The sequence below is a fragment of the Eptesicus fuscus genome, chromosome 10, assembly GCF_027574615.1.
Source record: "Eptesicus fuscus isolate TK198812 chromosome 10, DD_ASM_mEF_20220401, whole genome shotgun sequence".
Lineage (NCBI taxonomy): Eukaryota > Metazoa > Chordata > Mammalia > Chiroptera > Vespertilionidae > Eptesicus > Eptesicus fuscus.
This window is the reverse complement of record NC_072482.1, coordinates 13,835,513-13,903,072: the sequence shown is the minus strand read 5'-3', so window position 1 is coordinate 13,903,072 and position 67,560 is coordinate 13,835,513. Positions and strand designations below refer to the sequence as shown.

The 67,560-nt window shown below is 56.4% G+C and overlaps 3 protein-coding genes across 11 annotated transcripts in view; 1 reads left to right on the top strand and 2 right to left on the bottom strand.

The window, feature by feature from the left end:
- Positions 1-18,478, bottom strand: part of CAPN11 (calpain 11) — a 20,142-nt gene extending 1,664 nt beyond the window's left edge. The window contains exons 1-17 of one of the 2 annotated variants that reach the window (XM_054722104.1): positions 18,415-18,478; positions 10,531-10,784; positions 10,113-10,182; positions 8,022-8,140; positions 7,056-7,189; positions 6,693-6,861; positions 4,639-4,722; positions 4,459-4,544; positions 4,160-4,234; positions 3,869-4,029; positions 3,525-3,694; positions 2,044-2,055; positions 1,532-1,743; positions 955-994; positions 556-624; positions 416-473; positions 231-295 (exon numbers count right to left, since the gene is read on the bottom strand). In XM_054722104.1, coding sequence (XP_054578079.1) covers positions 231-295; positions 416-473; positions 556-624; positions 955-994; positions 1,532-1,743; positions 2,044-2,055; positions 3,525-3,694; positions 3,869-4,029; positions 4,160-4,234; positions 4,459-4,544; positions 4,639-4,722; positions 6,693-6,861; positions 7,056-7,189; positions 8,022-8,140; positions 10,113-10,182; positions 10,531-10,784; positions 18,415-18,430 — 1,794 coding nt within the window. In that variant the 5' untranslated portion in view covers positions 18,431-18,478. The remainder of the gene's footprint in view (positions 1-230; positions 296-415; positions 474-555; positions 625-954; positions 995-1,531; positions 1,744-2,043; positions 2,056-3,524; positions 3,695-3,868; positions 4,030-4,159; positions 4,235-4,458; positions 4,545-4,638; positions 4,723-6,692; positions 6,862-7,055; positions 7,190-8,021; positions 8,141-10,112; positions 10,183-10,530; positions 10,785-18,414) is intronic. The other variant, XM_054722105.1, reaches the window with a different exon arrangement.
- A 3,607-nt stretch (positions 18,479-22,085) lies between these two features.
- TMEM63B (transmembrane protein 63B) lies at positions 22,086-45,032 on the bottom strand. Its single transcript, XM_008153237.3, has 24 exons — positions 44,902-45,032; positions 39,071-39,253; positions 38,715-38,794; positions 38,460-38,498; positions 37,469-37,559; positions 36,034-36,071; positions 34,996-35,138; positions 34,851-34,902; positions 34,296-34,404; positions 33,631-33,701; positions 30,372-30,452; positions 29,717-29,840; positions 28,966-29,099; positions 28,687-28,824; positions 28,398-28,551; positions 27,380-27,486; positions 27,056-27,142; positions 26,804-26,869; positions 25,455-25,617; positions 24,813-24,918; positions 23,689-23,856; positions 23,374-23,489; positions 23,124-23,204; positions 22,086-22,879 (listed from the first exon to the last, which is right to left on the bottom strand). Exons 2-24 carry the CDS (start codon positions 39,227-39,229, stop codon positions 22,688-22,690), a joined length of 2,499 nt encoding a protein of 832 aa, XP_008151459.1. The 5' UTR covers positions 39,230-39,253; positions 44,902-45,032; the 3' UTR covers positions 22,086-22,687.
- Positions 45,033-45,127: 95 nt separating this feature from the next.
- Positions 45,128-57,685, top strand: MRPL14 (mitochondrial ribosomal protein L14). 8 transcript variants are annotated; one of them, XM_008153239.3, is made up of 3 exons: positions 45,128-45,233; positions 55,012-55,103; positions 57,183-57,685. In XM_008153239.3, exons 2-3 carry the CDS (start codon positions 55,033-55,035, stop codon positions 57,547-57,549), a joined length of 438 nt encoding a protein of 145 aa, XP_008151461.1. In that variant the 5' UTR covers positions 45,128-45,233; positions 55,012-55,032; the 3' UTR covers positions 57,550-57,685. The 8 variants fall into 8 exon arrangements, with proteins under 8 accessions (XP_008151461.1, XP_054578471.1, XP_054578470.1 ...); XM_054722496.1 differs by lacking the exon at positions 45,128-45,233 and adding an exon at positions 45,308-45,327; XM_054722495.1 differs by lacking the exon at positions 45,128-45,233 and adding an exon at positions 46,374-46,395.
- The last annotated feature ends 9,875 nt before the right edge of the window (positions 57,686-67,560 follow it).

Here is a 67,560-nt window from a genome sequence, read left to right as displayed (position 1 = left end):
GGGCCAGGGAAGCAGAGGGACTCAGGGAGGTAGGGGAGGCATAAGATCAGGGGAGTCCTGATGGTAAGAGCCAGAAGAGCTGGCGTCATTTGCTACCCCAGAGCCTATGCCCCATGATAGGGAGGGCATGGCTGGCCTGAGAGGCAGCCACATGGGGACCAGGCTGAGGGGTGGGGGGGGACAGGGGCAGGAGAGCACTGGACAGGAGCGCCCACTGGGCAGGAAGATACGTCCATGATGTTGATCATGCAGCGGCACACGTCCACGCCGAAGCCCTTGCTCTTGAAGTTGCTGACTGTGGGGGGGGGGGGCAGGAGGGGAAGGCGTGAGTGGGGGGCGTGGGGGCGCAGACAGGGGTCCAGGTGGGGCCGTGCTGTAGGGGAGTGGCCGGGAGTGGTGGGGCTGGGAGACTCACGTTTGGAGATCACCTTGTTGAGCAGCCTTTGGAGCTCGTACGTGCCTATCTCCTTGTCCTAGGAACGGGGACTGTCAACTCTGTGCAGCCGGCAGCCCAGCCGCCGCCACTGAGCCCCCAGCCCCAGCCCCAGCCCTCACCTCTCCTCCTGCCACTATATCAAACAGACGCTTGAAGTCCGGGTCTATGTCACTCTCAGAGATGACCTCCTGCAGGAAAAGAATGGGAAAGGAACCCAGTCCAGAAAATTCCTTCACACCCGCCAGAGGCTTCCTCCGACCCCTAACCCCAGAGCGCCCCCTCACCTCTTTTTTTAAAATATATTTTTATTGATTTCAGAGAAGAAGGAAAAGGGGGAGAGAGATAGAAACATTAATGATAAGAGAGAATCATTGATGGGCTGCCTCCTGAATGCCCCCTACTGGGGGGTCGAGCCTGCAAGCTGGGCATGTGCCCTGACCAGGAATTGAACCGTGACTTTCCTGGTTCATAGGTCAATGCTCAACCACTGAGCCACGCTGGCCGCCCACCCCCCTCACCTCTTGGAGTATCTCGGCACAGTTGGCTTCATCCATTTCCCTGGGCAAGAGTGAAGGAAGCTGGGGTTACCAGGGGTCAGGGAGACAGGGACTTCAGTGGGGGTGGGTGGTGGGAGGGGAGTCAGCTCATACATCTGAAGCAATATGGAATGGGCTCACGGCAGCTGGGTTCTAGTTCTGCTTCTGCCACTAACTGGGACTTCCCTGCCTGTGCCTCAGTCTCCCTGACTGTAAAACAGGGACAGGGTTGGGGGGACCAGATGACTGCTCCCTGAGCTTGATATCTTATAGCTTTTTTTTTTTTTTTTTTTGGTTAATCTTAAGGATATTTTTTTCATTGATCTTCAGAGAGAGTGAAAGGGAGGGAGGGAAGGGGGGCAGAGAAAGACATCAATGTGAGAGAGACACATCAACTGATTGCTCCCCCCGCGCTCGAGCCCTGATGGGGGCCAGGGATCGAACCCGCAACCCTTCGGTTCATGAGCCAACGCCCTAACCGTTGAGCAGCACCAGCCAGGGCAGCTATCTTACAGCTCCTGAGCAGGTGGCCTTGGAGCAGCAAGGTGGGGCCCCTCACCAGGACTCGCTGTGCTTCTCTGTGAAGACCCGAAGCAGGAAGTCGGCGTCCTTGTGCTGCTCAAAGGTGGAGGGGATGATGATGTATTCCCCTGGGGGCAGCTGGAGATGGCTGCTCACCTCCCGTGCGTTGGTGAAGATCTCTGAAAAGCCATGGTCCGGATACTTCAGGAAGAACTCCTTCTTCAAGTGAATATCCTGGGTGTCCTGCAACTACATGTGCCCTGGAGGTGGGTACAGGGCTGGCCTGGGGGTGGGGGTGCGGGGAGAGAGGGGCCTCCAAGGAGAAGCCTGGCTGGGCAGGGTTTCAGGGAGACATCCCCGCCAACTGACCGGTTCTGGACACCACCCACCTGGTAGTGACCCTGGTGTGACCGCTTTTCCCCCTGACTTCCACCCAGGGCCTGAGGGGGCTGGAATCCTAACCCAGTGGCCCCCAGAGCCCTTTGCCAAATTCCACCCTTGGCCCATCCACACGCATCCTGGCCAGCATCAAGCCCACGTCTTCTGTACCTCCGTTGGGACCTGGGAAGGGAAGAGAGAGGAGGGTCAGGTCCCCAGGATGGTGAAGGGCTCCAGCCTGTGGAAGCCATGTGAGAGGTGTGCATAGTGTGCATTGTGTGTGTGTGTTGTGTGTGTGTGTGTGTGTGTGTGTGTACACATGTGCGCGCCCATGTGTGTTCGCAGGGTGTGTTAAGGGCACCGGGGACTGGTGATGGGGTGAGACATGGGCTCTGTTAAAAGTCCTAGCGTTGCCCTACCCGGTTTGGCTCAGTGGATAGAGCATTGGCCTGCGGACTGAAGGGTCCCAGGTTCGATTCCGGTCAAGGGCACATGCCCAGGTTGTGGGCTCCATCCCCGGTGGGGTCGTGCAGGAGGCAGCCAAATCAACGACTCTCTCTCATCGTTGATGTTTCTATCTCTCTCTCCCTCTTCCTTCCTCTCTGAAATCAATAAAAATATATTATAAAAAAATAAAATAAAAGCCCTAGCGTTTATAATCACTCAGCTTCGGCCAGCAGAGTACTGGTACCGCTGACACAGTTTTGCCAGGGGGAGAGTTTTACCACTGCAGGTCAAGGACAGGAAACAGCCCCCAACAGGTGAGGTAGCTTGCCCAGTGCACACTGCTCAGACCTGAAAGAGCTGGGCTGAAAGTCGAGAGCATTTTCTTCACCAGGAGCAGCTCCCGCTGTCCTCAGCAGGCCGGCGAGGGCTGTGACACTGAGCGTGGCACACCGATACGTTTGTGAAAAGGTGAGGTAAACCAAGAGAAGCAGGCTGCTCTCCAGCAGGGACGGCCAGACCTTTACTGTGCTGAGGGCGCTGGAGACTGGCGCTGGGCGAAGCATAGCCTTTCCCGGAAGGAATGCCTCTAACCTTGGACATGCCTTGACTCAGGTGTGTCTGTTCACCTGATAGACTCAGCCTAGCGGACGGACGGCCTGGCTTGTGTCCCGTTTTCCTCGCGGTTGAACCACTGGAGGCTGGGCTGGGGCCTGGCACACTCGGTGAATATGTGAGTGAACAAATGGCCATTTCTAGGATCTTGCAAAGCGTGGTTTGGGAGACACTTGTCAGGGATTTCTCTTGATCGCTGGAGTCAGTGCTCCTGCTGGGGCGTCTGGGGGAGGCTTGCGGGGGGGCTTGTGCCGAAGTCTCTGGGAACCAGGACACAGGTTCTGCTGCTGCTGCGTGGAGGTGTGAGCGGGGGCAAGTGCCCTCACCTCTCCCGCCCTCAGTTTCCTTCCTCCTCATAAAAGGCGCCACTATTCATAAGGCCTTGGGAAGGATGCCTGCCTGGTACAAGGGAAGTGCTACCTTAGTGTTTTAGATAAAATAATTTGTCAAAAGGAAACAGCTGGCCCTGCCTCCAAAGCACAATGCACCAACTCCAGACAGAGCCAGGGCCGCGGAGCCTGTGGGGGAGGGGCCGCTCCCGGGTGAGGCCCGGGGAGGGAACAGAGTGGCTGGGGGGCCCGCTGGGGGCCCACCTTGTAGAGGACGAAGCCAATGGTGAGCAGCGGGGCCCCCTGGGGCCGCGCCTGCCGCCAGTTCTTCTGCATCAGGGCTATGAGGCAGGTGCAGATGACTTCATCCTCCTCTAGGTCATCGTCCTCCTCGGGGAGAGAGATCCTGAACTGGGGGTTGGTCCAGAACGTGTCTGTGGAGGAAGCAGGTCAGGGTGGCTCTGCCCTTCCCAGGGTGCCCTGGCTTCCCAGCCACACACACGCCTGCCTCCTCAACAGACCTGGCGGGCCCCTGACCCCGGTGACCCCGGGCCCCAGGCAGGGCTGTGTGGTGAGTCGGCGGCCCCTCCCGGGCCCCCGGCACCCACCGAGGTGGTTCCTGCAGCCCCCCGCCGTGCTGCCCCGCCGCCAGCTGCCCTCGTAGAAGGTGGTGTGCCAGCAGCTCTTGTAGTCGCCCAGGAGCGCGTCGGGCATCAGGCTGCAGATCTCCAGGGAAGTGAAGTTCTTCATGAAGTCTTGGTAGGACATCCTGTGGTGGAGGGGTGGACGCCAGAGCCCATCATCGGCGCACCCACACCCCTGGGGCCCCCCTTTCCCAGGACCCCCACATCCACACCCAGTGGGAGGGGGGGAGAGGAAGCCCATCAGGCCGCACTGACCAGAACTCCCCGTCCTCCATCCTGTGCAGCAGCTGCTTCTGAATGTTTGGGGACACCTCTTCCCACTCCTTGGCACTGGAGCAGAGACAGGCGGTGAGGGGCGCAGGAGGCACCCCCTTTTCTCCCGGACATGCCCTCACCCCTGACTGCCTGCCTACTGGGGGTCCTGAGTTATCTGGAGAATCTAGAGGGGAGGGGTGCGCCTGGGTGCGCCCATGGGCCCCTCTGTGGCGTGGCCTTGCTCGTGGGCCTGCTGTGTGCTCTGCCCCTTCCCGAGGGCGCTGGTCACGGGCACTTACTGGTCACTCCAGGCTCCATTCCACTCCATCCGGCCCCAGGGATTCCGGACCCGAATGAGGGTTTCCATTTTGCCTTGGTAGGAGATCTGGGTGGGGCGTGGGTCCAGGTCAGGGGCCTGGGGGCGGGAGGACGTTGCTTCTTCCCGTGCCCCTCAGGTAGCGCGCCGTGGTCAGACTCACATCGCGGAGGCCGGTCACCGAGTAGGCGTGTCCTCTCACCAGCATCCTCTGGGTCACGGATTCCAGCTCGCTCTCGCTGGTGATCTGCAGAGCAGAGAGGACGGAGAGGGATTCAGGATCTGGGCAGAGGGATTGGGGGGCTGAAGACAGGGGTCCTTTCTTTAAGATTATACTTTTGCATTTTCAAGGAACTGAAGGTTCGCATGCAGCTGTAAGACACAGCACAGAGAGACCTCACGCGCCCGCAGCCAGTTTCCCCTGCTTGTGACCTCTCACTAAGCTGTTGCTCAATATCAAAACCAGGATGTTGGTGTGGATGCAATTGGTCACTTCTATACAGATTCCCTCGCTTTTACTAGTACTCAATGGTTGAGTACTAGTAAAATGGTTCTAAATGGTTGTATCACATGTGTAGTTTCGTGTATCTACCACCAGTCGTGATAGATTTCCGTCCCTCAAACACCTCTCTTTCCTCTATGACCTCTTCTTGCTACTCTCCTCCCTAACCTCTGACAACCTCCAATATCTTCTCCATTTTTCATTTGTCATTTCAAGACTGTCATATAAATAGAATCACACAGCATGGAACCTTTTGGGATTGTTTTTTTTAAATATATTTTTATTGGCTTTAGAGAGGAAGGGAGAGGGAGAGCGAGAGAGAAACATCAATGATGAGAAAGAATCATCGATTAGCCTGACCGATGTAGGTCAGTGGTTGAATGTCGACCTATGAATCAGGAGGTCACGGTTCGATTCCTGGTCAGGGCACATGCCCCGGTTGCAGGCTCAATCCCCAGTGTGGGGCGTGCAGGAGTCAGCCAATCAATGATTCTCTCTCATCATTGATGTTTCTCTCTCGTTCTCCCTCTCCCTTCCTCTCTGAAATCAATAAAAGAATATTTTAAAAAAAAATAGAATCATTGATCAGCATCCTCCTGCACGCCCCACACTGGGGATCGAGCCTGCAGCCCCGGCATGTGTCCTGACCAGGAATCAAACCCTGACCTCCTGGTTCATAGATTGGTGCTTAACCATTGAGCCATGCCAGCCAGGCAGATTTGTTTTTTTGTTTAGCATAACTCCTTTGAGATTTGCCTAAGTTGTTGCACATGCCAATAGTTCATTTATTTTATTTTATTTTTTTATCACTCTATGTTGTTTTTATTTTTTTTTAATTTCTTTATTGATTAAGGTGTCACATATTTGTCCTCATCCCCCCATTCCCATCCCACACCCCTCCCCACGGATGCCCCAAATAGTTCATTTTTTAAAATCCTCACCTGAGGATATCTTTGTTTGTTTGTTTTGTTTTAGAGGGAGAAGAAGGGAGAGAAACATCAATGTGAGAGGAACACTGATAGGTTGCCTCTCCCATGCACCCAGACCAGGGATTGAACCTGAAACCTAGGTATGTGTCCTGACCGGGAATCGAACTCACAACCTCTTGGTGCATGGGACTATGCGCCAACCAACTGAGCCACCTGGCCCGGGCTAGTTCATTCTTTCCTTTACTGCCGAGCAGTGCTCCGTGGTATGTGCACCACTGTTTAACTATTCACCCTTCGGAGGACATCCAGGTTGTTTCCAGTGTCTGGCTATTAGGAATAAAGTTTCTATACACATTTGTGTTCAGGCTTTTGTGTGAACATGTCTTTATTTCTCTGGGGTAAATGCACAAGAATGCAATTGCCGAGTCATACGGTAGCACTCCAGGTTCATTTGTTTAGCGGAGCAAGTATTTGTTGAGTAGCTATTGCATACCAAGTGCCATCCTAAGGCCCAGGATCAGGCAATGAATGAGACCAAGAAGTCAATGCCTTCATGGAATGTGAAAACTGCCTGCAGAAGATAGGCTGTGAGTAAATATACAGAGAAGAATTGCATATTGTGATTTCAAAGCAGAGAGCAAATGGGGGTCGGAGCAGCTACGTTAGATTGGGAGGCAGGGAAGGCTAACCAGCGGAAGGGGTGTGTGAGCTGAAACGTGCTTGAGAAGGAGCTGGCTATGCAGGTGTCTGGGGAAAGGTCGTGAGGCAGGACCAGGCATGACTTACGTCGATGGAGCAACCCATGAGAGAAGATCGGTCTACGGCCTTCCTAAGCATTCTCAGCAGGTTCTTCGGGGGCCTCTGCAGTTGGAAGCTCTGGGTCACGCCCCCTGTGAAGTCCTCAAAGCCCTCCACCGTGTTACCCCCCGACAGCGCTTCATAGGACCCGCTCAGCCTGTGGGCACGGAGAGGGCACCGTGGGCTCTGGGAGAGAGAGGCGAGCTTGGACACCAGAGGGTAAGGGGAGGGAAGGGAAGGACGCCCTGCCCCCCCCCCCCCCCGCCTTTCCCCTCGATTCCAGCTGCCCCATCGCTGCCAAGGGCTGGGCAGGTTTGGAGCAAGCCCAGTTCCTTGGCTCAGGGCACTCACTTGGCATACGCCTTCTCCAGGAGGGCACTCCAGAACTCAGTGCGCTCGCCTGAGTGCACAAACAACAGCTTGCCATTCTTGGTGGGTAGCCGGTCATCCACCACCACGTTTACCCACTGCCCAAACTGCCAAATCTGTGGGCAGCAAGGGGGGCCTCAGTGGGCCCTGAGGCACCTGGCTTCTGTCTGCCACCCCCTTCCACTAAGCGCACGCACACACACACACACACACTCTCTCTCTCTCTCTCTCTCTCTCTCTCTCTCTCTCTCTCTTGCATGGGAACTCTGTTACACCAGCGCCTCCTGGTGGCCAGATCCAGTGACATGCCAGTGTCAAAGATCTGACTCCCCCAGAATGGCTGGATGGAGACTGAAGGTCGATGAAAAGCCTGAATTTCACCACCAGCCTCATCGCCAGGTCCTGCCATGGCCTCCAGGGGTACCCAGCCCATCTTTTGACCTTGGGCGGACTTTAGGATTTCTGAGGTCTTAACTCTTAAAAATTCTTGTGATTCTCAGATACATTTTTATGACATGGTGAATTTATCCACATGTTGCTAAATTTGAAGAGCAATTGTGATGAGACTCCCAATATCATACATACCAGGTACACACATATATGTATATGTATGTGTGTGTGGGGAGAGAGAGAGAGAGAGAGAGAGAGAGAGAGCGAGAGAGAGAGAGAGGTGAGAAACGTCAACAGGCTGTCTTCTGCACATGCCCGGAACTGGGGTCAGGGTTCGAACCCGAAACCTAGCATATGCCCTGACTGGGATCAAACTCTTGACCTTTCGGTGAATGGAACAATGCTCCACACTGGCCAAGGCATAAATGTCATTTTTCAAAAAGAGAAGAAAAAAGGTGAACTTCAAAGCACCTAGTCATTCTTTCTCTCCCTCCCTCCCCACTTCCCCTCCACATACACACCCCACAAAGCCGCTCTGCCTTTCCCATCGCCCTTCACCTGAAAATGGAAGATGCCAGCATAGTTTTTCTTGAAGCTCTGCCCCTTGGGCACCACGCGGTACAGCAGTTTGGGGCACGTGGTAAGGGAGCCGATGGCAGCCAGCAGCCAGCAGTCCCCTGGAAAGACAGGCCGGCGCTCCCCCTGAGCGCTCCCATTGTGTGTGGGTCCAAGTCCGAGCCACCGAGGAGCAGGAGCTGGCTCTGTGGCCCCTCCCCAGCCGGCCCTCCCACTAAGGAAGCTAAGGCGGGCAGGGGGGGCGGGGGGGGGGGGGGCAGGGCTGGAGGGACAGCCTCTGTGGGTGGGTGCGGGTGCAGTAAGCGTCTCCACCTTTTCTTTTAGGTGGGGGATTTACAAATTAGAGTCACGTGCTTCTGTTTTGGGATTTGGGGAGGAGGCCTTTTTGGCCTTAGTGTAGGCCTCCCTCTGGGACCTGCCTCCTCTGGGAGAGAGCCAGTCATCTCCCAGGGCCCCCACCTCTACCCCATGGTACACTGGTGCAGCCAAGACGGCTCTGCCTGGAGTCACCCGCATAGTCTTGGAGACCCAAGGGGCTCAGCCTGTACCCCAGGTCTCTGGGGCTAGGAGTTGGGCGGTATGCCCGGGCTGAGGGTATCCATTGCCATCTGTCTCCTGGGATCTCAGACCCCCCGGGCTGGGGCTGGGGGGCAGGTGGTGCCCCGTGGTGAGTACCCTGGGCCAGCTGGAGGCTGAGGGCCCTGGGACGGCGGCGTCTGGGATGACCCATGGCCTCCAGGCCGCGGAGGTGCCCGGGAGGGAGGCAGAGCGTGGGGAGGGAGGTTAAGGACACATCCATCCTCCATCCCCTAAAGGGCGCCCGGGGAGAAGCCAGTGATCTTCTCCAATAGCCGCGGCTGCTCCAGCCCACGGGCCTGGGGTCTCCTTGGCCTGTGCCCTGCCCACACCCTGCTCTTCCCACAGCCACAGATGGGAGGGAATTCAGCCCCGGAGGAGCCCGCCTGGCCTTCTCCCTGAAGACGCAAGGAGGGGTTTGGAGGAAACCGTGGAATGGGACCAGGTTAGGGAGGAAAACCTCTCTCGGGGCTGTCCACGGGAGCCTGTGGGAGAGGGGCTGAGGGGCCCACGCTTCTTTACCTGATAGGCCAGACCGGGAAGTTCTGACACCTGCAGTGGCTCCAAGATATGCCACGTTCTGACTCTCCTCCCCCCAGGGGGTGGGGCGTCCTCCCCCTCCCCTGCAGTGTGGGCGGGACTTGGTGTGTGTGTGTGTGTGTGTGTGTGTGTGTGTGTGTGTGTGTGTGTTTTCTCCTGTGAATAGGTGGTAAGAAATCATAACTTCCTCCTCGTTCTCTCTCGGATCACTCACTCCGGGGAAGCTGGCTACCATCCTGGAAGCGATCCGCCAGCCCTGTCCAACCTTCAGACGACCGCACCCCTGACTGGCGGGCTGACTGCAGCAGCCTCCCGAGGACCCCCCCCCCCGCCCCCCCCCCCCCCCCCGCTGCCAGCCCCACCCAGCTGTGCTGCTCCCGAGCTCCTGCCTCACAGAAACTGTCAGGTGACAGCACGTGTGTGGGCGCTGTAAGTCACTGAGCCGTGGGTGATTTATTGTGTCGCGGCCAACAGACAATATACCACCACCCCAGCCTACTCCCAGGCCCAGGGGGCAGCGGGGAGGGTGGGATCCAGGTGAGGGGGGAGCAGGAAGACCACCTGGCACTCTCACTACCATCTCCTCAGAAGGGGGGTGACAGGGAAACAGAAGGTGTTGTCTGAATCTAAGGGCTCCCCGTTCCCCAGCCTCAAAAGACACTTTGGGGCCCAGCCAGCATGGCTCAGTGGTTGAGCGTTGACCTATGAACCAGGAGGTCCTGGTTCGATTCCCAGTCAGGGCACATGCCTGGTTGCGGGCTTGATACCCAGTAGGGGGAGTGCAGGAGGCAGCCGATCAATGATTCTCATCATTGATGTTTCTCCCTCTCTCTTCCTCTCTGAAATCAATTTAAAAATATATATATATATATGACACTTTGGCACCCCCTACCTCCACGCTCCTCCCTAATTCATCCCCGCCTCCAGGGAAGACCAGCCTTCCTGCTCCCCACTCACCGAGCACCCCCTGGCAGATGTCCGTGGGGCTGACCCCGCTCAGGATGAAGTGAGGATTGCTTGTAATTTCCTGCAGTGGAGGAATAAAGGTGTCAGGGAGCCCAGGACACCCCCCTCCAGCCTCCCTCCCGACCCTCCTGGGGAGGGGCCCCCACCTCCGAGGTCTAGGGGAAAACGTGGGTGGGGGCAGGTGAGGGTACAGGACCCGCTTGGCACGTTGTAGGGTGCGATAGTGAAGGCTGGCGAGGACTTTCCCGGGGGTCGCTGTGAGGTTTTGCTTAAGCCCCGATGGGGGTGGAGCCTCGTGCCAGGGCCGGCAGAGGGCTGAGGGGGACTGGAGAGGATCAGAGTGACAGGGCATCACTCCGCCCCGCCCCGCCCCGCCCCCGGAGCCCAGGCCTCCCCTCCCGGTGCCCACACTGGGCCGCCGCCAGCAGATGTTCTGCACGTTTTTGGAGTTGGGGCCCAGGTCCTTGAAGCCCAGAGAAGTGGGTTCGGCCGGAAATACGGGGTCCTCGAACAGCTCCCCCTTCCTCAGACAGAACTCTCGCAGGTCCTCAAAGCTCTGGTTTCTGTAGTCGTGGGCGTTGTGGTGTTGGCCCATGCCTTTGGCCTTGAGTCTGTTGTGGCTGATGCGAGCCGCCATCCCCTTATCGACGAACACCGAATACACTTCATCATAAAAAGACAAGTAACCCCATCAAAAACACGGACAGAGGATCTCGATAGATATTCTTCGGAAGAAGATACGTAAATGACCAATAATCACATGAAGAAACGCTCCACATCTTTAGTCACCAGACAAATGCAAATCCGTGATATGCCACCTCACACCCACGAGGATGGCTGTGAACAGTGACAATGACAAGTGTTGGCCAGGAGGTGGAGACACTGGAGCCCTCGTTCACTGCTGGTGGGAATGCAAATGGCTGCTGCCACTTCGGAAAACAGTCTGGAGGCGCCCCAGGCAGTCAAACATGGAAGCACCACGGGACCCAGCAATTTCACCCCTAGGTTCATACATGCCCACGAGAAAGAAGAACATGTGACCACTCAAAACCCTGTACACAAACGTTCCTGGCAGCAATATTTACAACAGCCGAAAAGTAGAGAAAGAAACCCAGATGCCCATCAGCGGATGTATGGAATATACCTACAATGGAGCATTTTTACCATTTACTTTTCAACAGAAATAAATGAAGTACTGACACGTGCTACGACATGGATGAACCTTGGAACCGTGATGCTAAGGGAAGAAAGCATTCACAAAGATCGTGTATTGTATGATTCCAACAATGCGGAGTGCCCCGAGTAGGCCAAACGATACAGAAAGTAGGTGAGGGGTTGCTGAGGACTTCGGAGGATGGAGGGGTTGGGGGTTGATGGCTAAAGGGTATGGGGCTTCTCCAGGACCAGTGGTCGGCAAACGCATTAGTCAACAGAGCCAAATATCAACAGTACAACGATTGAAATTTCTTTTGAGAGCCGAAAACCGACTTCTGCGCATGGGCCACGAAGTTTCAATCGCACTGTCCGTGCGCGCCCGCACGTGGTATTTTGTGGAAGAGCCACACTCAAGGGGCCAAAGAGCCGCATGTGGCTCTCGAGCCGCAGTTTGCTGACCACTGTTCTGGGGGGGGGGGGATAATGAAAATGTTCTAAAATTGATTGTGGTGATGGCGGTACAAAAATGTACGAAAAGCCATTACATCAGTGAGCTGTATGGCATGTGAATCATATTTCAATAAAGCTGTTGAAAACTTGCTCCCCAGCCCTGGCCGGTGTGGCTCAGTGGATAGAGCGTCGGCCTTCGGACTGAAGGGTCCCAGGTTCGATTCCAGTCAAGGGCATGAACCTCGGTTGCCGGCACATCCCCAGTAGGGAGTGTGCAGGAGGCAGCTGAATCAATGTTTCTCTCTCATCGATGTTTCTAACTCTCTATCCCTCTCCCTTTCTCTCTGTAAAAAATCAATAAAGTATATTTAAAAGAAAAGCTGTTGCAAACATGACCCCCAGTCCTGGCCGGTGTGGCTCAGTTGGTTGGGCATCGTCCCAGGCACTGAAAGCACATGCCCAGGTTGGGGGCTCGATCCCCAGTCGGAGGCGTGCAGGAGGCAGCCAATGGATGTTTCCCTCTCAGACAAGGATGTCTCCCTCTCCCTCTCCCTTCCTCTCTAAAACAATCAGTAAAAATGTTTTTTAGAGATGACCCCCAGACCTTGCAGCAGACTCTGCCTCTGGAGGAGCGTGGAGATAATGGAGTGCAGAGGGCAGGAGGGCAGAGGGAGGGGCTGCTCACAGGGAGGGGAGTCCAGTCGGGGGCTGTGGTGGCGGAGTCTCTGACGGGAAAGGTCAGGCTGGCTGACAGCTCCCAAGGCAGCCACGCGGCTGGGGGCCCGGGACCCCCTGCCCGCACGGCCTCCCGCAGAGGGACCACAAGCTGCTTGTGTCCCTTCCCGAGGACGGCCTCCCACCTACCATACAGGGGACTGACTCCCGCCGTCACCAGCAGTGGGCCCAGGACAAGAACCTGAGGGAGGAGGGAGAGGAGGAGCGACCACATTGCTGAGATCACTCTGAGTCTCCAGTCCCACCCGTCTGGCCCCGGGGTGGTCCTTCCTCTGGAATGAGGAGGAGCTTAGGGGGAGGGGAGGAAGGACGAGGTCTAAACGAAACAGAGCCCAGCTGGGGCCAGCGTCTGAGAGAAATCTGAATGAGGAAAGGAGGGGGGACAGCGACAGAGAGGGCTGTCCAGAGGGGAGCCTGAGCCCACAGAGGGCTGTGTCTCAGAGGCCAGAGCAGGGGTCTCCCCTATTCTTCCTCCCTCGAGCTGACCCACAAGAAGAGCTGGAACAGCAGAGCTAAGGGTCCTGAGCACCTGTTCTGGGCCGAGCACACGGGCCCTGAGGTAGGACATGCAGACCCCCACTCCCCAGAAGAGGAGGCAGGAGCCCAGAGGTCAGGGAGCTTGCCCAAGGTCACAGAAGGAAGGTTGGGCCTGGGACTGAGTCTGAGCTCAACCCTCTCCCCACCCCCCGGAATAGGCTCTGACCTTTGCCCTTACACCGCCTCCTGGTGTCCTTAGCGGGGAGGCCTGTCAGCCAGAGCCATCTTCCTCAGCTCAGGGGCTCGCGGGCCATTTGTGGCTGAACTGACCTGATGCCCCTTCCTCTTCCCACCCAGCATCCCATTCTCCCATCCCCATTCCACGTCAGCATCTCCTTGGGACTGCCCTAGGTCCAGTAATGACCCCTGTCGTCTCCTCTTGTTGGCCTGACAAACCCAGATCAGGCTGCCTCTGTCCCGCCCAGCACCTTCTGGCACGGGCTGCCTTCGCCCAGCTGCGTTGGACGTTCCCAGCTCTGTGCCTCTCTCTGCCTGGAATCCTTCCTGATCCTACGCACAGCCCTGTCCCCTGGGAAAAGTCCTTCAAGGCCTTCCAGGCCTTGCTCAACGCCACCCCTTCCGTGAAGCCGCCCTTGATATGCCCCTGCAGTTCGGGGCCACGTGAGTGTCCAACCCTTTTCCCTTATGACACCCCTCACTGCCCGCCGGCTCTGAGCTGATCTGTCTGTGAGGGTGGAGGTGGGGGCCCCAGGTCCGACACTGGGTTCCCTGTCTCATGCGGTGCCTGGCCTTTCCGGGGATGAATGAATGAGTGGATGCCTTGCCTTGCGCTGCAGTAACTTTTCATCTGTTTGCAAATCTGTTTTCTCTCCTGCCCTGCCCCCCAGCTCCCTGCCCCCCTGCAGTCCCTGATGGACTAGGTAGTTTGTTCATGATTTGCCTCCCTCACCAGAGTGCAAGCTCATGAGGACAGGGCGCTCTGTCTGCTTTGCTTGTTGCTGCCTGGAGCAGGTAGCAGAGACTCAGTACATGTTGTGAATGCTGTTCCCCGGCAGCTCCTGGGAGGGGGGGGAGGGGTGAGCATCTTAGCTCCTTCATAGGAAGAGGCCCAATGACGATCCTCTGATGGGACAGATGGCGTGTGGCTCACCCATGGGACCCTCCATCCCGTTAGGGAGAAGCTCCCAGAGCTGGTGCCCAGTCAATGGTGGGAGCTGCAGACTCCGACCCAGCCTGCCCACCGGCCATGCCCGAGCATTGGTGAGGGCAGCGAGCAGAGGTCCTGCCACAGCCGAAGGGCCTGGCTGGGGTCCCCGTGGGTACCTGGGGCCTGGAGGCTCCGGGCCCCGCTAAGGGAAGTTTATCAGGCGTAAGGATGAGGGTGGGTTTGCTGAAGAAAGACTTGGGGTCCTGTCCTTTGCTGCTTCCACAGAGCCTGTGGCTTGTGAAGGCAAGAAGTTAGGAATCCTCCCTCAGGAAAGCAACTAGCGTTTATAACAATAAGAGTTAATCGTCTTTGAGGACTTGGCCCAGGCGTGGCTTGGTTATCAACATGTTACCTGCATTAACTCATTGAATCCGCACGACACCCTGTTGGTGAGGTTTATTACTGTCTCCCCGCTACAGAGGGAGAAACCGAGGCACAGAGAGGTCGAACTCCCTCGAGGCCACACACCCGGTGGGCAGCAGAGGCTGGGCCGCACCTGGGCAGGCTGGTCCTGCTCTCACCCAGCACACCTGCTGCTCTCCTGGGAGGGAGCCTTGCGGAGGGGCAGACGCCGTGTTGGAGCGAGGGCAGTGGCCCATCCCTTCCCCCATCTTCCTCCAGCCTCTGGTGGTCTTTGCTAAACCACCTCCCCTCAGCTGCGGGGGGCGACAGGGATGGGTAAGGTGTTGGAAAGGGGGTTGGGGAGGCAGCTGGTTCCTCTTTAGCAGCGCTGGTGCCCCGGGCTGCACTGCCAGAGGGAGTAGCTGTGTGACCTTGGGCAAGCTGCTTTACATCTCTGGGCCTCGGTTTATCTCATCTGTATAAAGAGGCTACTATACCCTTCCTCGAAGGGTGTCTCAGGATTAAAGGATGCGACGTACATGAAAAAGATTGGTGTTTAGTGGGTGCTCAGAAAACGCTCCTCGCCTTCTCCCCACTGCCCTGGCTGGTCAACTGGTATCGACTGAGCTCCTCCCAGGATCACATGGCTCCCTGAACACCCCCCTCCTTAGGACTCATGGACCACAGGAGAGCAGCGTACGCACTCAGCACATTGGGAATGTCTGTGTGTTCGTCTGTCGCCGTCACTAGCTTTGAGCTCATCTCAGCCAGCCTTTGGGGATATCTATTCTGTCCTGGGCCCGGAGGAGTCAGAAGTGGACATCCCCCACATGAACTCTGAGAAGGCCCTCCCCAGGCGGTCCCTCCACACGGTCAGCTCGTGGGCCAGAGACAGGGGGAAGGGGCCGGGGATCATCAGGGAGGTTCTGGGGAGTGACTGCTCCTTTCACCTGCTCTGCGCTCACCCTCTCCCCTGGGGTGGAGGCACCAGGAGATCCTGGCTCTGGAAGAGTCGGGTGGAGGGGCAGGGCAGAGGGGGTGCAGCCAGGATCGGGGAGCTCTTCCTCCTGCCCTTCACCCCACCTCTCCCTTCCAGCCCAGCCCTCTGGGCTTCTCCTAGAAATGGTCCAGGAAACTCCTCCCCACTCCCTCAGACGGGGGGAGACAGGGGTGTGCTGGTGTGTCTGTGGAATATGTGTGTGTTTCTGTGGAGCGTGTGTCTGTGAAGTGTGACTGTGTGTGTGAAGTGTAAGAGTGTGAAGAGTGTGTGGGTGCCTGTGAAGTGTGTCTGTGAACTGTGAGTGTGTGTCTGCTTTGCTGTTGGGAAAGAGGGGGAGGTACAGGGATGTATGTGTCTGCGATGTGTGAGTGTGTCTATGAAATGTGAGTGTATGTATCTGTGAAGTGTGTTTGTCTATGAAGTGTGTGTGTATGTCTGTAAAGTGTGATTGTGTCTATGAAGTGAGTGTGTCTGTGCAGTGAGTGTGTGTGTGTGTGTGTCTGTGGAGTGTGATTATGTCTATGAAGTGTGTGTCTGTGAAGTGTGTGTGAGGTGTGAGTGTCGGTGAAGTGTGTGTGTCTGTGAAGTGTGTGTGTCTGTGGAGTGTGTGTGTCTGTGGAGTGTGTGTGTGCAGTGAGTGTGTGTGTGTCTGTGGAGCGTGTTTGTGAAGTGAGTGTGTCTGTGAACTGTGTCTGCAGAGTGTGTGTGTCTGTGGTGTGTGTGTGAAGTGTGTCTATGAATGTGTGTGTCTGTGGTGTGTGTGTGTGTGTGTGTGTGTGTGTGAGGTGTGAGTGTGTGTCTGTGGTGTGTGTATGTGTGTGTGTGTCTGTGGTGTGTGTGTGAAATGTGTGTGTGTGTGAAATGTGTGTGTGTGTGTGAGGTGTGAGTGTGTCTGTGGTGTGTGTGTGAAATGTGTGTGTGAGGTGTGTGTGAAATGTGTGTGTGTGTGTGTGAGTGTGTGAGGTGTGTGTGTGTATGTGTGTGTGTGTGAGGTGTGTGTGTGTGAGGTGTGTCTGTGGTGTGTATGTGTGTGTGTGAGGTGTGAGTGTGTGTGTGTGTGTGTGTGTGTGAGGTGTGAGTGTGTGTCTGTGGTGTGTGTGTGAAGTGTGTGTGAGTGTGTATGTGTGAAGTGTGTGTGTGTGAAATGTGTGTGTGAGGTGTGAGTGTTGGGGGACACGTGGCTCACTTTGCGGAGGAGCAGGGGAGGCCGTGCAGGGAGACCTGCGGGCCCTTTCCGAGAGGAGGGCCCGGAGGCGGAGGAGAACCCGGAGGACGAGCATGGAGAACCTGTTTGCCTCGTTGCCTGGCCCTCATCGCGGGGCCGGCAGGGCAGGAATGACTCCTCCTCGGACCCGGAGCCTCCCCGGGCCGCCCAGAGAAGTCAGGCGGGTCAGTGGTTATCAACTGGGGATGATCATGCCCCCAGGGAATGCTGGGAATGTGTCAGGGCGTTTTCGGTCGGCATAGCTGGGGAGCGGGGTGGGGTGCGCCTGGCATCCTGTGGGCAGAGGCCACGGCTGCTGCTAACCATCCCACGGTGCCCGGGACAGCCCCGCGGCAGCGATCCTGCGCACCTGTCAGGAGCGGGAGGGTGGGGGACCTGGGCTAAGGGAATGGCGAAGGGCACCCCCACGCAAGGCGAGCTGCCCTGTGCCCGGCTGCCCCGGGCTGTGCGGAGGCCTCCTGGGGGCCTGGAGGACCCGGAAGGTGCTGGTGCCAAGGGAACATCGGAGGGCGGACGAGGCGATGACGGCGACGTCTCTCTTCCCTCATCTCCCTGGAGGCCTCCGCCCGGCAGCTCCCAGCTCAGGAGCATTGCTCACCTCCCTCACGCAAACCTTGCTGAGATCCTGGACACCTAGTCCCGGGGGCTGAGCCCGTCACTCAGCCTGCTGGCAGGGAGGACTCTCACACACGCACACACACACACGTGCACACGCATACACACACACACACACACACACACGCACACACACACACTCCACCCCGGTCATCCACAGCTCTCCCCAGAGAGGGCACAGGCCCAAGCCCTGCTAGGTGGGCGAGGTGGGGGCCTGGCCAGCTGGGACAGACAGACACGGCCGGCTCTGGGGAAGACAGGCAGACGGCGCAGCACAAGCCGCCCGGAAGCCTGCTGTTCCAGTTCATGTCCTGTCCCCCTCAGACTGGGCGTCAGCTCAGTGAGTGGGGGCAGGGCTGTCCCCCCACAGACAGGACAGCTGAGGACCCACAGCTGGGAGGAACGAAGACGGTGACTGGATTCCCAGTTAGGGAGCTTCTGAAGAGCCAGGGCTGGGCTGGGGTCTGCTCCTGGGGCCCGGCCCGCACTCCAGGGCTCCGGCCCCGGTGAGGGCCCAAGGAGCCGGGAGGCTGAGTCCAGGGTGTCTCCGAGGCTGGCTCAGGGGCAGGGCTGAGCCCGCACAGGCTGGGGCGGCCGCCGCTGGCCACTTACCTCCCACCCGCAGAACAACTCAGCTGTGCCGGCCCCTTCCTCTCCCCACTGCGGTCTGCTGAGCTCCCCGCGCACCCAGCCCCCACCCGCACCCCCAGCCCTGAGGCCTGGTGCCCGGCTGCCTGTGCGCCCGCTCCTGCGGCCTCCGAGGACCCAGCCTCTGCACCGAGGCCTGCTTTCCAGGCCGAGGGGAGTTCTCTCTGTTCCCCGAGCTTTATTTCTGTCGCTGGGGTTCCCTCACGCAAGCCTTGTCCCCCGGCAGCTGTGAGGGTGGTGAGCAGTCCCCCCCTCGCCCCAACTTCAGCCTCTCAGTGGGGACCAGGAGAAAGCTCCTGTGTCTGAACCACAGCCTGTTCTCTCCCCAAACTGTCTGAGGAAGAGGACCCTCCAGGGGACACAGCCCCTTTCCGGGGGCTGCTCTGCAGGGCACAGGCCTGGGACGTGCCGAGCCTACCTGAGGAGTACAGCATTTTGGTGGCTAGTCTGGTGCGTGACAGTTGAAGGTTCTGGGGGGAGGGGAGGAGGACCCCACCCCCGCCCAGAACGCTCCAATTGCAGCGGGTTCCTAGGTCACTGGCTCCTTTCAACAGCTGCCTTTCGGGTCTCTCTCCTCCCCACGGCCCCCAGGGGGCGCTTTGAGGCCCTCTCCCCACAGGGATGGGAGACTCAGCACCCACCCCAGGGGGCCTCCGCCGGGTGGGCTGTCCTCACGTCCAGGGTGGGTGAGGCAAAAATAGGCTTACAGTTGTTCCTATGGAAAATGATACAGTAATTAACAAGTAATATTACAAAAATAAACTGCTTTGTGGACTCATAACTGTAAACCCACTTTTGCCCCACCCTGTGTATCCAATCAGGACAAGTCCTAGGCGGTCTCCTTCAGCCCAGGGCCTGTCCCTGGCACCCCAGCCCGACTTTTTACCCTGAAACCTCCTCATTCCCAAAAGCCACTTTGCTGCTGACACAGCGTTCTCCCCGCCTGCCTGTTCTGTCTCTCCTCTCACAGACGCCAGCTGTACAGGATGAGGGCCCCCTACCCCGGCACGACCAAATCGTAACTCGTCCCTCTGCAACGACCCTATTTCCAAACAAGGGCACGAGCGGAGGTCCTGAGGGGCACAACTCCACCCTAGACCTCTCCTCGGCCTGTTACCCCGCGGGCCTGACTGTCAGGTCTCTCCCTGGGGAAGAGGACTCAGAGCAAAAGAGAAACATCAATGATGAGAGGGGATCATTGATTGGCTGCCTCCTGCACGCCCCCTACTGGGGACCGAGCCCGCAACCCGGGCATGTGCCCTTGACCGGAATTGAACCCGGGACCCTTGAGTCCGCAGGCCAACACTTTATCCACGGAGACAAACCGGCCAGGGCGAGTTCTCCTTTTTGAGACACCTTGCCCAAGGTCACACAGCTGGTAAGTGGCTGAGTGGGGATTTGAACCGTTATCTTCTGCTGGCCCCACTTAGAGAGGAAGTGAGGTGGGCTTTGGGGCTCCCTGTGGTCTCCTTCTTCCTTCAGGGATTCCACCATTGCGCCTCTTGGCTCCTGTGCAGCACCCGGCCCCAGCCTGGCACTCAGTCCCTGCTCAGGAAGTGTTTGTCAGATGGCAGTGTGGCAATCCCGCCTCTTGGCCCGGGTTCTGCCCATGAGGAGGTGCCAGGGGCAGGGTGTGGGTGAGAGCAGGCGTTCTCCTCTATGACAGCCTCCCACCTGGGGCAGGGCTCTCCCGGGACCTTCATTCTGTCTGCTGTTGGGGCCTTACCTGGAGTTTCACGCCGGAAACCCTTGAACTTGGCCTTCAGCTCAGGTGCTCCCAGAAGAGCCTTTAAGGCGGGGTTAGGGGAGACCCTCCCCCGAGAAGGGAAGGCATGCTGCGCAGTGAGGAACCAAGGGGGTCTAGGCTGACCGGAGCCCAGGCTGAGGTCTGTCCAGGCCAGGCCGTGCAGATAGACAGTGGGGCTTGGCAGGCGGGCGACGGTGATGTGCCTGCCCCCCTGAATGGACACAGCCTTCAGGAGCCCCGAAGGCCTTCACCAGCCAACATGCTGCTTCTTTAAGCCTGCCCACTGGCTGGCCCTGTGCTCCCCTGCCCCCGGCCTGGCAGCTCCTGCAGCCCCAGGACTTTGGGACTCATTTCACAGATCTGCAGATCTGACCTACACCAGAAGGCCGAGGCCCGGCCTTCATCTCCACTGTGCTTGGCCCACACTTGCCCACAGCCAGTCGGCAGGAAATACTGGCCCTCCAAGCAGCTCCTTGGGCGGTGTCTTCTCTCACCCCAGGCACTGTTTGCTTCCTGCCCCTTGCCGGCTCCTGGGCGATTATTAGGCTGTCTACTGTCTGCTGCGCCCCCTGCTCGCCGTCTCTCGTAGACAGTCCGCAGGCCTTGGCTGACCTGCTCCCCTTCCTCCTCCTCAGAGCTCTCTGCTCCCCTGGGAGTTCCTGGACTCACTTCTCCTTTTGTGGGTCCTGCTGGTAGGTGGTGGGGCTAGGAGGATGCCAGGGCCTTAGGGGCCACCTGGCCACACTCCCTGATTTTGGAGGAGAGGTGGCGTTCCTGGGCGTGCACAGAGTCAGTGACAGAACCAGAGCTCGGGCCCATGTCTCCTGGCTCCTGCAGCACACAGTGTACACTCTTGTGTGTGTGGTGGGGAACGGGGGTGATCACATGGCTCTGTGGGCCTCTGGAGGGTGGGCTACAGCAGTCACAGGAAATGTCTGTTTTTAAAAAAATATATCTTTATTGATTTCAGAGAGGAAGGGGAGAGGGAGACAGAAAAATGAAGAGCCCTAGCCGGCTTGGCTCCGTGGATAGAGCGTTGGCCTGCAGACTGAAGGGTCACGGGTGCAATTCCAGGCAAGGGCATATGCCTGGTTGCAGGCTCAATCCCCAGTAGGGGGTGTGCAGGAGGAAGCCAATCAATGATCCTCTCTCATCATTGATGTTTCTGTCTCTCTCTCCCTCTCCCTTCCTCTCTGAAATCAATAAAAATATATTAAAAAAAAAAAAAAAGAAACATCAATGAAGACCAGCTGCCTCCTGCACACCCCCTACTGGGGATCGAGCCTGCAACCTGGGCATATGCCCTTGCCTGGAATTGAACCTGGTGCCCTTGAGTCCACAGGCCGATGCTCTATCCACTGAGCCAAACCGGCCATGGCCATAGGCAATTCCTTAGAGAAGGTGCATTTAAGCTGGGCTTAGAGGATGAGTAAGATTGATGGAGGGTGGGAGGGGCTCTTTGGGGAGGGCCTTGAACACTCATGAGGGTTAAGGGACAGAGGGCTGGGCCAGTTCCCTGAGTCAGCAGGACCTTTCAGAACTCCTCCCAGGCCGGTTTAACCTCGGGCCACCCCCAAGCCCTCCCTGGGCCTGTGTCTTCATCCACAGCAAGGGGACATCCACACCACTTTGCAGGTGCGATTCATGGTCATGGCATTAACTGTAATTGGTGTTTACTGGGTGCTTATCAAGTGCCAGGTGCTGGGCCAAGGGAACCCTTGACATATATTCCCTTATGTAATCCGCGCAGCAAACCCACGCCCGACTCGAGCAAGGCCACTGAGTGAATGCTTTACAGCACGCCATGGCCATTCGGCGCAATCCCAGGCACATGCTAACCACTCGGTAAGTTGTGTAACAATGACAACGAATCACGCCGACAGAATTTGGTTGACGACTGCAGCGCTGTTTTCTTGCCTCTTCGCCTCCAGCGCGGCCTGCTGAGCCCCTTCCCCGAGGCAACTTTCTTGGGACCTTCCTCCTCCAGGAAGCCTTCCCAGACCAGCCTGGCACGTGTGGCCTCTCGTGGCCTTTCCACCCTGCATCTCTATTCTACTGGCACGGTTCTCGGGGACTCAGAACGTTGGCCTGTGTCCCTGTCCCTCAGTCTGAGTGGTCCCACAAGTTCCTCAGGGCAAGGGATGGAGGCAGAGGGGGCAGATGCAAGGGGAGGGGAGGCAATGTTAGCACAGCAGGCCCCTCCCCTGAGGCCCCCAGAAGTCTCTGCACAGGAAGTCTACCCAGGGTCATGTGGGGACTCCAAACAGATCCTCCAGGCTCACAGAAGGGTGGCTGGACCCCAGCCATGTGTCCAGGGCAGCAGCACAAATAGGACACCTGTCTCGGAGCTTTTCTTTCCATTTTTATTTTAAAGGAAAAAAAAAAAAAAAAACAGTGCAAAAACCCATTTTCCAGTGTCAGCCATGCCATCCCCCACCCCAGGTCACCCCCCTGGTTCAGGCCTGACTCTTCCTCCCACTCAGCACCCCTCCCCTCTCATGCAACCCTCAGGGGCTGAGGCTCCACTTCCCTGGAGTGCCAGATCCCAGGGGGGCTTGGGGGGGCGGAGGACAGAACTGGGGGCTGCCCTGATCTGCCTGCACACCCCCCTCGTCTCCAGCCATGGCACCAGGTACCCATCTTGGCTCTCATTAACCCTTTTCTGACCACACTACTAGCCTGGGGCGGGGGGCACTGATCTGGGGGAACTGTGTCCACACCCCTCTGCCCCGGGGCCAGCTCGGGGCTCTCCTCACTGAGGTTAGAGGCTCTCTCTCCCCTCTGTGGTGGGGGAGAGCAGCAAACCCCCAGGTTTAAATACCTTAATGAAAGCAGGGACTGGGGAGGAAGGGGCTTTAGATCTAATAAATTATTAGCGTTTTTTTAGTGTCCATGAGGGGTGGATGGGTGGGGCAGGGCGTGGCCTCCAGGGCCCCCCCTCCCCTTACTGGTGAATCTCATTCTCTATGAGGCTGTCCTCGCAAGACTGGAAGTCTGTGTCCGTGAGGCCATCGGGTGGCATCAGTAGCTCCTCATCCTGGGACGAGGTCGACGGGGGCTCGTCCCCCGAGCTTCCAGGACCCCCATCCCCATCCCCGTCCGCCTCTGAGTCCTGCAGCACCTGAGCGATGTATTTCTGAAGGGGGAAAGGAGTGAGGCGTGAGGGTGGACAGCTGCCCCTTGTGGAGAGGGGTGACGGACGGGGAGTCGCAGGGCCTGCAGGGGAAGGGGCAGTACCCTGTGCCCAGGGGAGGCGGGCAGCCCCCCCGTGAAGCAGGTCTCTCCTGCCCCTCTCCCCTTTCTGGAGGATAAGGGGACAGCCAGCTCTGGGGCTGTCTCCGAGGCCCCTCCCCACCTTGGCCACGGAGTGGAGCACTTACCGCAGATTTGGGGACAGCGGCAACAGTGGGGGGACGGCCATTGCTTCTGGAGTCCGCGGTGTCTGTCTCTGTGTGCTCAATCTTGAGGGCCCAGGATGAGTCAGGGATTGGGGGGTGTCCTTCCCCTCAGCCACCATCACGACCCCACACCCTTTCGGCACCCGTTGCCCCTGCCCTCAGCTCCCAACCACCCCCCTGCACACCCTGGAGCTTCTGCCCTCAGCCGCCCCCTGACCCCCTCGCCCCACACCTTGTAGTTGTGGGCACTGAGGTATTTGAAGTGTCCGAAGCAGACGTGGCAGAGACAGATGACAATGGTGATGACCAGGACCACGAATGTGAACATGGACGTGGGGGCTAGGAACCCTGTTATGGGGGGGTGGGGGAGGGAGACAAAGAATGGGTTGCTACCTCTCCTCTGGGCCCCCCTCCCAGGGGCTCCCACTCCATTTTGCTACCTTCTGAATGCAGCCCCACACTCCCACGTGCTGCCGCCTCTCCCTGGGGCCTGGACTCCGGAGGGAGCCCCGCTGCCGCACCCCGGCCCCGCGGGGAGGGCCCTCACCCGTGCGCATGGTGGAGAAGAAGAGCAGCCAGAAGAGGCAGAGGATGGGCGCGGCCACCACCTGGTTCACGGCCCCCGAGTGGATCTTCTTGTCCAGCTTGGCCGGCAGGTAGGCGTAGTAGAGATTGTACCTGTCTACCAGGTGCTTCAGCAGCATGTACATGAGCCCTGGGGGAAGCCACAGGGGCCCTGACCTCGGAACCAGCGCCGCCAGACCTCTGTGCGTCCGTCACAGGTTGTCCTGGTCCTTCCGAGGTCCCTGAAGGGCTGGCCTCCCTTCTCCGGCCTCGGCCCCACACAGGCGCGTGCCCCCAGCCCCCAGCAGGCCCAGACTCAGCTTCCTCTGCTCCCATCCCTCGTTCTGCAGCCCCCCACTAGCCACTCTACTATGAGAAACCCATTCGTTTGGGTCAACAGGCATCCCGTTAAGATCCACACTGTTTTTTCCTGCTGCTGTTCCTAAACAGACGCGTATACATTAGGAGGCACGTTCTATTTTCCCGGAGACGGAGGGAATGGGAGCTTTAGGACGAGGACAAGGAGGTTAGTTTGGGAGTTTGGAGCCTTCAATAACCAGGGAGGGTGGTTAACGGGTTAGGATGTTTTCGGGGGAAAGTAGAGGCCACTCGTGAGGGCAACAGTTGAAGAGAAACTTTGCTAAATTTCAGAAAGAAGAGGGACTCGCCTAAGTCACACAGCTCAGCCAGGAGCTGTGAGGACCCAGCCCCACCCTGCACGCAGGACTTTCCTGAGTCTACAGGGCTGTGTACAAGTGTGCCCATGGCCCTGTGTGGACGTGTGCGAATACCTCAGTGGGTATGTGACGTGTGTCCCAGTATATCCAGTTGAGTGAAAGCCTTGGTGTGGGCGAGGATGGTCATGTTGGGGTGACTGTGCCCAGGGGTCCAGCACCCCAGGTGGGTCCGGCCTGAGCTGAGCTGGCTTTTCCCCTCCTCCCCCCAGGCCGGGTCCCAGACTGAGCCAGGAACCGGGTGGGAGGCCGGAGGGGCCGGTCTCCCAGCCAGGGCCCTGTCCACTCGGGGCGGCCTGCCTTACTAGAGTGGAGAGCGTGAGGTCCTGGGTCCCCCCGAGCAGGGCCCAGGTCCCGGCGCGGCGGTGCCTACCGAAGGGCACGATGATGGGGCAGGTGATACTGTAGGTCATGACCACCGTGAAGACGCACATCATCCAGGCGTAGGCTGCGCCAAACTGGAACTCGTAGGCCTGATGCTGGGGGGGAGATGGGCAGGAGGTGGCTCAGGGTGGGGAGGGACAGCCTGGAGGGGCACAGGGCAGGTGGGAGGGGAGGGGCCAGGAGAGGCAACGGGGAAAAGGAACCCATTTCCAGGGAAGGGCAGGGCTAGCAGATGAAGAGAGGAGCTGTGGCCGAGAAGGAGGCCAGGGTGGAGAGCGGCAGGGCATAGGCAGGGGCCTTCAAGGGAGCAGGGACTGGCAGGGGGTGCACTTGGGAATGGGGTGCTCAGAGTCCTCCTGTGGGGTTAGGACCAGGGGCCCTAGGTGTAGGGGCCTGGATCTCCCCCAGCTCCCACCACAGAGCACTAGACCCTCAGAACTGGCCAGGGCCTTCAGGGTTATCTATGTCGACCCATCGCTGTACAGACGGGAAAACAGATGGGAAGGGGGCAGCCCAGGGCCCGGAATGGGGCTGTCCCAGCACCCAGAAGCCCCACACCCTAGCACTGCCGCTGTTTCTGGTCGGGCCCACCAGGGGGCGCTGTGCAGGCCGCTGCGCCGGGCGGCCGTACCCGCTTCACGTTGCGCCTCTCGGCGGCCGAGCGCGCCAGGCAGAGCCGGATCATGTACATGAGCAGGCCCGGGATGCGCAGCAGGTCCATGGCGTTGCCGATAAAGGCCGAGGCAATGACGTAGTTCACGAAGAAAGCGCCGTTGTCGGGCAGGAACACGCACCTACGGGCACCGGGTGCTCCAGCACTGAACCCTCGGGGGGCCTGGGGGCCTCCTGCCCACTGCCGGCTGACAGCACCACACCTTCCCCCCAGCTGCCTTGTGCGCACCAGGTGTCCCAGCTCAGCCCTCAAGCGCCTGGGTGGCCCAGTCCCCCCAGAGTGGGAGCCCCATAGACAGACGCCAGGGTGTCAGCAGCCACCTCGGACACCTCCGTGTGCGTGGACACCACGGAGAGGGTGCGCCCACAGGCACCCTGCGAACTTGTGCCCATAAAGCCCCATGGAGAGAGTGCTTGAGACCCCTAAGGCCACCAGTATTCAGGGCATGGCTCCCGAGATCTCCATAGACAAGCCCTGAGACCCCCCCCCACCCCCCGCCTCAAAGATCCCTGAGAGTGTGCCCAGGAACACCCAGAAGGCTCCCCTCTGTAGGCCTTAACCCAAAGTTACCCCCCGGGGGATGAGCCTCAGTCTCCCCTAGAACACAAGCTCAGAGATCCTCCCTAGAGATGTTCAGAGGGAAGAGCCCAGGACGCTCATGATGCCCCAAGTGTGAGCCCAAGATTCCCACAGGTGGCCCAGAGCAAGACCCCGAGAGCTGCACCCACAGTACAGCCATGGCACACACCCCAAGACACCCTCCCAGGGACTCCCAGAGCAGGTGCCCAGAAAGAACGCCAGTCACACCTCTGAACAGGAGCCTGAGACGTGAGAGGTGTTCCCAGAACCTGTGCCCTGTCAGTACCCCAAAGCATGAGCCCGAGAGTCCCCCACAGATACTCAAAAGTGTGGGCTCCAGAGACCCTCAAGGATACTCTAGGGACCCCCAAGATCCCACCACACATACCTCTCCAAACCTCCCAAGGGACACTCTAGAGTCCCAGAGTTCACCCCAGAATATAAACCCAGAGCCCTCAACCTCCCCCCCTCCCCCGCAATGGGGGCCTTAAATACACGTTGAGGGTGACCTTGGAGTGAGCCCCAACACAACCCCAGGGACAACTCCCAGGCATACACCTGAGACACGTGAGTGCTTTGGGATGATCCTGGCAGCCTGTGATGTAAGCCCCTCTTCCTCCCAGCCGCAGGGGTAGGGAGCTTCCCAGTACCCTCCCAGGGGAAGGAGGGGCCTCCCAGGCATTCCCATCCTCCATCCAGTCTTCTTCCCTGGGGCCCCGGTCACTCACTCAAACCGAATAGCTGCCTCAGCCAAGAATTTCTTGTCAAAGAGCCAGCGGAAGAAGAGGTCCAGGCTGGAGAGGAGGAGAGGTGTGGTGGGGGGGCTGGAGTAGGGATGGGGAGTCCCAGCCAGGAGCCTCTGAGGATGCCCCTAGACACCGGGTCCCTCGCTTGGGAGGGGAGGTGGGAGCCTGAACTGCTCCCTCTCCCCATCCTGCGATCCCCCCACCCCAGCTCCCGTCCCTTCCTTGCAGACCCACCTGCTCAGTCCCAGCGAGGGCAGGAGCAGCACCATGAAGATGAGGAAGGTGTAGCACTTGTGCATGGTGGTCCTGTTCTCCCCGGAGCTGCGGCAGGGGGCAGAGGGGCAGAGGTCAGGCGGGCCGGTCCCCAGGCTGCTCCCCCAGCCAATACAGTGTCCCAGGAGGGTCCCCTGGGAAGAGGGGGGCTTCCCAAGGTGAGGATGCTGGCACCATCCCTTCCCTGCCCGCTCTGGGACCCCGGGGGCAGGGAGCCTACATGGCAAAGGGCTGTCCAATGGCCCGGGTGTGCCTCTAGGGGTCATGTACGTGGGGGTGTCTCACCGTGTCCAGTGGGCTTCAAAGAAGGCAGAGTAGTAGACGATGGTGGGGAGCAGGGCGGAGAAGCACCACAGCAGCAGGGTGGGGAAGAACTGGGTGATGATGGGGTTCTGCAGCGGTACATGGGGGGTGGGGGGATGACTCAGGCGAGGGAAGTCTAGTGGGTCCAGCTTGCTTTGCTTACCTGCCCGCTCCCCCACTGAGCCCTGGGCCCCACATCAGAAGTCCAGAACATGTGGAGGCCAAGGGTTGAGGGTTGGGGCCAGGGCCAGATGCACAACCCCAGGGTGAAATATATTAGTATTTGCCGAGTAGGTACTATGTGCCAAGCACTGATCATGTACTTTACGTGTATTCCTCATAACACTATTACTCCGTTTTAGCGATGAGCAGACTGAGGCAAACCCCCACGTGATTCAATAGCTTACCCAGCTCGTAAGCAGTGGGGTGGGGATTTGAACCCAGGTAGTCTGGGTCTTATCTACTGTGCATTATCACTCAGAGATTTTCAAACTATCCTCCTTTGAATGATGTGGCAGGAGGGGTGAGGGGAGACCAGGTGGAGTGTCCCCCACTCTACTGTCATCTGAGGAGCCTTGATTTTCCACATTGGGTTTCATGTAAGATTCCTTCTGACAAAAGCTCCAAGTCTGGAAGCCAACGACCTAGTCTGAACCTTCTATTCTGCTGCTGGGGAGAACGAGGGACGAGGGTGACCTTGGGGTGAGGGGTGGGACTGATCCAAGGTCACATGGTCAGTTAGGACTGGGCCTGGGCTCTCTTTCTCCCCTGGGTGTGTCTCTGTGTGTGCATATGCCAGGTGGGCTCCCCTGGGGGGAGGTGGCGAGGAATCCAAGGGAAGCACACAGTGGGATCTGCAGCCCACGGTCACGTGGGAACTGCTTGGTGGGGTGGGGCTGGGCAGGAGGCATCCTGGTCCCCGCCCCTTCCCAGGAGGGATTCGGAGCCTGATTTCTGTGTCTTGAGACACACAGTGGAGGGGTGGGGTACGTGGCCTCACGTTGAGGTACTCCACGGGCTTGGTGACGTTGAACTTGTCCATGGTGGTGATGATGATGGCCGGGGTGGTGAGGAAGAAGAGGAGGATGAAGAGGATGACATTGATGACCAGGCAGCGCAGCCACCAGATGAAGCCGCGGATGGAGAGGTGCTCCCTGGGAAGGAAGGGGAGGCGGTCACTCCAGGGACCGGATGCCTGGTTGGTCCCCAGGGACACCTAGGACCTCCCTCCCCTCCCCTCTGCCCACTGGAGCCCCCCCCAGGTCCCAGGAAGCCTGCCCTTTGCTCACCAATAGATGTTCTGGGGGTCAGGGGCGTAGGTCACAGTCCAGTTGGAGATGTGCAAGGACTCGCTGCAGGACGAGGAGCGTGGCTCCCCGCGGCAGGTGCAGCCCTGGCATTTACACACGTTGAAATCCTTCAGGATACTGTGGGGAGGGACACCAGTTACCGGGGCACCAGCCGACGGGGACCCCACTGCCGACAGCTGAGGAGCCCAGGGACCTGGGGGTCCCTGCTGATCGCTGGGGGCCCGGGGCTGGGGGAGGGCAGGCTGGGAGGAGGCTCACATGGCGGTGATGGTCTCGTTGTGGAAGGTGACGAAGGCCATGCCGAGAGGCTTCTCGTTCACCTTCTCCCTCTCCCGCTGGTAGTCCTCCTTCAGCTTCTGCTCCAGCTTCGTGTAGTACTCGATGGCCTCCACCTGCCAGGGAGGGTGAGGCAGATCTGGGCAGAGAGCTGGGCTGGCGCCCGCAGCACCCGCCAGCACTGACCGATAGCTTCCTACAGGCCAGGCACTGCTTTGAGCCCTGTCTGTCTCTCACGGTCCTATGAGGTAGGTACAATTAGCCCCATCTTACAGATGGGGAAACTGAGGCACAGAGCAGTCAAGAAACTTGCCTAAAAGCCCCTGAGCCAGTAAATACAGCACAACACTTTCCTCTTGGCTCACCTCCTCTGATTCAGGGCTTGAACATTCGGTCACTGTAGGGACAGGGGACAACCCAACCGTGGGGACGGGGCTGCAAGGACTGTAGGAACAGGCGGAGGGCCGCGGAGAGAGGGGCTGCGCCCTGCCGTGGCCTGGCTCCAGCCCGGCCTGGCCTCCTCTGGGAGTGTGTTTGCCTTGGGGTGTTATGTGCAGGGCCTGCTCATGTGTGTGTTCCCAGGGTTGTGGGACATGCATCACAGGGAGCATCCATCTCTGCTGTGACCTGTCCCCCCCAGCACCTGCCAACTCCTCCCCGTGCCACCTGCAGCTCTGGGGCCCTGAGGTCTGCGCCCAGGCCAGGCAGGCCCCTTGGCCAGCCCACCTCATACCTGCTCACAGCCTCGCACCACGCAGCAGCAGAGGTGGCCGCAGGGCTTGGGGTTGATCATGGTGGGGACGTTATCTTTGCTCTGGAGGTTTGTGAAGTACAGCTTTCCCCGCTCAGCCTTCTTCCTGTGGACCCAAGTGCCCAGTCACAGCCTACCTGGCTGGGGCCGAGGTGGGGGCTGGGGCAGGGGCTGGGGTGGGGGGTGGGGAATAGGGCTGGGGCTGGGAGGACAGGGAGGGGGCCCAGCTCAGGGATCATCTAGTCCACTCCCCAAAGTCGGGGGTATCTTGCTATTGGGTTTGTGTAGGATGTATGGTTCAAACATGTCCCCATCCCAGGGTCTGCCTACCCATCCCTTGAAGGCCAGACATTCTTCCTGTAGTCTGGCCTCAATTCCTGACACGGTAGTTAAAGGAGGGTCTGTCCTCAGAGGGGGTGGGGACGATGAGCCCTTTTCCTTTTGCATCCAGCTCTAACCTCTAGGCCTTGCTCTCTCCAGAGCTGAACTGATAAGCGCTCCACGGGCTGAATTAACATCAAATGCCCCGGGAAACACCTGGCAGGGGAGCCAGGCTCCTCGGTGGATCCAAGACACCCTCCTCAATGGGCAGCGGCCCCAGGTGTCACCTCCCCTCCTCCAGTCCCTGGCCCATTACCTCTCTGCATCGAGGAACATGAGGCGAGCCACGTTGTAACACGGGCGGGCTTCCAGAACCGTGCAGTTGGGGTAGGCCTCCCTGAAATAGAGTCCACCATCATCTTCAGCGGGGACCCTGCCCACATGCCCCCAACTTTCATGCATCACCCCATCACCTTCAAGACCCCCGCCCTCCCAATTCAAGCAACCTCTTTCTTAGTCTACACACAAATGAGAGATGTCCGAGAATAAAACTTTGAAATTCCTCCTCATGCTGATCTGCGTTGGGGGAGTGTGCACAGAGGTGTGGGGTCTGTGTGAGCGAGGGTGGGCCGATGCCCTGGGACGTGAGTGCTTGGTGCTAGGGCAGCCACGACTGTGGTCTGATTCTTGTTCAAGGCTGTGAACTTTAAGTCGAGAGACTGTTTCTACTCATGGGTTGTTCCCTTTACCCTGTTCCCAGAATGTCTGGGTATAGTTCAACATTTAGCCTTGACCATGGACTGACACCAACCAACCCACAGCCCAGGCTACAGAATGATCTTTGCCCCAAACCCAACCGCAGATTGATCCTGAACCCTGACCTAAGATTGACCTCTAACCCTGGACAGAGACCGACTGACCCTTTACTCTGACCCAAACTGATCCGTAACCTAGACCCAAGAATGACCCTCTAACCCTGACCTTAGATTGACCCCAACCTTGACTTGAGACTGACCTGACTGTTCTTGGCTCTCAGTACCTGGTACCTGGCAGGACTCAAGGGGTACCTGCTGACTGGTCTTAATCCCTAATCTAGACTGAGCCCCATTAAACATTTGCATGAAGGACCACTAAGTGTTACGGATGCAGGAGACACGGTTCTGAAGCAACAAGATGGACCACACAAACACATGAGGGCTTGGAAACTGAAATCTGGGATGGGGTTCTTGCAAAGCACTTCCCAGACCTTTCCCCTGACAATGTTATTTTCAAACCATTTTAGGGTTCCTCTTTGGAAGGGCCTCACCCCTGTGGCAGGGCGAGCCCTCATTCTCACCAGACTAATCTCTAATCCCTTAATCCCCGCCACACAGGCTCCCTGATTTTGCACACAGGATATTCCCTAACTCTGCTGGGCCAGTCCTCCAATCCCGACAGACCCCAGGCCTGGACCACAAGCCCTGCCCCATACGGTCAACTGGCCCAGGGGCGCCCTGAGGACAGGCAGCCTGGTATCACCACATACCCATGCCTGAGCCAGCAGCTCGCACATAGGAGGTGCCCGGTGAACATGTGCTGAAGCCTGGATCAATGAAATGGCTATGCCATAATATTCACCCCATGGACCCCCCAAACTCCAATTAGGACCACCTCTGGTTATAGGCTAACCACCAATTTTAATCAAAGGCTATTTCCTAAACAGAACCACAGCCCGACCCTTGAAACAGACGACTTGGATCATGAGCTCCCCACAGATAGCCACCATGTCTGGTTCTTTGTCTTCCTGGTATGATGCACAGAGTCGGCGCACAACAAACGTGTGTGGAATGAATGGATGCCTGGCTGTGGGGTTCACTCCCTCACTGCATGCAGGTCTCCGCTCCATTGTTCCTCTGTCAGAATCCCCCCCACTCATCCCATCCGCACACCCTTCCTGACTCCTTTACTCTGCCCCTCTTCCAGCTTTGGTTTTCTTCTTCCTTTTTAAATACATTTTTATTGATTTCAGAAAGGAAGGGAGAGGGCGAGAGAGAGAGAAACATCAATGAGAGAGAATCGTCAATCCGCTGCCTCCTGCACTGGGGATTGAGCCCACAACCCGGGCATGTGCCCTGACTGGGAAATGAACCGTGACCTCCTGATTCGTAGGCTGACGCTCAACCACGGAGCCACGCCAGCCGGGCTGGTTTTCTTCTTAGCACCTTCTTGACACAGTGTCTATTACTAGTTCAGTTGCTTATTGTCCTCCTCAGCCCCCTAGAATGTAAGCAGGTGAAGGTGGGGACTTTTTCTTCTCTGTTTATTGTGATTTCCCCAGTTCCTACTTCAGTGAAGCCACAGGGCAGCTCAATAGATACTTGTTGTTCAAGGACGCACCAGTACAAGCCAACAGCTGATTCCAACTGGACGGTACCATTAAGATGTCACTTAATTCGAGCATACACTGTCCTTAATCCTGACCCAGATTGCCCCCTAATGCTGATCGTGGCTTGAATGCCAGGTAGGACCCCAAATCGTTCTCTCATACTGACCATGTTTGATTTAATTTTGACTGCTATGAGGGCGGGCCTGTTTCTCATTTACTTATGCCTGGGGCATAGTAGGTGACTAATAAATGCCTATTGAATGAATGCGTGTTTATCTACCCATGCTGATCACAACAGAGTCATTTTCCCATAACACAGAGGGACGGAACCTGACCCTGACCAGACTCACTCGCAATGCTGTCCTGACCCGGAACAGCGCCTGACCTCTGATTCCGGCCAACCGACAGGGAATCCAGACCTCACCAAATCCCGATCCTGACCACAGATAGCCCTGATTCAGACCATCAACGCCCCTTATCAACTCCTAATTCTGACCACAGACTGACCTCAGGCCACTCTTTGATCAGGCCCTGGACTGGCTCCTAAAGCTGACCTCCGTACTGTGAACCGCCGAGCGTTCGATGATCCTTTATTCACACTTCCAGTCCCAAGGCCCACCACACTGACTGGTGCCTGAGCACCTGAGGAAGTGTGCGGAGTGGACAGATGAATGAGGCTAGGATCCCTGATCCTGCACACAGACCGCCTGGCACCTGGGGCTCCTGGAGGGGCATGTGCCCCTCCCTGCGGGACAGACTTCCAGAGCTGGAAAGAGCCTCAAGAGAACACACGGCCAGGCGCTCCTGGGCTCCATGATGAAGCTCTCCCCGCCAGGCTACACACAAACTCCCGACTGTCACACGCAATTATGAAAAAGCTACACATTACGGACCCTCGGGCAACAGCCCACGATCCAGCTCATGTCGGAAAACGGCGGGGGATGGAGGGGTCGGGGTGGTTGTGTGGCACACACTGGACTCCCTTCTCAAGTATTTCAAGTATTTCTCTTGTGTTCCGAGAGGTGCCTATCACCCAGCCCAAGTGTTAGGCCTGCCTAGAGCCAGAGAATTCTTTAGTCTAACCCCCACCCTCCTGCGGCCCAGACCTCGGAGGGAGAGGAGTGGGAGGCGCGTGAGGAGGGTCTTGGGAGTTGAAAGGCAAAGAAGGGTGTGCAGGGCCTGGGGCTGGGGTAGGAGTGTGGCTACTCACTCAAAATGCTTCTTGATCTTTTCTGACTCTGCATATTTGGAGATTCCATTGATGAAGAGAGTCCGCTTCACCTGGCGTGAGAGGCAGGTGAGAGGGACCGAAGATGCAGGGAGGGGTGGGGAATCGGAGAGCAGAGAGGAGCAGACAGAGGTGGGAGAGGCCTTGGTGAATTTCTAGTAGAAATCACGCAGTGAGCCTAATGAAAGAGCCTTCTGGCCCCTGCTCCACGGGGGCTTGCGGGCGAGGAGATGGGGTGGCGGTCTCGGATCCCCAGGCCGTGAAGACCCAGAGCAATGGCTGGCATGGGGTGTGGGCATTTGCTACTAGTTCAGGGAATCAGGGTAGAAGGGGAGGGGGTTTGACAACCACGGCATTTCCTGAGCGCCAGGCACAGCATGCGTGCTTTCCACGCATCCCTCACCTCACCTCACCTTCCCAGCGCCCTCAGGAGGCACCGCTGTTACTTCATTCGCCAGAAGAGGAAACCAAGGAGGTAACAACTAACGTACAGGGTGGGGGCTCCTGAGCTGCTGGGCCAGGAGTCCAACCGAGCTGGCCTGACTCTGGGGCTGATGCACCTCAAGCTGAGGCCAGAGAGGCCTGGGGGGCGGGGTAGGGGGAGGGGAAGAGGCGGCACGGGGGGGTCCCGGCTCTGCCCCACTCACCAGGTCATCCTCCTTGTAGCGCATCTTGGACGTGTGTCTGCGCATGCTATAGACGGTGAGCAGCAGGTACAGGAAGGCGAAGGAGGTGTGCAGCCAGAGCAGGTGGTTCCTGGCAGAGCAGAGGGCACAGAAGCCACAGCGGCTAGAAACCCACTCAGACAGCCCCGACCTCTCGGTGGTAATCAAACCCCGGGACAGGGCCCCTCCACTGCCACGTCTTCTGGAACTGATTCCCCACAGAGCGGGCCCCACACTCCACATCCTCTAGACTCTGAGACTGTCCCAGAGGTCACCTCTCCGTGCCCTACCCCCTGGCTACACTGCCCTCCCCCCACCCCAGGTGGCCTCGCCGGCCTGGCCTGAGGTTGCATCCTCCTCTCTGTATCTGGTCCTTCCTGGCCACCCACAGCAGGTTCTACCTCTTCCGCTTCCAACCCCAGCCTCCCGGCCCCACAGCCTCAGCCACTGTCCCCCGACACTCCCTTTCCTTCCCTCTTTGTCAGGGCTCAACTCTGACACGGACCCTGGCCTCCCTGACCTGCTTCTCAAACTTACCCCGACTTCAGGTTGGCAATGGTGGTTCTCCCGAAGCTGTAGGCATTGTTCTCTGGGGGGTAGGGAAGGGGAGAGGACGGTGGGGGGTCAGGGCCTGTGGCCTCCGGCCCTCCTCTCCGCCCCACCCATCCCGGCCCTCACGGACCCAGCAGGTCCCCTGAGAAGTTGACAGGAAGCACGATGCCCACGGAGAGGACACCCACGACGACCAGCAGCCCGATGATGTGCCTCTGGAAGGACAGGTAGTGCACGGCGTCGCCCCCACACTTGTCCCGGATCTCATCGTCCCTGAGGTGCGGGGGACAGAGGCGTCAGGTGAGGACCAGGCCACCAGGGGACCCACGTGCCTGCTCTTGCCCACCCCACCCCACCCCACCCCCACCCCCAGCCCCTGCCACTCTGGCAGCAGTGTGGGGCTGAAATGGGGTCTGAGTCTCCTATTTTCTGGGAAGGGAGGGAGGAGGAGCGGGAAGGGAAAGGGGAAAAGATGAAGGGAGAAGGGGAGGAATAACTGAGGGAACAGGAAGGAAGTCAGGAAGGAAGAGGAGGGAGAGAGGAGTGAAAGGAGAAGAAAGACTGCAGAGAGAAATGAAGGATGGAGAGAAAGGGAAAGGAGAAGAGGAAGATGGGAAAAGGGGGGTTGAGGCCAAAGGAGGAGAACGGTGACAGGAAGCAGCAGACGCAGGAGGCTGGAGGGGGGTTCGGGAAGCAGGTCTCTTATGGGTGCTGGTGCACGCAGTACATGGCACACTCGGGGAGGGGCGGGGGCTGCGGGTGGTGGCGGTGCTGACCTGTGCGGCTTCCTGCCTCTCTCAGCGCTCACTGCCTGCCTGCCGCACTCGGCGATCTCCTGCCTTCTGCTGGAGACTGGCTCCTGCCTGCTGCTGGCTGGCTGCTCCCAGCCTGCCTGCCGCTGCTCCCACCCACAGGGGCAGGGAGAGCTGTGGGCGGAGTGGGCCTCCCAGGCAGGGGGCACAGGAGACCACGGGTGGTCAGTGAGGCTAGCTCAGGCTCAGCAGAAGCCAAGGCCCCAGGGCCAGGCTCCTGGAGGAGGGACGAGGGTGCTGGGCTGGCTAGGAGCGCTAAGGCCCTCAACGCTGCTGGCCTCTGGATTTTGTGGGGAGATGACAAGTTCTGAAGTCTTTCTGTTTCTTTCTTTAGAGCCTGAAGACCATTCACTTACTTTATCCTGAAGATGGCTGTCAGCCAGGAACAGAAACCCTGGGGGGACAGAGGGCCATCAGCGGCAGCCCCGGCCCCCACCGCCCTAAACCTCCCCCCCTCAGGTTCCGCTCACCCTGGCGCAGCTTCCACACACCCACCTCTCCCCCTCCAAGAAACTGGCTCACCCCCGGGAGGGAGAGAGGGAAGAGCCAGCCTTCAAGGAAGAATGGGACCAAGGGCAAAGAAAGGGATCATGCCCAGAGCTACGATCCCCACAAACACCCGACAGGACGGCAGACTGGAGCAGGCCTGCGGCTGTGCGGCCAGGGTAGGGATGGGTGGGATTCGGGGGTCTAGGAAGAGCAGTGGGACCTCCAGACCTGTAGCTAATAAGGAGAGTTTGCAGCATGGCTGGCAAAAGCAGAGGGCTTTGCCACACTGCCTGGGACCCGGCCACTTGTCTTCCAGCACACCTCAGAGGTCACTGAGCACCATCCCCATCCACAAGTCCCCAGACCCGCTTCCGGCAGAGCCCACACTCAGAGCCGGGGGACGCGGGGCAGGGCTGGGCAGGGAGAACCCTTCCCCACCTTCCTGCCAGGGAAAGGTCCAGGCTTCACACAGGTCGGGGCAGAGAGCTACCCTCTGGCCAAGATGCAGGACTGTGCCACCTGTTGCCAATGTCGCCGCGTCTGGGGACCATCGGGGCAGCCTCCCTCTGGCTGGCAGGTGACCCCTTCGCTTAGCCACTTACCAGTATGCGTCCAATTCGGGAAGCTGGCAGGCTTCTTCTGCTACAGCTACCTCAGCAGCTGCTGCCCAGGGGCCCAGCCTAAGCGGGGTCTGGCCAGGGCCACCCTAGGGCCTGAAGATTCGGGTCTGACCAGGACACTCACCCTGGCAGAACGGTAGGGCCAGGCAGGGAACGCCAGGGTGTTGGGTCTGATGTGAAAGGGGGTCTGGGGACTGCTGGGAATCACCAAGGACAAACCTTATCTTCAGGGGCCCCCTGCCACTCAGCTCCAATCCGCAAGCACGTCAACTGGCCCCGCCCACCCCGCCAGCCAGGGGCTGCCTGCCTAGCCCGCCTGCAACCTCTGAGCAACAGGGTGAGTTCTGTATGTTTTGTAAGCGGCATGGAAAGCTCATGATTACTTCTAAGACCATGACTAAGGAAAAAGGGGTCCTTAGAATTAAGCAAGAGGCGGGCACAGGACTCTACAGGGGGACAAGTCTGAAATCACGAATTAGGCTGGTGCCAGCCTGGAGGCTGGCGTGGAGGACAGTGCCAGGAGTTCTGGTCTGGGTGGTTACCCTGTGGCTCTCACAGCACCACTGCCCTGGGGAGAAGGCCACGCGCCACAGGTCTGCCTGTTCACCGGGAGCTAGCGGCTGCCGGGCCCCCCTGCCCTGGAGGGCCAGGGTTAGCGAAGAAGTCCGGGGAGGGCACTCACGTTGTCTCTTTGGTCAAAGTCGACGGAGCTGGAGACAGACGTGAGACGCTCATACCGGTCATGACTGTCCCCGTGCATAGCTGAGGCCACACTGGGGGTGAGGAGACGAGAAACGAGAGAGCCGGGTGAGTCTGAGCCCCTGGCGAGCAGGGGTGACGCGGGTGGGCTCCCCCTCCAGAGCTCCAGGCGTGAGACAAGGCACAGAAAGCGCGGTGGCCCAGCAGGAAGAAATGACTACCCTCTCCCCGCCTCCTCCCTTCAGCGGGGTCTGGGGAAAGACACAGGCCGCAGGGGGAAGGGAGGAGGGTGTCTTCATCATCGCCCCCTGGAGGCTGAAGTTAGCGTGTGAACCGGCCCGGGCCCTGCAGTTCCGGAGCCGACAGGGCACAGGGCAATGGGAGGTGAAGGGCAGGATGGACTGGGAGAGGGTGGGGATAAGGGGTGCGGAGGGGATGTCTCCCAGGTGGGTCCGGATCCACCCTCTTCCCTGACCCCAGCAGCTGCCGAAATTCCACCACCGGTCCTACAGACAGAGGCCGAGACGTGACACAAAGGGCCAGGCAGGGGGCTCCTTGGGCAGCTCCCCTCTCAGGCCTCCAGAAGAAGTGAGCAGAGAACCCTGGAACACGAAGAACTAGCTGTTAGGGAAGCCACAGGTGACACCCAATCTTGTCTCTGCCACCAACAGGGTGCGTGAACTTCCGGGAGGATGGCCCCTCCACTCCAGCCAACCAGGGCCGCGGAGGCTGGGTGCACGGGGGCGCGGGGCTTCTCCCAGGCAGAGAGCCAGGGGGAGAGAGATGGGGGGTAAGGCAGCGACAAGTTGGGGAGCCCCCTGCTCTGCAAAGCACACCGCCTGCGTTAATCCGAAAATGAGCCTGCAGAAGAGAAAACTGCAAAGAGAAACCAGCAACTTGGCAGAAGAGAAGAGAAGCACGAGAAGAAAAGAGAAAGCGGGTTTAGTGGATGAGGGGGCTGGCGCCCCACATACTATTCCTGTTCCACTCGGTCCCTCTCCTGCCGCCGAAGCCTGGGGGCAGAGAACAGACAAAGTCAGGGGCGGGGGGAGGAAGGAGGGTCCCTGGAAATGGCAAGGGACAAAGGCCCAACTGGGGGCCCTCATGCCCCCCTTGCCTGCTCTGGGACGGGGCCCTCTTTGTCCCCCCAACCAGGGGGGATGGCAGAGGGCTGCCCCAGAAGAAGCTGTGTGTGCATGTGCAGAGGTGGGGAAGCCCCACAGCTTTACCTGTCTGCATCGGTCACCAAGGCCAGCCGCCCATAGTCCCACGCTACCTTCCGGAGGATGGAGAACAAGAACAGCAATGCCTGAGGGGAGAGGGGGCGGTTGGCAGGCGGAGAGGCCACTCACCCACTGGACTAGCCAGGAGAGCAGGGGCAGAGGGGCCAGCATCTTGTCTCAGACGGGGGTGGCCCTGGCCTGGGAATGGTCAGAGGCTAGGCTTGGGCTGGGTGATGGGGACACCTCCTGCAGTGAAGCCTGGGGAGTCAGGGTCAGGTGGGAGAGTGGTCAGAGCTCCAGGGACTGGCAAGCTATGTACAGCGCGTGGGCGCCACGGATGTGGGTGGCACGCGAGCACTCACGAGGAAGCACATGAAGTCGAGAGCCAGCACGGTGGGGACGCCCCCGAAGGGCAGGCCCTGCAGAACGGTGCTGCGGATGCGCGCGCTGTAGCAGTAGTCCTTGGGGTTGCTGTTGTTGAGGGCCGTGGTGCCCAGTGTGGCCAGCAGGAAGGGCAGCATGGCTGCTACTGCCGCATGGTCCTCCTGGGCAGAGGGCAGAGCGGTCAGCGGGGCCCGGCCCCTATCCCGCTCGGAGCTCTGGCAAGGTGGGTGTGGGGAGGGGGAGCGAGGATAGGACATCGGGCTCGCTGGGTGGGTGGAAGCTCTGGCCTCCAGAGATAAGGGCCTGGGAAGGGGAGGGTTGAGTCACATAAATTTACCTTCCCTGGCTCTCGAGCTGTGACCCCACCCGGGTCTGGGGAACTTGGCCCAGATCTGGACTGGGGAGACTGGTTTTTCTAAGCTAGAAGTCGTCCGTGGGCCTCTAACACCTACCACCCTCCGCCTCCACACACACTTGCAAATACTCTCCAAACACAGTCTCTGTCTCCTTCTTTCCCCGTCTCAGGCAGGGGGCGGAGCTGAGCCTGAGAGGAGATGGGGAGGGGTCCTAGGCCCGAGGATCCAAGGCTCAAAGGTGGGGTCTCTAGGCCAAGGGAGGGTGGGTCAGGAACCAGCTACCGCACCCGGATCTTCTCTTTCTACCCCATTAGAAAAATGGCGTGTTTTCATTTGCTTAGAATTTTCAAGGGTTAATCACCTTCCCAACATAACTGACTTCAAAATAAGATATTCACCTTCAGAGCTGCCCCCTCTGTCCCCAGAGTAGGGGGTCTGAGAAGAGGGTCAGAGTGGGAAGGTGATTAAAAAGCAGGACTTCTGGACTTGCGTTACTTGCTAACCCAGTCACTGTTGCTTACTCTCATTCCTTTTCCCCTGCCCAGGCAGCAGCTACACCCTTCTCCACTAGACTTCCTCACCTCGCTCCAATTATTTCTGCACTGGAGTCACCTGAATGGTGTGGAGACTACAACTCCCAGCCCGCCCTGCTCCAGGGGCAGGAGCAGGGCAGGCTGGGAATGCCGTGCCTCCAGCGAGCTTTTCCATTGGCAAAGGAAGGGAGAGTGGGCGGGGGCCTCTTAGCCTGCCCAAACCCCTGGCTGCCGGGTACTGCCATCCAGTCTGGTTCCCTGCTACTGCAGGGCTGTCCAGCCCTGGATGGTCCGATGGTCCAGGTGGAGGGTGGGGAGAAGAGAAGGGACAGGCAGCCCAGATGCCTGGGTTCTGGAAGTGCCTGGGGACGGGCCATGCAGGGCTCTGGGGAGGCTCCCAGGGAGAAGTGTGGCTGTGGCATCACTGCCCCACCCCCGTTTTACTGGAGGGCCCCTGGGGCCCCCTTCTGCTGACAACACTGAAGCTCTGCTTTGTGGGGGTGGGGAGGGGTGGTGTCTCCAGGGAAGAAAGGAAAGCAGACAAAGAGAACAACAAACCCAGAATTGGTGACTGCAACGCTGGGGTCAAGTGTCCCCACAGCCCCATGGGGTGACTCAGAGGTTTTCCTGCCCACCAATTCCTGCCCCCGCCCCCCGCCCCCAAACACTTAAACCACAGGGCAAGAGGCATGACTCTGAGATGGAGGGAGAAGCTGGGTTGTTTATGTGTTCCACTTGGTCCCCGGGAGTCTCTGAAAGCCTGTTAGGAAGGCTAAGGGAGCAACTGCCCCGTGTGATAATGCCTCCCTCTTCCTTTCCAGCCTAAGTTGCCTTACGAACCCCCCGCCGCACCCCCCCCCCCCAATTTAGTAATTGTAGCAAGTGTCATTTAGAGTACCCACTGTTTCAAGAATACATATATGAATTCATTTAATCCTTGACAATCCTGAGTTAGAGGACATTGGCATTTTAAGATGAAGACATGGGGGCTCAAAAAGGTTAATAACTCCTGAAGTCACGCTACTAACAAAATGCTGGGCCTGGGATTCAAACCTAATTCTTCTTTCTAAAGCTAGAACACTTTTCAGGGCACCGCGATGCTTTCTGACGTGCCTAGCATAGGACTCTGCAGACCACGGGAACTCTGTACATGCTCATTAACTGTCCCCTGGTGAGAGAACACGGGAGCACTGTGGGTGTGCATCTGGGTTTGTAAATGCATGTTGATGTATTTACGTGTGGGGGTGGGGTGGGGGGAAGCTAGGTGACTGCATGGCAGCCCACAGAGATGAAGTGAGTGCTGGCCTCTAAGTGGGGTGTGTATGTGGGTTTGTCTGGGAGCCTGGGTGTGTAAACACAAGGTGCCCAGCACTCTGGGGTACCAGGGGAGGTTAAAGGGAGGTATAGGTACCTGGGGTCTGTGGTAGGTGAGGGGCATGTACATTAGTCCCCCTTTCACCCCCAACTCCAATGCACTCCAGAAATTAAGATAGCCCATTCCCACTCCTTGTCTGTTTCTCTCCCCAACTCCAAGGTTCCACCAGGTCAGAAGGTAATGGGTACAAACCCCTGGAGCACTCCCCGCCCCCGCCCCATCTTCTCCACCTGGAAAGATGTGGAATATTCTGGGAGCTTCTATATTAAGGGAACCAGGTAGGGTGCGTGAGGAGAGTCCAGGTAGATGCTTAGTAACTGAAATCACCATGTCCATCTGGGGACTTCCTTTTTACAGTCAAACACTCTGCTCGCCCCCCCCCCCCCCCCCCCAATTGCACTGATCTTCCCACCTAATCCATGAGGAAAGCAGGGCAGGCTCGATCAGATCACTATCCCCATATCCCCATTTTCAGGGACCCAGGGAGGAGAAGCCCCTCAAAGGAGGTCACAGGGCAGGTCGGGGGGCGCCAGGGCTGGTGGCTCTACTTGCTGACAGGTTACTCCACGCTCTTAATTGTGGGGGTGGGTTTGCTGGGCTGTTTCACCCAGGGCAGCCGTTCCCTCCCTGAGAGCAGCAGAGAGGGAAGAGAATGAGGCAGAATTTTTTTTTTTTTTCTGGAGGGGGTGGGGGGAGTAGGTAGTAGGGGAGCGGGGGCAGTTCCTCCATTCCATGGGGTTGCCAGAGCCAGCTGTATCCCGGAATTTCTCTAGTCTGATGCAGGCTTTTAGCTGGAAGTGTGTAGAGAGTGATGGAAGATTTTATTTATGGCTAACGGAAGGCTGCTGTTTTACCATTAAGAAGAGTGTGCCTGGCAGGGGTGGGTGAGTTAGAAGTTACAAGTGTTTTCTTACCGAGTTACTTGGGAGGATTTAATTTAGGGCCTGGGATCACAGGAAGGTAGTGTGATCTACTGGGAGGAGATGAAAACGGAGGCTACTCTGCTACTATGTAACCTGGGCCTCAGTCCTCTAATCTGTAACAGAGTTACTATCCTCTCTCCGTTCCTGCCAACTTCAGAGGGACAGGCAAACATGTATCCACAAATGAGTAGGAAAAGAATGCATTTATCCAATACTTCTTTAACTCTTATTCTGTGCCAGGCACTGTTCTAAGCACTTTACAAATATTAACTCATTTGCTCCACATCACAACTCGAGGAGGACAGTGAGGTACCGAGAGGGTACACATGCCCAGTGTCACACAGCCAGTCTGTGGTAGGTCCGGGTGTGGACCGAGGCAGCGCAGTTGAAGTCTATGCTCTTAACCATGACACTCTGTTGCCTGGGCCAACAGAGGAGCCACTTCCACCAGGGAGCTGGGGGCTGCCAGCTGTCACTCTGGAAAACGCCACACCCTATTTCTACCTGTCTGCCTTCCCTCTTGCTTGTAGCTCCCAACCCGCACCCCCCCTCCCCCCCCCACACACACACTCAGGCCTTGGGTTTGTGATTTTAGGTTCTGAGGCAGGTGTAGGAAACAAGGCACAGAGCCTGGTGGTTTTGTAAAAGCACAGGCTCTAGGATGAGACAGATCTGGCCTGACCTGGGCAAATGACCATCCTGGGCCTCAGTTCCTTCATGTGTAAAATGGGATAATAATTCAGCCGTGTGGTTGTTGTGAGGATTAAACAAGATGACTTATGTAAAGCTCTTAATACAGTTCAAGGTACATAATTGGTTCTAAAAAATTACCTACGGTTATTAATAAATTGTGGGGGGAAAACTGTTCACAATAAAAAGAAAAGAAAACGTATAATTTAATATGATAGAGCAGCTCCGTCAGGATGTTTCCACCTAAGGGCTTATGCCACATTCGGGACTCTGCCACCGAGAGGCAGGGAACGTTCCCAAACTCTTCAACTGTACCCACTCCACGGGCAGCAGGCTGGGAGGTGGGAGTACAGGAGGGGGATGCTGTGCTAGACGGGTCAGAAGTTCAGAGAAGAGAACCCGTTATTGGTCAACTACCAGGCAGGGTGCCAGACCCTACCTGTGTTGTCTACTTTGATCCCCAGGCTAAATCTTGAAAGGAAGTGGCAGCAAACACACTTTTTAATTGAAACTGAAGTTCAGACAGGTTAGGTAACTTGTCAAGGTCACACAGCAGAGCTGGAATTTGAACTGAAGTCTCCAAGACTGTTATAATTGGAGGGGACTTGTAGGATGTCTAAAAGGGGGTTCTTAGCTACCCCCCCCCCCCACCTGCCTTTTGCCTTGCAACATCCCCACCCACCCACCCATGGGCCAAGACTGAGTCGGGAGAGCCAACAACAGGCCTCAGCGTGTGCCACCTGGGGCATGCCAGGGCTTGGACCCTCTGGTGCCCTGGAGGACATCCATGCTGCCAGCACCCCCCACTGGAAGCCTGGCAGACACTCCCACTCCCCTCCTCACAAGTGCCCGGGAGGCAGGGCGAGGGGCCCTCCTCGGAGAGGTTAGGCTCAGCCTCATTCTTCCTAGGCTGCTGCAGACCCAGAGTGAGGCTAGAGAGTGGTATGGAGCCGAGAACCCCAGGCCCCCTCCCTTCTCCCCTGGGGAAGTGTAGTGCTCAGCGGCCAGACCTCTGCCCAGGGGACCCAGGCAGGTGGCAGCACAGAGCCCCAAGGGCAGTCGGCCCCTCTGACCTCTCCTCTCCACTTCCCAAGCGCCCTTCTCTTCTGGGACACAAGGCGCCAAAGCTTTGAGACCGTCCTCCCTAGGTGGTCAAGAAGGCCAGGAGGGACAAAGCGCGCCTCCTCCCAGCTGGGCCTTTGCCCCACTCCCGGTTCCGCGCTGACTCCCTTCTCCACCGCACCCTCCAGCGCAGGCCCGGGCGGCTCATGAATGAACTGCACTGTGTGGGGCGCAGGGAGAGGACGCACGCTCCTGGGGCTAGCCGCCTCCCCAGCCTGCGGCCAGTCCCCAGACCGGCTGGGGGCAGCGGCCGGCCTCGTGCCAGCACCCGCCAAACCTGCCCTTCCCCGAGCTCGAACCCCTGCCCCGGGATCGGCCTCGGGGGTACTTGGCCCCGGGAGCACGAGAAAATAGAAAAGAAACCGAGGCCATCGGACTTGGAGACCCTGGAATACAAAACTCGGGGGCGGGGGCGGCGGCGGCAGGTTCCCCACAGCGGCGGCGGGTTGACTGGGCGCAGCTGGAACCCCGGAGGGCCGCGGAGGGGAGGCGCACCTGGACCGGGCAGCAGGGAGAAGAGTGGCTCTGGGGTGGTGGGGGTCCCACCCCTCAGGACCTCCGGAGGGGTGGGGACAGAAGGCGGTGCACATCTGGAGCCCTGGCAGGGGTCGCAGGGCTCGCATCTGGCTCGAGATGGTGTGGGGTTAGGGGCAGCGCGCGGCACCAGCAGGTCCCGCGGGCCCGGGCACCTCTGGGTCCAGCAGGAGGGAGAAGGGAGGGGACGCGCAGCTGAGTCTGGGGTTTTTCCTTGGGTGGTGGCGGGATCGTCAAAGAGGAGAGAGGGGGGCTGGGGAAGGGTCGCGTACTCACCCCCAGGCGCAGACTCGGCTCCGGCTCGGAGCCCCTGGTTGGGGCGGGGCGGGGCTGGGGGAGGGGGAGGGGGAGTCGCTGGGCGGCTCGAGCTCCCGGCTCCTGCGGCGGCCGCGGCAGTGTCCCGGGAGGGGGGCGGAGGAGGGGGGACGGGGCGGGGCCACGCAGGGCCCACCCCCACGCCAGCACACGCAGGGCGCGCGCGCACTCTCGGAGCGGGGCCCGCCCAGCCGAGCCCGGCGCAGGCGCAGGGAGAGGCCGCGTGGGGCGCGGGGGGAGGCGGCGCTTGGCCGGAGGGGCCCGCGGCGGGATATTCCGGGGCGGCGAGAGCGGTACGGAGGGGAGGCGGGGGTGGGGGCGTCCTGCTCCTAACGCTTTACTTCCTCCGCTTTCCTTGCCTGCAGTGCGGGAGGCGCGCTTCCCGGGGTGCGTGAGCGAGCAGAGGCCGGAGGGGGCTGAGGATAGGCGCCTTGGGGCTCGGGGGCTGTGGGAGGGGAGGGGAGGTCTCGTACCCGGACCCTCCTCCCTCCCACCCCCAAGGGCGGCGCGGGGCTCCCGTGGCGTCTGCGCCCCGCGCCCGGGCGGCGCTCACCTGCTTCCCAGGAGTTTGGGGCCGGCGGCGCGGGCCGGGGCGAGCTGCGGGCAGGCCTTGGCGAGGTGTCCTCGGCCGGTCCCTCTGGCGCGGCACGTCCCTCCGAGTTTGTCTGCTTCTCTCGTCCTCGCTCCCCTTCCCAGTTCGGATCTGGAGATAACTCGGTGACTTGTTGGTCAGGCGTTTTGTGGTGTGGAGAGTGAGTCCACTGCTTTCGCTGTCCTGCGATGAGTGCTTCCGCGGCTCCCGGGGCTTCCCTGGTTTCTCATTTCATCAGAGGCCGCGTCTGCCAGGGATTAAGGCTGGATAAATAGAGAGCTAAGCTGAGCGGGAGATAGATGTGTGTGCGCGCGCGCGCCTGTGCGGACACTTGTGCAGGAGTGCATCACCCACACAATTAGGCACAGGGTACCAACTGGTTCGTTTAACTTTGGGTTCCTGGAAGGTTTTCTCCCCTTCAGTCTTGAAGGGGCTTGGTGTGGAGACAAAAAGGGAAGTACCGCTTTTCACAGAGGGCAGTACATGATCTTTGCCACCCGAAGAGATCGAAAGGGCTGCATTTATAAAGAGGTTAACAAAAGGGCCTGTGACAGAGTCATTTTGGGTTATCGGGTTATTGGGAAAAGCTGGGAGGTTGGGCGATGCTTAACCCTGGGCTGCCGGACCGGGAAGGGCACTGCCTACCTGCCGGTGAGCCTGGCTCCTGTGGCGTGTCAGTGTCTCGGGGCTTTCCGAAGCGTTCATTAGTGGCTTGTGGAATGAGGTTATCAGTTTTGATCTAGTGCAGTTCAAACCGAACTCCCAGTCCAACCGAGTCCCATTGATTAGTTGGAAATCAGCTTAGTGGATCATTAAAGGAAAAAAAGAAACAGAAGATAGCGGGGTGCGTTGTCCTTGTAAGGGTAAATATCGTTTCTTGACACTTGTTTCAGGTATACACACATGTGTTAGTGTACTAAGAGATGTTAGAAAATGTGTCTGTGTATAACAGAAAAGCTTGAAACATATTGGTTACCTGTTTGCCCTCTTGCCTTCTTTAACCTGAATTTTCATTAATTTAAACCTGTCCTTGAGGATGCAGTTAGCACACCAGGAATCTATAATAATAAAATCGTAATATGCTAATTAGACCGGACGTCCTTCCAGATGACCTTCTCGACAAAGCCACGGCGGCAGGGAGCCGAGCCCTTTGCACGAATTTTGTGCATCGGGCCTCTAGTATACAGTAAAGAACAGAGTGGGTCTCCTTCAGGAGTTTACTGCCCAAGAAGAAAGACGGTCAGTCACTCTTCACTCGTTGGAAATGCGTGCGATCGGAGAACAGGATTTTGTTGGAGTAGGAGCAAGACTTTTAGATGAAAAGGCATCTACTCTAGTGTTTGTTTTTTGGGTGGAATTGTCCATTTTACCATTAGAGCTTCTCGGATGTGTATTTCCTATGAAACACTATACATATTGTTGATTCTGTGGTTGTAAAGCTGCCGTGATCCATTGCCGGATAGCACTTGTGACGGTTATCTAGAAAGTGGAGATGGAGGCCATACTTGCCTGGTTTTTTGGACCTCTGAGGATCACTTCCTGGTTCATGGGTCATTTGTTATGTATTATTATTTTTAAGAATGCAGTTATCAATCTGAACATGTGGTGGATTCCTGATCTGTTCCTGCCAGTGCCTACCTAACTGGGGTCACACATGTTAACAGACAGAGATGAGAATAGTATGAAGTGCATTGTGGAATTCTTGAAGGAACAGTGGCCAAAATGTTTTATTATTGCTCCTGAATATGAAGGGTAAAAATCTCTTCTGGATTCCATTTTTCAGGAGGTGCTCTCATGGGCAGGCTCTCCTCAGCAACTGGAATCTTAGATGATGCAAGAGTGCTTACAGCCTGTCTTGCCCCACTTCTGTCTTGGGGATTATGACACCTGGACCCACATTAGGTGGATTTTCCCATTGCTTTCATGGTTGTGCGAGAGCTTAGGAGGGTCTCAAAAACCCGGTAATGATTTAGCTGTCCTTTTTATTTTTAAATATATTTCATTGATTTTTTTTTACAGAGAGGAAGGGAGAGGGATAGACAGTTAGAAACATCAATGAGAGAGAAACATCGATTAGCTGCCTCCTGCACACCCCCCATTGGGGATATGCCCACAACGAAGGTACGTGCCCTTGACTGGAATCGAACTTGGGACCCTTCAGTCCACAGGCCGACGCTCTATCCACTGAGCCAAACCGGTTAGGGCTAGCCGTCCTTTTTAAAGGCTGATGGTTCTGGGTTGTAGCTCACTCGGGTGCGATTTTACAATCACAACCAGCATGTAAGAGAGAACTATGATTCAGATCCCAGAAATGTTGCTCTGGTTCAGGTAATATGCTCTCTTATTAAGAAAGGTACTAGGTTGCTTATTATTCACTAGTGAAACAACTCAGAGTTGGAAAGTCTCCCTGTCCAAAACTTCCAAAAAAAAAAAAAAAAAAAATCACCTATGTCCCTAAAAAAGAGAGGGAGTACTTTTCCATGTTTACTTTAACTTGAAAAACACTTTTAGGCCGGGCCAGTGGGCCTCAGTAGTTGAGTGTTGACCCATGAACCAGGAAGTTACGGTTCGATTCCCGGTCAGGGCACGTGCTTAGGTTGCGGGCTCGATCCCTAGTAGTGGGCATGCAGGAGGCAGCAGATCAGTGATTCTCTCTCATCATTGATGTTTCTCTCTCTCCCTCTCCCTTCCTCTCTCTGAAATAAATAAAAACATTAAAAAAAGAAAAGAAAACCACACACACACACTCTTAGGACTGAGTGATCTTAAAGAGACACTGATAGTGCTGCCCTGAGAAGAGGGAGTGAGGCCGTTCTCCCTGTGAGGATTCGGGGAAACAAACTGCTTATTCTGGCCCCTGCCCCCTACTGCTTGATGTAGAAAGGGATTCCCCACTTTAAAATGACCGCTTACATGAATGACACTAAAGCACAGCCCCTTCCATGCCTCTTTGCTCTTCCCAGTTACCCTTGCTTGGCAGAGTCATGAAGGCCTGGAGAAGCTGATCCCAAGGTCACAGACTTAGCAGCAGAGGGGAGGGCAGGGTGGAGGAGGTAGGTTTCTATCAGCAGCATTTCCTGTTTGAGTCCAGGGACTCCTCTAGGCGCTTCCTTTCCTCCTTTGCCCACCTCCCCACCGGACAGCTCCATAAACCTGGCTTCTTGCCGCTGGCCCACTAGAGGTGGTGCTAGGAAGGAAAAACCTACACCATTGAGTAGAACTGAACTTTGCGCACTTTCTCTGAGTCTGACCATACTTGATTATTACAAACTTATTTTTGGACTCTAGAGGTTAGGATACCTGGGAAGTCGGGATTGAGGAGGAGTTTGAATGATTGAGAATTGTCAGCTATATTTTAGGACCACACACAGCTTTAAATACTTTTGTGACAAGGTGGGGAGAGGTGAATAAATAAACACAGGACAAGAGTTCTGGAAACATTTTTGTTTTGTGAATCAAATGGAGAAATGGGGTCTTCAGTGGCAGCCCTGGCACAAACAGCTCATCGTGCTGAAGAATACACTGTGAAGACTCAGTTTGGCAGGGGAATCGGGTCAGCTTCAGCTCTTTGCCTAGGCTGTGCTGGATGTCGTACAGATAGTTATTGAAAAGACAGCTTTTTAATTCCTGAGTTTTTAAAGATTATAGGGCAGCCTTGATAGAGAAGCATGAGTCCTTGTCCTGTGTGGGGTGTGTTTTTTTTTCCTGTGAATTGTATTAGTGGTTAAAGCAGCATCTTAGCTGGGCAGGTATTGTGCAGGGTGTAATAGAAACAGCCTTCTAATCTTGAACGAGTCAACAAGTCACTTAGCATTTCAGACTTCATTTCTAGTCTGCAAAATGGTACTGACATTATTGAGCCCCCAGAACCATTCACAGTCCTTAGCTGATTCAGTCCCTTGCAGATTGTTGCTCTTGGTTATTTGTCTTTGTGTTTCCATTGGGTGCTCAGGAATGAAATCATCCAAGAAAGTAATCTGTGTGAAAGTGCTTTGAGAATTGTAACATGCTATCCTCGTGTGAGGTTAAAAAAGATTCCCGGAAGAGGGTCAGTGGACACCAAAACAGGAGTGAGTTTTTAAGCAACAGGTAAGAGTACTTGTGGGTCCAGAATGATTGGGGTGAAACCTGCAGGAGATGGCAGGGTCCTGGGATTTCCTTTCCTTGGTTCCTCGAAGCTGCCAAGCCTCTGCGTTTTCCTGCTTTAGCTGAGAGGACGTCTGCCTCCTCAGGCTTGTGGGGTTTCTCCTGTTTGTGGGTGCTTTGCTGCATTTGATTTCTTAGTGTTTCTCTTCCGTCCCGTTCCTTAGGAACAGAATCTCCTCTAAGCACTCCTTTATGATTGTGGAGCTTTTATTTGTTTAGTCTCTTTTCTGTAGAGCCCATTCCTGTTGAAAAGCCTTTGACATGTATGTAACATGCCTCACCTAAAGATGGAAACCGTTCATGTGGAAACAATGTGTAATTATATACAGGGCTGTGATACTAAGTACATTTCCATGATCCTCAAGTAACGGTACTTTCCAGTTTTCCACAAAGCATCCATTATTTTTTTCAGTCAGTCTCTGTGTATTAAAATTAGTTAAAAATGAGCTCTCAGTGGGTAGGAGGTCCCTCCCGCCCCCCAAGTCACTGGGAGAAAGGCACAAGAAAGACCACCAATCCCCCTACATGGAGCCTTCTGGAGGATGAGTTGCAGATTAATTTTATTCACTTGACAGATACTCACTGAGCTGCATTTGTGTGCCAGGCACTGTTCTGGGTCCTGAGTGTGCAGCACTGTACAGGGCGGGCAGGCAGGCACGGCCCTGCCCTCACTGAGCGCCCTTCCAGTGGGATCTATAAGGTGATGCCAAGTGAAAAACTCACCTCTGTGTACCTGAAATGTACCGTCCTCCCTGGCTTCCACAGCTGAAGGCAGATCTTCAAGTTAAATCAGGTGGAAAATGGGCATGGTTCTTGGGTTGTAAGTAATTTATCCTTTCCTTTCTTCCTTCTCTCCTTTTTTTTTAAAAAATATGTTTTTATTGATTTCAGAGAGGAAGGAAGAGGGAGAGAGAAACATCAGTGATGAGAGAGAATCATTGATTGGCTGCCTCCTGCACGCCCCCTACTGGGGATCCAGCCTGCAGCCTGGACATGTGCCCTGATAATCGAACCTGGGACCTTTCAATCCTCAGGCCGACACTCTATCCACTGAGCCAAACCAGCTAGGGTATCTTTTCTTCTCTTTCTCCCTCCTCTCCCCTCCCCTGCCCTCCCCTCCCTTCCTCTGTCCTCCCCTCTCCCCTGCCCTCCCCTCCCTTCCCCCTGTCCTTCCTTCTCTCCCTTTCTCCTTTCCTTCCTCCCTCCCTCCCTTTCTTCCTTTGCCCTCCCCCCTCTTCCTCCTCCTCTCCCCTTCCCCCTTTTGGAGAGGTTGTGATTCATAGACCAAACCTGAAGGGCAATACTCTGTGCTGACCAGAAAATGGCATGAAAAGCCATCTCTGGCACTGGAGTCGTCTGAACACCTGGCCTCCTCTGAGTGAGAGTGTTGTAGAGGAGGAAGTATCATTGGGGTTATTTTCCGTGCAAACATAAGACTCGGTGTTGAAATAAAGCATTATATATAGACTACATTTAAAGTGAATCAGGGCCTGTGTCTACAGGATGGATTTATGTTAGGAAATAACATCAAGGCCAATCAAAGTTACTTTGAAGTAAATTGCTGCCTCCATTATTCTTCCTTGATTCAAACCGGTCATTTAGTGGTGGGATGCGGTGTTTTTTACAGTGGGCAGTGTGGCACCAGGCCTGGGGATGATTCCAGGGGCCTGTAAACATAGCATGAGCCAGTCCTGCCGCCGCCAACAGCACGATGGTCTCCTAAAGCATGTTTGCGTGTGAAGTCCCGGTTCCCGGCAGACAGAGAAGAGCTCTACAGCAGCGGTCGCCAACCTTTCGGACCTCACGGACCACCAGTGGTCCGCGGACCACCGGCTGCCGACCGCTGCTCTGCAGTGTGTCTGGAGCCATGAGTAGGGGTGTCTTTCTTTGGCTACTTCATTTACTTTATTCCATCAGTGTTGATGGCACTACTCCAGGGGACCTGCTGAGGTCTTGCTGGGGTGGGAGTAGAGGAAGCCACAGACTTTTTTTTAAGAAATAAAAGATGATCTATCTATCTATCTATCTATCTATCTTTACAATAAGTGAATAATTTGGTTCCTTTGTGCTTTCAAGTTTGTAGGAAGGCTTACTGTTGTCCATTTGATGTCTTAGGCCCTTTGGGCCTGAAGGTCATCATTAGGTCACCAAGAGCTAGTGAAAAGTCCTTGAATCAGGCCCTTCCGTGTGCAACTGTAAGAGCTCCCTGGAGACAGGAATGTGTCCTCTTGTGTTTGAGGACAGGACAAGTATTCCTCATGATCTGAGTCTGTGCGGTTCCTGAATTCCTGCAAGGAGTTCAGACGCCACGTTATCAAGATTTCTGTGGTTTCTGAGTTTGAGTAGCAAGAACTAGAATGTTAAGGGTTATCAGCTTTAAAACAACAACAACAACAAAAAACCCCACAAGGAATATCAGCTTTGTTTTTTAAAAAGTACCTAAATTTTCCCGGCCGATGTTGTTCAGTGGTTGAGAACCCATGAACCAGGAGGTCGCGGTTCAATTCCCGGTCGGGGCACATGCCGGGGTTGTGGGTTCGATCCCCATGTGGGGTGTGCAGGAGGCAGCTGATGGATGATTCTCTCTAATCATTGATGTTCTCTCTCTCTCTCCCTCTCCCTCCCTCCCTCCTTCCTTCTTCTCCCTTCCTCTCTCTGAAATCAATAAAAACATATTTTTAAAAAGTACCTAAATTAAAAAAAAAAAAGTACCTAAATTTATTCACTGTTTGAGTTTGGATCCTGGAAGTTGGAGCAGTGAGAGTTCTTTGGGCTGCCCAGCCGTCCTCAGTGCTCAGGAGGGGTAGCATCTGATGCTGCAGTTTTGCACGAGGCTTCATGGAGGAATTGCACTTGGAGTTGGGTCAGACTTAGCCGGGCAGAGATGGGCATAGGCTGGGGGGCTTGTGAGCAAGGCCCTGCGAGGCCTGGGTGTGTTTGCGCACACACTGCCCTGAAGAGCTCAGGCACCTTGAAGGACGGGGTTTGTTATACTCAAGCCAGGAAAGTTCTGGGAAGCCCCCAGGCACCTCTGCAGGTCTTGGACTAACATAAGTGTTGTTGAGGAAGCAGAGTGGTGTGAAGGGGCAGGTGTCTCCTTCTCAGGAGCGGACGTGTGGGTGGTGCTGGGCTAACCTCGAGGGCTCTGGAGGAGCCGAGGAGCCTCCTCTCTCAGGAGCGTGGCCAAGATGGGCGGTAACTGCAGCCTGGACCAGGACTGCTGTTCAGAGCAGGTTTTTAAAAAGCCAGTTGTCAGTTATTGCTCCATTATGGAGCTCTTGCCACCGACACCGCAGATTGTCTTGAAAACTTAAATTGGGTTACAATGAAAAATTTTAACCTGATGTTCATCTATATTGCCGTTGATTCAGCAAACATTGAGTTGGGTATGAGTAAAATGTGCATGGAACAAGGATGATTTAACAGTTGGAAAAATACTAATTTTTAAATTAAAGTTACCATGTTAACGCTGTTGACTAAGAGCAAGGGCTCAGGAAGCTGACTATTTGGGTATAAGTTACACCGTTGTCACTCCTGTCTGTGTGACCTTGGCCACGTTATCTCACGTCTCCGGGCCTCGTTTCCTCATGTGCAAAATGGGGCCAATTACAGCGCCCGTTTCCTAGAGTTGTGTGAGGCTTAAATGGGATGATAATGTAAAGCATTTAGTCCAGTGCCTGGACCATAATGACTGCTCAGTACATTTTCATAAAGGAAACAGGAAGAGACCAGATTACCCTTACAGCTGCTTCTGACCCTGAGCTTCCTTGTGTGAGGTGAGTTTTGTATGGTAGAGTGAGGCTGGAGGGTGTGGTGAAAAGAACCTTGGATGGAAACTGGGTCCACTTCTGGTTCTGGTTCTGCCCTTGGCTAGTCGCGGGGCTTTACATAAGTCACTTCATCTCTCTGTGTCTCAGTTTCCTAATCTGTGAAATGAGATGCGACTAGATGATGATGACGACGATGATGATGAAGACAGCTAATAGGTATTGAGTGCCAGACACTGCGCCCTGTGCTCTGAACGGCTCACGCCATGGCCACCTGTGAGTACGTGTTACTCACAGATGGGGACACGGGAGCTCCGGTTCCTTCTGCAGCGTTACCTCGCTACCCAGGTAAAGCTTGCCTCATCCAGTAGTCCTCAATGCTGTGCGTTAGATGTTAGTAGTTCTGCAAGTTAGCCGACTCCTTTTGCACTTAATTTTTCGACCATACTTCCATTTTGGCCAGTGCTTACTGGGTCGTCATAAGGAAAACACTGGAGAGTAGGCCTGTGATTTGAGGCTAAATTGCAGTTAAAAAGCATTTCTAAAGTGTGTAGATATTCCTGTGGAGGTAAACGTGGGTTCCCTGCCCCCACACCCTTATGAAATAAAGTCTCACTTTGAGGTGTTTCGAACTTGGGCAAAGCTGTATGTAAACACTCCGGTGGGGAGCCTCTCTTAGCAGGGCTCTCGCAGAGGCCCTCTGCAGCCGAACGTGGGGAGGGAAGAACAGGCCTGTTTTGCAGTTGGAAATACTAGCTGGCTGTAGGTTTTTCGTAAACACGCCCCTACCTGATGCCCAGGTGTTGCAGGAAACGGGGTTGCCATGTGTTCTAGGGAGCCACTGGGCTGCGGCTGTGCAAGCTGGAGCACTAGTGTTGGGTCGGGGTTCGCTCTCCCGTACCCCACGTTAGCTGCAGGGTGGGGCAGGTCGTTGTTCTGTGTTACGATGTTGTTTGGGAGACTGACCCAAATAGAGACTTTGGTCGGTGACTTGTCAAAGGCTTCGTTTGGCTCCACTTTGCTAGCCTTGAGCTGTCCAGATGTCCTGGCGTTGACATGTGGGGGAAAGGTGATGTGACAGACAACCTGGGCAGTGGCTCAGACCATCTGCTTTCCTTCCGGGGGTAGAAGTTCTGGTCTCAGGAGGCCGTGAGTGTCAACAAGGCCGCAGTGTGCAGGTTTCCTTTGTGGAGGACTTGGAACGCGGTCGCCGGCTGGCTGTGTAGCAGGGATCGATGCTTCCCTCCGGCCCGTGGGAGCGATGTGGTGATGAAGGCACTGTCTGTGCTGTTGTGTTCCTTACGGCGAGAACTGCTGTGGGTCATGCCGGCTCCCTGACCCCAGCTAGAATATGAATCAGCAGAATTGTAGCTGGAGTTCCAGCTAATCATCTGCGTACCTTTTAACCACTGAGATTTATATTTAGTGACGAATGATCCTGTGCTGGAAGTGCTGTCTCCCACACAGGTCCCCAACAGTCTTTATTAAAAAACAACAACAAAGAACACTGGCTCTGAGGAAGGCCACTGACTTAACAATAAAATCTTCCCCTTTCTTTTTCTGCAGGATTTGCCCTCTGGGGATCCCATGGCTTTCTTGACTGGGCTAAGGGGCCCTTTCGCCCACATCAGCAGAGCCCTCAGCCAGCGCTGTTTCAGGTAACTTTCCCCAGGAAGCTCTTCAAGCTGCATCTTTGATCAGCCTCCCATCAGGGCTGGGTATTTTGGTGACTAGAACGGGAGTGGAAACTCAGGGAGGTGGGCCTTGGGTCAGGAAGCTGAAGGAATCAGACTGAGCTGGGGCCTGGTGAGGTCAGGTGAGGGGCACAGGAACGGAGGTGGCGGTGCTGTGAGAGGCGGGATAGGGAGAGGCATGTGGTGGAAGATGGAACTTTTCAGTCCTTGCCCGACTTGAGTGAATCTGACAACTCTTAACCCTGTGGTTTCCCCCAGTGCATCGAAACCTCCTATTTAAAAACTGGAGTCGTTTTTAAAAAGTTACTTACTACCGAAAACGCAAGCATGACGGAAGTGTGACAGCCTCCCCGCCTTTTGGACGCTCACCCGGGGGGAGAGCACAGTTGCATTCCTGTTGGCAAACATGCCTTTTGGCCCCGTCCGTGCACTCCTTTCACAGGCGCTTACCGAGCACCGTGTCTGGGTTGGTAATGGAGAGATGAATAAGAATTGCTTCCTGCCCTGGAAGAGTTCTCACAGTTGGCCATGGGAGCAAACTTGGAAACAAATAACTGGAAGGAAATGTGACAAGGGTAATAATAGAGGTTTGTATGGTGCTGTGGAAGGCCCGAGACCAGAGCTGCTAATGGAGGAGGAGGAGGAGGAGAAGGAGGAAAGGAGAGTGGAGGCGGCCTTCCCAGAAGGGGAGAGGGAGCAGGCCCTGGGCCAGCCTCGGGGAAGACTGCGGGGGCCGTGTGCTGGGCGAGCTCCAGAGCTTCCCGGCCACTGGGGCACAGGGCGGGTGTGTAGGTGGTAGGAGATGGTACCTTAGCAGGCAGGTGCCATGGGGCCAGGTTGTTGACAGTTAGACAGTGGGAAACCATTGAACACTCCTAAGCCGGGGAGTGAGTGGCCTCAGTTTACATTCTAAAAAGAGCTCTTGGTTGGCGTAGTGAGATGCACTGGGAGCCGGTTAGGACACAACGTCATAATCTTGGTGTGAGAGAGTGAGCTGCTGAATCTAGGAAGTGTTGATGGGGTGGAGGGAGAGGACAGAGCTGCTTCGGAGGCAGGATCAGTAGGACTGGCAGCAGCGGATGGTGATGGAGAGAGAGGCGTATGGCTTGGGTGCCGGAGTTTCTGGAGAAGCCGTGATCTCGATGGGAAATGCAGCCGCAGGGGGAAGATCTCAAGGGGAGGCGACGAGGTCAGAGTGGGGCCTCCTGTGAGTAGCTGCAGGATGTGGAGTGAGTTTAGAGGGGAAACACAGGACTAGAACACAGGAGACAAGTGGGGCTGGAGATGGAGGTTACTAGTTGGAAGCGATGGGCATAGATAAAATGGCCCAGAATAGGCATGTGGGGGGAGAGGAGGGGACCTGGGGCCACCTGGGGAACTCCAGCACGTAAGGTGCCAGCATCAGGAAAATGGAAATCCACTGTCCTCAGATTACTTAATAGTAGCTTGTCTGCCTTTAATAGGGACCTGTTTAAAAAATATTTCTAAAAATGAAATATTAACAAAAAACCACAAATTTATTTCGAGTGGGGGAAAATGCATTAAAACAGAAGAGTGTTACCTTGACATATCTCCTGTCTCTGCTAGGTGGTGTCAACAGACTCCCTTAGCAGACCTACTCACTCATCTCTCTGGTTCCCAGCAACATATAGATGAGAAAATTTGGGAATCAGTATAGTCTGGGGGAGCAGGTTTTGCAGGCTAGGTAGTGGGTGAGGCCTGGCCCATAAGGTATTCCCTTAATGCTCAGAGTCCTTTTGGAAATCAAAGGCTTTCAATTCAGGCTGCCATGAAGTTGGTTGTAACAGAAAAGCGGGTTCCCTTTAAAACCCTTTAAAACCCATCCGAGTCAAGATCTTGACCCGTCAGCGGAAGCTTTTGTCTGTGCCGGGTACAGAGAAGCCCTCAGGAGCACCTGCCTCCCGTCGGAGCTTGGGTGGGTCTCTGTCCAGCGTGTTGTTGCTAACGCGCGCTCTGTCCCACCCCGGCCTCCGCACCGGACCAGGAGAGGTGCAGGTCTCAGACTTCTTTCTCTCCCACCAGCACCACCGGGACCCTCAGTGCGATTCAGAAGATGACACGGGTGCGTGTGGTGGACAACAGTGCCCTGGGGAACACCCCGTACCATCGCCCTCCCCGCTGCATCCACGTCTATACCAAGAACGGGGTGGGCAAGGTGGGTGACCGCATCCTGCTGGCCATCAAGGGACAGAAGAAAAAGGCGCTCATTGTGGGGCATCGCATGCCCGGCCCTCGGATGACCCCCAGGTTCGACTCCAATAACGTGGTCCTCATTGAGGACAACGGGAACCCCGTGGGCACCCGCATTAAGACGCCCATCCCCACCAGCCTGCGCCGGAGGGAAGGCGAGTTTTCCAAGGTGCTGGCCATTGCTCAGAACTTTGTGTGAGCAGAGCCAGCCGCCGCTGCCGCGGGGCTCAGGAAGGAGCCGTTCGGAAAACCGCGCCCTCCTTGCTGGCGGGGAGCTTGGGGTCCCGTGGCTGGGGAACAGTGTCCTGTGAGAAATAAACATGTTCACATGTGTCTCCTTCTTGAGCTTTCTGGAATGGGGTTGGGAGGTAAATGGCACGGAAGCAGTTACAAGGTGGCCAACCCGTGTCAGGCCCCAGACGGCAGTGTCTGCATGGAGCAGCCTCGGAGCTCCCGGGAGCCTCAGGCTCTGGGAGGTGAGGGGGCAACCAAATGCCCGTTGGTAAATGTGCAGTGGAAGCCGTCACTTCTAACCAGGCAGACCCTCCCCCATTCGGAGTGCCCTCTCCCTGTGTCGGAGGCCTGGGTTAGGAGGGGGGTACGGAGAGGACTGGGTTGTCATGAACAAGAGCAGAGGGACTTGTTTCATGGAGTGGGATGTTGCCTTTAGGCTCTGACAGGACCCAGGCAGCCATCCCTCCTCTGCTGTGGGGCGCCCTGTCCGGGACCAGAGCCGCCTCTACGCCCACAGAGGAGGGGAGAGGGACGAGCCCTGTGTTTTGGGGATGACTGGTCTTGGGCCCGTGCAGGTGGTTCAATGGCAGTTTATCTTCCATTTATTTATTGGTCTCCTTGGGGCGGTTTGGGGTCTCTCCTGGTTCCTTTGATGGAACCTCCTTAGCTCATTTATGAATTCATTCATTCAGAATATCTTGGGCGCTAACTCATTAAATGATCCAGAGGCCTCTGAGAGGCAGAGTCGCATAATGATGAAGAACTCTGTCCTGTAGCCAGACTGTCTGGCTTTTATGGTGACTTTGAGCAAGTTCTCTAACTCCTCTGCCCCTCAGTTTCCTTACCAGTAAAATGGGGATGTAATCATGCTACCTACGCGACAGGGCTGATGTGAGAGTTTCGTGAGCTAGTACCTGTGAATGCCTGGCGGTAATAAGCACTCGGCAGGTATGAGCTATTTTCTGTCACCATTACTGAGCATGTGCAGGCACAGGGAAACGGGTGAGTCTACGCAGACGTGGTCCTTGTTCCTGTGGGGCTTACTGTGCCCTCGGGGTCATCGACACAGATCACACAGTTGCTTAAACGCAAACCCCTCGGTGCAAACAGGTGCCCACGACGGAGGGCTTCGACTTTCCCAGTGGGACTGGAGGCAGCCTCCTGAGAAAGGGTTGCATCAGCTGCTTTCTGAAGAACGAGCAGGCATTGTGATGGGAGTCGCAACAGCGGTTACCTGGGAGCGGGGAGGAGTGTAGACTGAAAAGGGCAGGAGGCACCGTATGGGTGCTGGGTTGTTTGAGGTCTGGGCGGAAGTTGAACGAATGTGTCCATCTGAACTAATTAGGAAGCTGTGTACTTGGATGCACTCTATGTGCTTTATACCTTAGTAAACCAATGGAGAGGCATTAGCGAGGTGAGAGGTGTGTGTGGTGGGGTGGGGGGGATGTTTCAGCAGAGGGAAGAGCATGTGCAAACCCCTGTGGTGGGAGGGAACGGGGTAACTAACTCCCAGGGACGGAAGGAACAGCCAGCGTGGCTGGAGCAGGAGCGCAGGAGCGCGTGGTGTGGGGCGAGGCTGCAGGAGGAGCCGTGGGAAGGAGGCTTCCCGTCGGAGGGCCTGGGGTACTGCTGTGGAGTATTCAGCGAGCAGGGCAGGGTGGTGGGAGGGAAGGCATGGTTCTGTTTGCTCTGTGGAGAGGGCTGCGGGAGGCCAGCATGGATGGTATAGGCTTTGTTGGAGACTGCGAGAGGACGGCATGTTGGACTAGGACGGGCGATGGAAGGGAGCGGAAGCCTTTAGGCGGAAGAGTTGGCTGGGCTTGGTAATGCGTTAATACGGAGGGGGGCAGGGGAGGGCTGAGAATGGGCCTCGGTTTCTGGCTTCCATCCATGCCTGTACGGTTGGTCCTGACCAGCCCTGCCCTGGGGGGCCCTGGGAGAGGCCTGAGCGTGGGGGCGGAAGAGCAGTGAGGGCATCTGAGTGGGGTGCCTTTGAGACAGCCAGCAGATGTCAAGTAGGTAGCTGGCTATAAATAAACTCTTAAATTGGAATAGCACTTAGCATCTATTTTGAAAGCCTCTATGTGTATGTGCATATTCTTGGTGTTCTTCAGACCTTAGGTTTGGCAGACACTGGTCCTGCTTTTAGGATGGAGACACTGAGTTTCAGAGGTCACATGATTTCTTAGGTGCTAAGGCGGGTCTCCAAGCCCGATCCCGGGACTCCCAACTCAGGTCGTCCCACACCGTGAGGGGGTTGCTGCCGAGGAGTCCTTCCCATCTTGAGTCGATTCTCACTGGCTGTGACCCCAGAGAATGGTCCAGTTCTCCCGTGTCCAGTGGGCACGTGGGGAGCCTCTTGCCTGCTAAGCCTTGACTGCCAGGAAGCGAACACGGGCTTTTAGCTTCTGTCTTCCCGGTGGAGCGGTGCACCGCTCCCCGGGCTTCTCCGACGGAGCTGGATTCCAGGCACCTCTGGGTGTTTTAGGAGCTGATGTCCCTCTCCATCTGGCCTCTGGAAGGGCCAGTAGACTCTGTGGCGTGGTCGCGGCAGTGGCGCCCGGCCAAGGAGGAGGAATCACACCCGGGCCAGGCCTGCTTTGCCCGTGGCGAGTGTCTCCTCGGCGGCAGCAGCTGGCCCTCAGCAAGCTCTTCACTTCTGTTTCTGGGCTGCTTCCCAAAGGCTGCAGGAGGAGGGGACCCCGCTCCCCCCCCCCCCCCCCCCACCGGAGGTAAAGGAGAGGTGGGATTGGCATTCTCATCCTGGCACCGCCTGCCCAGGGGCTGGGCCTTTGCTCCGACCGGGCAGCTTGACCTGAGTTGTTGTCTCGCTTTGCAGGTCACTTGCTCTCTGGGGTCGGGCTCACTCCTCTCTCCTTAGTCAGCAGAACGTGTGCTCATCCTTCCACGCGCTCCCAGGCCACTGGCTGCTCAGCTGCACCCCCTCCCCCCCTTCCCGTGTTAAGGTTTACCCAAGTCACTCCAGTGACTGTCCTCGCTGCCCCCTCTCCTGGTCTCCCGTGGGCTCACCACGCCTCCCAAGGTGTTCCTGCTGCCCGCTGGAAGGCTGCGGTTTCCACAAAGCCGCTGGCCAGAGCCCACGCTCTGACGCAGGCCCGCGCCGCACACAGCCCAGAATAGCCTCGGCGTTACTGCTTTTCCAGCTGCCCTATCACTTTGCAAACCGGGATCTAATTTGCTGTCCACCCTCCACACCCCAGCCTCTCGGCCGGTACTGCTTTCTTTGCTCATAAAATATTTATAATCACAGATTATGTTTCCCTATGCGTATAAACTTGCTTTTGTTTTTTTCCCCTCCCGTGCCCGTCAGAAGCTGCCCCCGACGGGTCAAAGAGCCTCATCTCTCCGGGTTCACAGCCTTCACTGCAGTGTCTGCTGACGTGCCCGCCGAGGTGCCCGGCCCCACTCCTGGTTGGGCTCCCTCTGCCGCACCGCTGCGGGGGGAATGTGGTGGGAAGGGCTGCAGACTGGAGGCTGTGGTCGGGAGACCAGGGCTCCAGTCGGGCCTGTGCTGCTAACTCCAGGGTCACTTTGGGCAAGCCACCACTTGTGGGGGGGTGGCATGGAGGCCTGGTGCTCGGGACCCAGCAGTGGGGCGCCTCTGGAGCAGACCAGGCCCGGCTCTGACTGCAGCCCTTGCCCCAGCCACCTTGAAGGGCGTGCCCTTGGCTGCAGATGGGGACCCGGCCAAGAATGTGCAGAGATCATCCTGTCACCGTAAACACTCCTGGAGAAGCGGCCGGCCACTTCCTGGATGACAGGCAGTTCCCTCCTGGAACTCTCGCGCTCAGCCTTGTTCCAGCGGAGGGCAGTGAGAGCCCCACTGTTACAGGCAGCATGCACCCGGGCATGAGGCATGCCGCCTCCCCAGCAGGGGGGCGAGTCCCAGGCCTGGGGCGGGGGGAGGGGGGGGCAGTGGGGTCCTCTGGCCTCGCCTGGGCACAGCCTCCTTAGGTTCCCTCCTCCACCCTCTCACCGCCTTTCTTGGCTTCTCATGTTCTCTCATGTTCTTTGAGAATTCTTGTTTTTGAAGAAAATTGCATGATACTGGAATACTTAACTGAAATTCAAATCTGTCCAGCAGCTGCATTTCTTTCCTTCCTCTAATTGGGTAATCCAATCTTTAACAAGAAGCTTCGGGGCTTTGTTTTATTCTCGCCCACCTGGAGGATGGCTGTAGATCAAAGTTCAGTCCCCCCTCAGCATTTTAGACAATTGCTGAATCGTTTTGCTAAATATTAGTAATTTTCCAAATTATTTGGGCTTCCTAAAGCTCAAAATGGTCATAAGTTTGCTTCTCAATTTTCAACATCAAGCCAGTTTCTTTGTGTTTAAGCCAGTGGTTTCCATCCTGATTCAGGAATGGGGATAATCAGTTGTCATTGGCTCGATATTATGACAGGCTACCTCCTAAGACATACCAGGTGTCAAGTATCTCATTTAAAAAGGAAAGGCAATTTAAACGCATTTTATCTTGAGAATTTCACAAGAGCTCTTGAATAATTGGGATGCCCTTGGATATTATGAAACCTTGATTGGCAGTTGATTTTAGGCCAGGTGTTTGCTTGGCAAATTGAGTCACCTCTTGGTCAATTGGGACTGATCAAAGCCCTGCTCCCCGCCGCGCGGTACCACCTCCTGAGGGCAGGGAGGGCAGAGAAGCAGAGGCCTGGAGGAGCTCTCCCACGTGCTGGCCTTGGCAGGGCTGCCGTGCCTGGCCCCCGGCGGACTTCCTGGCCTGGGAGTGGGCTGTGCCGCCCCATCCCACAGGCTAACCCAGTGCCCTCGTTGGCCGGCTCCCACAGGCCAGGGAGCAGAGCTCTCGTTTGTCCACTTACCTCACCGGCACTGTCCGTAGCCAGCTGAGTTAACTCATCGTTTTGCTGCCAGCTCTGGTTAAAGGTTTGCTGGTGAAGAAACCTTGCTTGAAACGAGGTTTTAGGGTTGTCTGTGGATTTCGTTTCTCCAGGCTGGTCCCCACGATATGCAAACACTGAGAATTAGTTATAGAGTTCTCCATTTATTTTTCAGCCTTTGCTGCACGTCTTCTGCCCCATAGGCTTCCCTTTGTACTTAATGAAGTTGCTCTCTGGCAGGTAACTGCTTGCAGAGAGATAGTACATGTATCTATATTTTTTCTTTTGTTACACATAAAAATTAATTTTAGTCTTACCCATTCCCTATATAAAATCATGTATTTATGTTTTCTTAAATTAAAAAAATATTTTTTATTGATTTTTTTGACAGAGAGAGAGAGAGAGAGAGAGAGAAACATCAATGTGAATATGCCTCCTGCATGTTCCCTACTGGGGATCGAGCCCACAGCCAGGGCATGTGCCCTGACCAGGAATCAAACCGGCAACTTGTATTTATTTTTTGTTAATTGTCACCTGAGAATATTTTTTTTCAATTGATTTTTTTTTTTTAGACGACTCTAAGGGGGAGTGTGGGGGGAGGGAGGGAGGAAGGAAGAGAGAGAGAGAGAGAGAGAGAGAGAGAGAGAGAGAATATTGATGTGAGTGAGACACATTCATTGGTTGCCTCCCGCATATGCCCCGACTGGGGGTGGGGATCAAACCTGCACCCAGGTACTCACCTTTGGTGAGCGGGCTCTAATCCTGAGCAACACTGTCCAGGGCTGAACCGGCAACTTTTGGTGCACAGGACGATGCCCAACCAGCTGAGCCTTGTTGGCCAGGGCTATGTTTTTTAAAAGCCTGATGCTGAGTGAATTAGGAGTGCATTGTCATGATGTCTGCAAAAATGGTCAACTGATGAATCTCAATGAGTATATGGTGATTGTACCATTCTTTCCACCTTTTTTAAGTTTGACATTTTCAAATAATAATGTCAAGGATAAAAGAAATAGAAAGGAATTAAAAAATTCTGATGAAACCAAACCTATGTTTGAACTGTGTTCCCCCTGGCCAGGGCCCCGGCTGGGTCTGCTGAGCTAGTAGCTCTGCACTGGCCACGGGATTGGACAGTTCAGAAGCAGGAGTCCACCCACCCGCTGCCCACACTCCAGCTCCTGGCTCCACCTTTCACACCACCCCTCCCCCTCCCTGTGGCCTGGGCTTGGGCTGTATTCTTTCCTTCTTTCATTTTAGGAACAAGACTATTGTATTTCTTTTAACTCTGTGTTCTGAACATCTGGCACATAGTAGGTATGCAGTAAATGTCATTAATAAATTGCTTCTGTTCAAGTTTGTGGTGAATTGTTTTTTAAAAGTATATATTTTTACTAGCGTTCCCGTTGCAGGAAAAATCCTGCAATAGGATTTCCTGCTGCACTCTACCCTGCCTCCGCTCCTCCCTTGTCGCCCGCCCCGCCTTCTCCGCCAGCCCGCCTGCTTTTCCCTTCTCCCCCAGCCCTGCCTCCGCTCCTCCCTTGTCGCCGGCCCCGCCTTCTCCGCCAGCCCGCCTGCTTTTCCCTTCGCCCCCGGCCCTGACTTCGCTCCTCCCTTGTCGCCCGCCCCGCCTTCTCCGCCAGCCCGCCTGCTTTTCCCTTCGCCCCCGGCCCTGACTTCGCTCCTCCCTTGTCGCCTGCCCCGCCTTCTCCTCCAGCCCGCCTGCTTTTCCCTTCGCCCCCGGCCCTGCCTTCGCTCCTCCCTTCTCCTCCCCCCGGCTTGCTTGCTTCTCCGAAGCTTTACTCCCTTCTGCAGCTCTTGGCTTCTTTCCACGCTGTCTTGATATGCAAATTAGCCGCCATCTTTGTTGAGGTAATTTGCATACTTGTCCTGATTGGTTGGTGGGCGTGACTTGGCTGGTGGGTGTGGCTTGGGCGTAGCGAAGGTGCGGTCAATTTGCATATTTGTCTATTATTAGATAGGATTGATTTCAAAGAGGAAGGGAGAGGAAGAGAGAGAGAGGAGAGAGAGAAACATCATTCATTGATGAGAGGGAATCATGATCGGTTGCCTCCTGCACGCCCCCTACTGGGGATCGAGTCCTTAACCTGGGCTTGTGCCCTGACTGGGAATTGAACTGTGACCTCCTGGTTCAACCACTGAGCCACCTGGGCAAGGCTGTGGTGAGTTTTTAAGGGAATGGAGAGCTTTGTGCTTCCTAAGCAACCTTTGTTTCCTTTGGTGACACGTGGTTGGGAATGCATAGGAGCCTTTCTCACTGGGCAAGCGCTTGCCAGAGCTCACCCTCCCAGGAGTTTATTTCAATACAAAACAGGTGTGGCTTGGACCTTTCACTCCAACCATGTAGAGTTGGGGCTGAGGAGGCCCCCGAATTTCCCAGGTGGAAGTAGAAGATTCAGGATGGGAACTCGGCTTTTCTGGTTCCCAGTCCAGTGCTTTTCAGAACCTCACCACGTCAGTGAGCACTGTTTTTTACCGCTGAGTTTAAAGCCCTTTGGACTAAAGTTGGATTTTTAAAACCTTCACCATGCCTACCGAGCCTGTGGGGTGGAAAGCAACTGCGTGTGAGGAGTTGGGAGGATCTCGGCTGCCCTGCCGAGCCTGTGTTCCCCGAGGTGAGGCGGCGGTTTGGTGTGTGCCGTGGAGATGGGACGCGGAGCAGCAGGACGCTTGTGCTGCTGTGGTCTGAAGCCCCGCCTCTGGCCCCTTCATTCCCACTGGGCCCCCGAGCTTCAGATCCCATCTCTGTGCTTCCTCCTCCTCCTCCTGAGTAGCAGGGCGCGTCCTCAGGGGGTCCTTGTGGTTTCTGAACACCACACGGCAACCTCGACCTCTGCCAGCGCTCCTCCTGCATCATAGTCTCACCTCCACCATCGCACCTCCCGCTGGCTGCTGGGCTTCCTCCAGCCGCCGTGACCACTGCGGGGGCAGGTCGGGCTGCTGTCCTTATTTCATAGGCAGAACGCTTAGCGTGCAGTGGTCTTTTTATTACTCTGTGGCCCTGTAGTGCACGGTCACCCCTTTGTCACGGTCAGGCCCACTGGCTCTGAGCAGTGTCCGGCCGTTCACTGCCGTTCCCCTCTGCTTAGTAGGTGCACAAAATATCGAGAGCTCCAAAGTTAGAATTTGGATTCTCAGTTTAGGAGATGTCTCCTATAGGAGTTGGCAAAAATTAAGACATCTACGGAGTATTTCCAAGGACCGCTGCTGGCCAGGGTTGCTTATCTCCGTGTAGATCCTTACCCAGTGGATTTCACCCGCACTGGCCGGACGCCCAGTGTTTCCTGCTCATAGGATACCTCCCCATGCCAGGGCCAGACTGATAAGCCTGTTAAACTGGAGTGCGCATTCATGTGCAAAGAATCAATGTGTGATTTTTTGGAGGGGACCCATGGTGAGGTGTGGCTTTTGGCCATACCTTTGATGTCTGACCAGGACGAGCTAGGCGGAAAAGGAGCCCTTACCTGGAACTTGGTGTCTTTCTTTCCCAAATATAAAATGCTGTACCTTGCCCTGGCTGGTGTGGCTCCGGTGGTTGAGCGTCGTCCGGTGCACTGAAAGGTCGCCGGTTCGATTCCTGATCATCATGGCACATGTTCAGGTTTTGGGTTTGATCCCTGGTTGGGGTGCATGCGGGAGGCAGTTGATCAATGTCTCTCACATCAATGTTTCTCTCCCTCTCTCTCAAAATCAATAAAAACACATTAAAAAAATACTGTACCCTTTTCTGGACTTGCTTTTGATCACAGATATTTTTATACCTTCACCTATTCAGGCAACAATAAAGAAGATAGCTGCAGGTGGCTGTGAGGCAGGCTTCCTACCGCGGCTCAGAGGGCAGCACTCCCTGCAGGCTGGGGGGTATGGGAGGGTCGAAGGGACAAGGTGAATTGAAACAGCTCAGTCCTGGGCTCACATTCCTTGGTGTCCTGGGAGGCAGTCAGCAGTCCTCGGGCTTAGGCAGGGGACAGAAAGAACGGGAGCGAAAGCGGAAAACAAACAGGAAGATGCGGGTGATGGCAGGTGACGATGCAGCGCCGGAAGTTGGCCTCAGTGCGCGTCAGGACCAGGTGTTGGTTGCTTCTTGCTGACCAAGCTCTGCCACCTTCCTCCATCTTATGTCCTCCCCCTCCCCACCCAGAGGGCTGTTGAATAAATGTGCTTACTGATGGACTAAAGTTGGATTTTTAGGAGAAAAGACAACTGTGTAAGGGATAAGGCAGTGGTCCCCAACGGGGGACATTTGTTTGGAGACCTTGCTGGTTGTTAGAACCGAGGGCGGGGAGGGGGGGGATCTAGTGGATAGGAGCCAGGGAAGCTGCCTACGGGGTAGGCACCCCGCCCCCCTGAACAAAGCCATCCAGCCCAGGTTCAGGTGAGGAACCCTGGGGTGAGACAGAGGCTATCTGGGAATCGGAGTGAACTGTTGGTTCCTAAATAATGGTGTAGAATTATGGGAAATCCATGAAACTGTCCTTGGCCACTATGTATCTGCCCAGGACCCTGACTTGAGCCTTAAAGGTGGAGCAGGTAAGTCCTCTGGCGTGGCTCAGTGTTTGAGCGTGGACTTATGAACCAGGAGGTGACGGTTCGATTTCAGTCAGGGCACATGCCGGGGTTGCAGGCTGGATCCCCAGTGTGGGGTGTGCAAGAGGCAGCCAATCACTGATTCTCTTCCATCATTGATGCTTCTATCCCTCTCCCCCTCTCTCTTCCTCTCTGAAATCAATAAAAAAAAATATTTTTAAGAAAAGGTAGAGCAGGTAATGGGGGAACTCAGAAGGGCTGCAGCTTACTGAAGAGTTGAGAAATAGACCAACAGAGTCAAGGCCAGCAGAGTCCCGGGCATTTGGCTCACACGGCGCAGATGGAAGAACTTGGTCCACGTGAGGAGGGGCCTGAGGTCAAGGCTGCAGTTGGACTCTGCCGCTTGCTTGTGGTTGGGTCAACTTGGCTGGTCACTGTCTCAGAGCTTCTGCCCGTGTCCTCATTCTCCTTGGCTGTCGCAGCCGCGGCACCAACACCCTTCCTACCTCACAAATCACACAACACTGGGGTCACTTGGGGCTTTGTCCCGCTTTTCC

Coding starts and splice junctions, on each gene's coding strand:
- TMEM63B (XM_008153237.3), bottom strand. CDS start 39,229: ATGCTGCCCTTCCTGCTGGCCACACTGGGCACCACGGCCCTCAACAAC. Junction 28,552..28,686: donor GACCCCCAGAACATCTATTG/GTGAGCAAAGGG, acceptor CTTCCTTCCCAG/GGAGCACCTCTCCATCCGCG. Junction 27,143..27,379: donor TTTGAAGCCCACTGGACACG/GTGAGACACCCC, acceptor CCCCTGCCGCAG/CTCCGGGGAGAACAGGACCA.
- MRPL14 (XM_054722492.1), top strand. CDS start 53,743: ATGGGGACACGGGAGCTCCGGTTCCTTCTGCAGCGTTACCTCGCTACC. Junction 53,794..55,011: donor AGCGTTACCTCGCTACCCAG/GTAAAGCTTGCC, acceptor CTTTTTCTGCAG/GATTTGCCCTCTGGGGATCC. Junction 55,104..57,182: donor CTCAGCCAGCGCTGTTTCAG/GTAACTTTCCCC, acceptor CTCTCCCACCAG/CACCACCGGGACCCTCAGTG.